Source organism: Triplophysa dalaica, chromosome 6 (genome assembly GCF_015846415.1).
Source record: "Triplophysa dalaica isolate WHDGS20190420 chromosome 6, ASM1584641v1, whole genome shotgun sequence".
NCBI classification, from domain to species: domain Eukaryota; kingdom Metazoa; phylum Chordata; class Actinopteri; order Cypriniformes; family Nemacheilidae; genus Triplophysa; species Triplophysa dalaica.
Genome location: NC_079547.1, coordinates 11,334,932 through 11,399,521, shown reverse-complemented (window position 1 = coordinate 11,399,521; position 64,590 = coordinate 11,334,932). Strand labels below are relative to the sequence as shown.

Below are 64,590 nucleotides of genomic sequence, written 5' to 3'. Positions count from 1 at the left end.
GTTTGACGTGTATTACCGGGTGTGTGTTGCGAGCTGAATGTGTGTCGCACACTGGAGCGGAGAACAGTTACCATGGAAACTGCGTGGCACCAGGAACTGGCAAGCAGCAAGTTTAAGCCTATGACAGCAGGCCTGTTTGCATATCTAATGAGCTATGTCATGGCTGGATCAGGTCAAGTCGTCGCTTCAGGTAGGCCTAAATCCTGCAACTAATAACTTGTTTTAGTTAAAAATATAACAAAAATATGCCAAATTGATTACTTAAAATAAATATGCCTACATTTTACTTGTGTATTATAAGCCCTAATTGCAGTTTAAGCGATTAGTCAGGACAAGTTGGACATTCCCGCTTACAGTTTTCTGAGTTAACGTATTCAGGAAAAATATGGCCGAATTGGTAAATTACATGATTAAAATGTAAATTAGGCATATTTAGATGTTGTCGGAATTGCTTTTATTTATATTTTGTCTGAGGTATATTTTCAGCTAAAAGTTATTTAAATGGGTGTGGATGAGATGATTTTTGTTTTTATACAGAATTACTGTATTACATTATTAATGTCCCAGGTTGTTACTTTAGTCATGCATACATAGAATGACCCTTGATGACTGAATAATAAGCCTTAGCCAATTTAAATCTGCTTTAAATAGAGTTAATTTACCTGTTTTGTACCTGCAAACCCAATTAGCTATATTTTATTCTTTAACATTCAATGATATGTTTGTAGATTTTTCCATTCTGATGGCTGTGCAGTAGAAGTGGAATAGACCATCTGTAAGAAAGAATCTCCAAGGTCCTATGAGTATGAATCCAATGACTAGTAATGAAAACCTTAAAGTTATAGCCTTGAACTTAACAGTAGTGTTTATTTTCTCTTGTATATCTATTTTGTTAGCTATTGTTATTTATGTAGCTATTTGTTAGGCAAATACAATATAAACAGAAATACTGTTAAATAACCACTGTAATAACCGCCTGCCCTGCTTTTATTTTATTGGAAGGCGTAACTAGTGGGCGCAATGGAACTTAAGGGTAAAGTTGCAGCACAGAAGAAGTGTCTCACGTGCATCGCATAAGCCAGTGGTTCTCAACTCTGGCCCGCGAGATCCATTTTCCTGCCGAGTTTAGCCCGAACTCTGATATAAAACACCTGAACAAGCTAAACAGCGTCTTTATGAATAGACGCGTTCAACTTAATGCGGCGCTGCGCAAATCTATCAGCGTATGACATTTAAGTACCGAGAGCAATTCAACTGCAGATTGCTCGGTACGGATTTGAATCGCTCTCGCGGTACTTTAATGCGATATGCCAAACAATCTGTGCAGCCCTACAATAAGTTGAACGCGTCTGTTCCTGAAGTCACTGATTAGCCTCATCAGCTGTTTTATCTGAGTTGGGGCTTAACTCTGCAGGAAAATGGATCTCGCGGGCCAGAGTTGAGAACCACTGGCATAAAGTCACATCAGAGCAGCACTTGCTATTTGAAATTTGTAATTATTTAGTTTCCCCTTTTTGGTAATGGCGGAACGCGGTATGTTATATTCATTTTGCATTTAATGCTATTGTGTTTATTTCTTATTTTAATGATGGAAGTAATTCTGTATGAGTAAACCACGCTGTGAAATGTTGTGAAGTTCACATTGTTACCCATTGCATACATACTGCTTGAGTTAATTTCTGTTCTGTTTATTTTTGTATAGTTTTACGATGATAAAAGGTGAAGTGCAGATAAAGTACAGTGTGGTGCATTGAGGTGCTGTGACGTACGGAAAGAAAAATAATCACGGCATTCTTTAAAGGATCATGGCTGAATAAAACTGCTATAACACCCGTCATAATTCATCGCGTGAGTGCTGCATCTGCTTTCGTCGCAACGCTGCTGTTCCACGTGTGGGTGACGCGACGCGGCCTTTAAGGCTTTCACCGCATCGCTGCTGTTTCATTACGTGAGGAAAGGATTAATCGTGACATCTGACGGTCAACATGTAATGTTGTGTTCAGACCAAACGCGAATGGCGCGTCAAGCGCGAGTGATTTACATGTTAAGTCAATGCAAAGACGCGATAGACCTACTTGCGGCGGGAATGACGCGAATCGCGCGAGTTGAAAAATCTGAACTTTGGCGAAAATTCGCGCCGCGTTACCCAATCAGGAGCTTGCTCTGGCAGTCAGGTGATTATGATGTTGCGAGGGGCAGAAATCCCAAACTACAATGGAGGACAAAATCATCGTTGTTGTATGTGGATACCTGGAGCTGTACGATACATCTTACTTTTATCGAAACAGAAATAAAAAGGATCTTGCTTGGAAGAAAGTGAGGAGGTCGGACAATCGGGCAAGTTGTCAAAAAAGATCTTTACACAATTTAAGCAATATATATATATATATATACAGGGGCGTCGCAACCGTGGGGGATGTGGGTGTTTTAACACCCACACTTTTCCCGGTGAAAGGGTTAAACACCCGCACTTTTTTTGCAGTTTTTCAGCAGTTTTTACAAAACGCCTTACAGCAGTCACTCCAGCGTTTCTCTGTCCGCTCTGTGTCTGCGCTCGATGCGGCTGCTTCCTCTCCTCTCCCCTCCCACTCAATCAGAACACCGGCTTTGAGTGTGACCGGATGATGATTGGCTGTTCTGCCTTAAGTCCCGCCTCTCTTGGTGTGTTAGATTTATCGGTTAGCTCGTGCTGAGGAGGCGGGAACGGTTATGGTTATTTACGTGTTCCTTTTCCAGCGACTTTGAATGAGTGTTTATGCTTTCAAAGTTTTTAAATAACCTTGATATGTGTTTGGGGAGATGTTCTGTTTATGTTTTGTTGATATGTCGAGTGTTTTCTGAATTATATTTAGTTTTTAGACTAATGCTAATTGGAAATTGGGATATTGTTCAGAAATAGCTAAATTGGGTTATTTATGTGGCATGCAATGTATAAAGTAACTGTGATGAAGAAGGCAGGGAATTGACGAGGAGGAGGGACAAATTGTCCTTGTTAAGCACTGTATTTATGGGTTTATTGATTTTGATATTTTGAACATTGCTTTTTTTGTTTAGCTGAATACTTTTGTGGATACTTACCTATTATGTTTGATTGTACCTGTTGAAGAACTATGAACGAAAAGTGTATATTATTTTAATGTTTAAAAACAGAAAATTGTTACATTATTTATACCACCAGAGAAAAAGCTTTGTGTGGGCGTTTTTTTATATCTCCCCTTTTTAAGGTGCAAGTAAGCAAACTTTAGCGGTCACAGTCCTGTCAGACCAATGTCACTATCAAGCTTTCCACTGTCTTCCCCCCTGTGATTATTAAAGTTTTTCTGATTCATTAGCAAGGTTGTGTATTTTCACAACAGAGTTTTGACTTATTTTCTGTGTGTTCCGAATGTGTTTTTATACTTTACTAGTATCACACATTTAAATGGGAAGCTTTTTATATCTTGTATGTTATACCTTTTGTACCTTTCTGTCATTACGTTCAAGGTTTTCATTGTTTACAAACAAAACACATCCATCCCCCGCACTTTTGAAAAGCTTGCTACGCCCCTGTATATATATATATATATATATATATGGGACTGGAGCCGCCTGGCAGAAGCCCCTCCCATGACGCGAATTCGCGTCTGCAATGAAGTGAATTTGACGCGCGAATGAAGCGAATTTGACGCGCGAATGAAGCGAGTAAACTAAAATGTTCAAGCGTCCAATTACGCGCGAATAGCGCGATTCATTCGCGCCATTCTATGAGGCGCCGTTTAGGGTGTAAATCAAACTGCGCTCATGAATACATATATAAAAGCGTGCATACACTTATATACATTGCTCGCATATAGATGTATACTTTTGAATGTTCAAGCAAACACATATGAAAATCATGTGCGCACTAATGTGAAATCCATATATAATAATAATACAATACAATACAATATCCAATACATCTTATGTTAATAATGCATGCATATACACTTTTTCGCGCATACATATAAACTCTGCGTGCATACACGTCTATAAAACACTCGCACATACATACAAACTCTGCGTGCATACACATCTATAAAACACTCGCACATACATACAAACTCTGCGTGCATACACATCCATAAAACACTCGCACATACATACAAACTCTGCGTGCATACACATCTATAAAACACTCGCACATACATTCAAACTCTGCGTGCATACACATCTATAAAACACTCGCACATACATACAAACTCTGCGTGCATACACATCTATAAAACACTAGCACATACATACAAACTCTGCGTGCATACACTCTAAAAAATGCTGGGTTATTTCTGTAAACACATTTTTGGGTTAATTGTGCTGGGTCATAATTTTGGGTTGTTTGAGGTACTGTAAACACACAGTTGGGTTGCTCATGCTGGGTCAAATGGACTGTAGGGGTTCTTTCACCACTGAACAGCTGGGTTGGGTTATTTTGACCCAATCGGTTTGTTCATTTTACCACTTCATCGAACCATCTGGATCCTTCAAGCGTCTCATTGTCAGACGGCAACGCACATCACATCAAGCTGATTTTATAAGGTAAATAAATATAATAATATGATTATTTTTAATAACTTGTGGTAAGTGCACACTGATTTTACTGTTTAATGCAGTATTTGATCTGTCGCTGTGCGGAGGAAGTGTTTTATTCTGTGATTGATTAACGTTAAGTAATTTAGCAGTTTAGCATGCTAATTAAAAAAAAAGGCTTTAACAATCGCTTTATCGTTATGTTATATATATATATGTGTGTACGTGTGCATATTTTTACTTTAAAAGGTTTTTATCCTTCACGTTAAATCCTCATGGAAATGTATGAACTACACACTAAGAATTGCTGGGTTAGAAAATAACCCAACCTTAACCCAGCTGCTGGGTAACTATGGGACAGAACACGCGCTGGGTTATTTTGACCCAAGTGCTGGGTTTAACCATTTGACCCAAAATGCTGGGTTGTTTGTTTGACCCAACTAGTGGGTCGGGTTAACTGTGTTTCTGGGTTAACATAACCTAAACATTGGGTTATATGTTGTCTCATTGCCTTGCTACTTTTATATTTACCAATAAAATTAAATAATCTCAAGGGAATGTAAAATTATTATAATTTTTCTCCAATACAATTACACAAAACAAATGCAATTGTAAATATGCGTTTTTATTAAATTTATTTCTTTACATTTTTTGAATGGGTGCAATTGTCATACATTTCATCCAACACCGACAGACACATAAAAACAAGTTTTTCTAGATCAGTTTCTTTAAAAACACAAAACTGGGTGAATTAAAAAATTAAAAAGTGTCTCACATCGCAAAAACGATGTCAGACACTGTAATATTCTCTGGCCCCCTTACTGCTTACCGTGGTGATGAGATTTATAGCAGATTATCATCATTAAATGGCTGGTTGTCTGAGTGGTGCCTGCAGAATAACATAGATTTTATAAATAACTGGAAGAGTTTTGAGGGCAGACCTGACCTGTTGAAACGAGATGGTCTCCATCCCTCCTGGGATGGGGTTTCCCTCCTCTCTAGAAATTTGGCACACAGTCTTAATAATGCTAAAATCTGACTACCTAGGGCCCAGGTCAGGAAGGAGACAGAATGGCTTAACCAACTGTCTGCTTGCCGTCTCGTGTTACAGAATACACAAAATATACAACATGTAATAATCCCTTCTTACAAACAACATAAAATAGAGACTGTGTCTGTCCCCCGGATTAGCAAACATAAGATATTGCGTAAACCTCTTGAAAGTAATTTAATAAACGTTAAACAAATCAAACATGAACAAAATACAGATAATCAGCTGTTACGACTCGGATTGCTTAATATTAGATCTCTCTCAAATAAAGCACTTTTTGTTAACGATTTGATAACCGATCATAAAATAGACATGCTTTGTTTGACAGAAACATGGCTAAAGCCAGATGATTTTATTACTCTAAATGAATCCGTTCCCCATGATTATTACTATAAACACGAGCCTCGTCTAAAAGGTAGAGGGGGAGGTGTCGCTGCACTTTACAAGAATTCTTTTATTACCTCTCAGAAGTCTAATTTTAAATACAATTCTTTTGAAGTCATGGTACTTCACGTATCGACACCTAATACTAAGGACAAAACATTTTTAAAATTTATTCTAGCTATTGTATATAGGCCTCCAGGGCACCACACAGATTTTATTAAAGATTTTGGTGGGTTCTTATCAGAACTAGTACTGGCCGCAGATAGAGTCCTTGTCGTCGGTGACTTTAATATCCATGTAGACAATGATACAGATGCCTTGGGACTGGCTTTCAAAGACACTCTTAACTCCATGGGCGTTGGTCAACATGTGTCAGGACCCACTCACCTTCGTAATCATACTTTAGATTTAATACTTTCTTATGGTATAAATGTGGACGATGTTAAAATCGTTCAGCAGAGTGAAGATATTTCGGATCATCATCTGATATTATGTTTGCTTCAATGGCCTTACGGCTGCAAATCAAACTCCTTGTTACAAATATGGTAGAACGATCACTTCAACTACCAAAGATGCGTTTCTCGATAATCTGCCTGAATTGTCTAAAATATCTAGCATGAGTAATAACGTTGACGATTTTGACACTACTATTGAAAATTTGAACTCTACTTTCTCGGAAATATTAGACATAGTTGCTCCTCTGCGTTTAAAGAAAATTAAAAATAGCAGCCCAACACCGTGGTATAATGAACACACTCAGACTCTAAAAAAGGCATCCCGTAAAATGGAGCGCAACTTTAAGAAAACGAATTTAGAGGTATTTCGTATAGCATGGAAGGATAGTACTCGAAATTACAGGAATGCAATAAAAACGTCTAGATCCGCCTACTTTTCAACACTAATAGAGGAAAACCATCACAACCCTAGGTTCTTATTTAACACCGTGGCTAAATTAACAAAAAATAAGTTGTCATCGACGTCAGATTCTGATTATCAGCATAACAGTGATGAATTTATGAACTACTTCACGAGTAAAATCCAAGATATAAGAGAAAAAATTATAACAATGCAACCTGTAGTGAAATCCGCTGAACAAACTAACTACAGCACCCCTAAGGAGAAATTGCAATTATTTTCTACAGTAGATCACGATGAACTGTCTAAAATCATTAGATCATCTAAATCATCAACATGCATGCTAGACCCTATACCTACAAAACTACTGAAAGAAATGCTCCCAGAAATTATAGATCCTCTTCTTAGTGTTATTAACTCATCTCTGACATTAGGACATGTGCCTAAAGCATTTAAGGTGGCTGTTATAAGGCCTCTTTTAAAAAAACCCAAACTCGACCCTAAAGAACTAGGGAATTACAGGCCTATATCGAATTTACCTTTTATATCTAAAGTTCTGGAAAAAGTAGTTTCAACTCAATTATGCTCCTTCCTCCAAAGGAATGACATTAATGATGAATTCCAGTCTGGATTTCGAGCATGTCACAGTACAGAGACTGCTTTGATCAGAGTTACAAATGATCTGCTTTTAGCGTCTGACCGTGGCTGTATTTCGTTATTGGTGCTGCTAGACCTCAGTGCTGCATTTGACACCATTGACCACAGCATACTTCTACATAGACTCGAAAATTACGTTGGCATTAACGGAATAGCATTGAAATGGTTTAAGTCTTATTTATCCGACCGTTTTCAATTTGTAGCAATAAACAATGAGGTGTCCCGCAAATCACAAGTCCAGTACGGTGTACCACAGGGCTCAGTCTTGGGACCCCTGCTCTTCGCATTATACATGCTACCTCTAGGAGATATAATAAAGCGACACGGAATTAGCTTTCACTGTTATGCTGATGATACTCAACTTTATATTTCCTCGATGCCTCATGAAACCCAGCAGTTTCATCGAATAAAGGATTGCATAGTTGACTTAAAAATGTGGAGGAGTAACAATTTTTTACTACTAAACTCGGACAAAACAGAAGTGTTACTTACTGGACCGAAAACTGCTATGCGTAACAACCAAGAATACTGCTTAACGATTGACGGATGCTCCATAAAATCCTCGTCATCAGCTAAGAATCTTGGCGTTGTATTCGACAGTACTCTCTCATTTGAAAGCCATGTCGCAAACACCTGTAAAATTGCATTTTTCCATCTTAAGAATATATCTAAATTACGTCATATACTGTCACTTTCAGATGCAGAGAAATTAATTCATGCATTCATGACATCAAGACTAGATTACTGTAATGCACTTCTAGGTGGTTGCCCTGCGGGCCTATTACAAAAACTGCAACTGGTTCAAAACGCGGCAGCTCGAGTTCTTACACGTACAAAAAAGTATGAGCATATAACCCCGGTTCTGTCAACCTTGCACTGGTTACCTATAAAGCATCGCATTAACTTTAAGATCTTGCTTACTACCTATAAAGCCCTACATGGTCTAGCGCCGCAGTATTTGAATGAACTTCTATTGTATTACAGACCTCCACGTACATTACGCTCTAAGGGGTCCTGTCAGTTGGTAATACCTAGAATTTCAAAATCAAGTGCAGGTGGTAGATCGTTTTCTTATCTAGCGCCTAAACTTTGGAATATTCTTCCCTGCACGGTCCGGGAGGCAGACACACTCTGTCAGTTTAAATCTAGACTAAAGACTCATCTTTTTAATCTTGCATACACTACACCTCCATAATATTAATCCTCAGAGGATTTAGGCTGCATTATCTAGATCAACCGGAACCAGGAACACATCCAACAACAAATGATGCACTTGTTGCATCAAAGAGTGCAGAACAGTACTCTACTCTCAGCCAGTCTTGTCTCTTTGTTCCAAGGTTACCGCAGGATGCAGTTCATGCCCAGACCTGATGGCAGAGCTGAGAATGGAAAGCGGTGACCTGACAAGTGCTAAGAGGATAGAGCTGGATAAAGGACGCGACAACTTTGTTTTTCCTACAACATTTCAAATGCTACTAGATTTTTAATGATAATCTTTAATCCTTAATTTTTATATTTTTACTAAGCCTTGTTGTGCAAGCACTGTTGAGCTTGTGCAGAGGCAGCAGCTTTTGCCAGAGGGGAACTGGAATCCCCTGGTTGGGCCTGGGTTCCCCTGAGGTTTTTTTTCTCGATGGGAGTTTTGGGTTCCTCACCACCGTTTGCATATTGTTTTGCACTATCTGCCTGGCCGGGGGGGCTGCTTTAGAATTCATACTTGTATTAAATGTGTCTCATGTACAGCTGCTTTGTAACAATGAAAATTGTAAAAAGCGCTATATAAATAAAGTTGAGTTGAGTTGAATTAGGCATTGTAGATTCGTATTCTACATGTCACATTCGCAGCATTAGAACACTCAAAAATATATTATTGACACATGAGAATCAGTCCAAACAGTGTGCCATTAAAACTAAACCAAACAAAGACTCAAAACAACAGACAATACATGTGACAACTTAAAGCATGTTACATGTGTCCAGAAAAAACTGTTGTCCTCAAAAACTTCCCACATGAAGACTCATGTCCATCAATACGATAAACTGCATGCTGGAGAAATTCCTAAGTAGGAAGAGACTGCTTAGTTAACATCAAGCACAGAAAAGGACTTGAAACAGATCAACTGAGTAACAAGTCAGTTTCAATGGCATGTCCCGAAACAATGGTGAAGGTCTGGGATGACGTTGCTGCCTGGTCCCAAAGGCACAAAATGTGCCGAATACATCACTGGTCTCAGCGTTTTGCAAGTATTCCACCATGAAAGTCCCCACCTGTTAAATATATGACAGTTAGTCTTTAAACATAACTAAAATTTAAGTTAAAATGCATTTAATGAACAAACATAGAGGCCTTATAAAAACAATAATTTTAGAAGAAAATTTCAAAAATCACTTTTAGTATTTTACTTCATTCACTACATTCATATTGTATATCATTTACTTCTGAGGATATAACATACAGTGATGGCCAAAACTATTAGAACACTTGTATTTTTACCAGCTGGAAAATGGTATAAAAGTCAGTTATTTCTATCGTTTGCTGTCGTGTGTCAGAAGATAATTTCTGTTTAATTTTCCAAACAATATTTTTGTCATTTATTGTTATAATTAGTGAGATTAAGAGGCTTAGCTTTAAGCTAATGCAGCTAACGGTAACGTTACCTGAGGGGAAAAAAGCGTGAAAATGCTAAATTTTAAATTATTGCTAGTTGGTCGGATACGGCACGTCGCAGACACTTGAAAAAATATCCCCTTAGATTAAGTTTTGTATGAAATTATCTAATTCTGACTAAAAATTACAAAGCCAAACAGTAGACAAACAGTAACCGAACTATACCATGTATTTCTGACCTAAGGCTAAGGCAAATATCGCTCTCAGATGTTGATCTGAATGAAGAAGACTTCCGTTTACACTGAAAAGTCCACGCACATCAACAAAGTTTGTATGTATGTGCGAGTGTTTTATAGATGTGTATGCACGCAGAGTTTGAATGTATGTGCGAGTGTTTTATAGATGTGTAACGTTTATTAATGCTTTGCTTGCTTGTGCTGAAGTTGTAATGAAGATGATATAGCTAATTTCTTTTATAGCGTTTTAAAGTGCCTCACACCGGTGTCCACACCGGGCGCCACCAGAAAATAGCGTTCTCTGATGGCTCTTTTTTGGTTATTATTTTGCAACCAGAATATAGCAAATAATGTTCTCTGATGGTTCTTTTTTTGGTTATTTTTTAATGGTAAAAATAGTCAAAGCTGGTAAACGTCAATGATATGTGCAATACAGAAAATATAAGACCACATTAACACATGTTGTACTGATTAAATTAAATTAATAAATGTGCCCTTTAATGGCTAAAAATATTAAACTAGTTAAGCTAAATGAAAATACAATTATATAAATCCTTGTGTATTTCTGAAGTGTGGTTGTCTGTTACTATGTATGTGTGCTTGAACACGTGCATTCTCCGCTTTGCCGCGCACTCCCGTCATTTAAAAGTTAGTGGTCATTTCGTTTTACCTCACGCACTAACACATTACTTTAGCGGTTTATTATTTATTTAAAAAAAATGATGTAAGGTTGAAACTCGGAGCTTTTGATAGTTATATCTGAAGACGGAGCCGCGCTATATACTTCTCTAGTGATACAAGAATATTGTTATCCCGAAGATAATGAAATGTTTATTCTTTATTCTCAATAAAAATCTGCTTTAAATATTCTGTTGAAGTCATTGGTTAGTTTATTTAAATATCTAAAATGTATGTTGAGGTTGGCCTACACACAGTGTGTTTTTATTATAAATTATATACTGCGCTGTTTAAATCAGCTACTTCAGTAATGAAAAGGGAATTAATAGGCGAAAATAATAATACAATGCATTGATTTGATCCTTCATTTTATGTGTGATGATTTATTTTACTTATTTTAATTAGATTAGACAAGCGATGGATAAAAACACAGCATGGATTGATTCATTAGTTATGCCAAACGGACCCGAGAAAATATTTTAGGTTAACGTTCTGGGAACGTTTCTCTCCCAGAAAGTTTATTAAAGTTTTGTTTTTGGTTGTCTCTACGGAAATACAGTTAGATTAACGTAACAGAACGTTATGGGAACCAGAAACTTACGTTCTATTAACGTAAATAAATTTTTCCTGAAGAACCAAACACGAGCCTTAGAAAATAACGTTCTGGGAACAAAAAACTAACGTTAGGGAAATATCAAAAATACCAAAAATTGTTAGCGGGGTTGCACAAGCAAATAGCCCTACTAATAAACGTCAAGGCTATTGTCGCTCTCAGATTCATGCTGATCTCAATGAAGAATATTTCCATTTACAGTGAAATGCCTTCCGGTTACACTGAAATGCCTTCCGGTTACAGTGAAATGCCTTCCGGTTACACTGAAATGCCTTCCGTTTACACTGAAAAGTTCAAGCACATCCACATATGAAATTACTACGCTTGCAAAGTTTGTATGTGCGAGTGTTTTATAGATGTGTATGCACGCAGAGTTTGTATGTATGTGCGAGTGTTTTATAGATGTGTATGCACGCAGAGTTTGTATGTATGTGCGAGTGTTATAGATGTGTATGCACGCAGAGTTTGTATGTATGTGCGAGTGTTTTATAGATGTGTATGCACGCAGAGTTTGTATGTATGTGCGAGTGTTTTATAGATGTGTATGCACGCAGAGTTTGTATGTATGTGCGAGTGTTTTATAGATGTGTATGCACGCAGAGTTTGTATGTATGTGCGAGTGTTATAGATGTGTATGCACGCAGAGTTTGTATGTATGTGCGAGTGTTTTATAGATGTGTATGCACGCAGAGTTTGTATGTATGTGCGAGTGTTTTATAGATGTGTATGCACGCAGAGTTTGTATTTATGCGCGAAAAAAGTGTATATGCATGCATGCATTATTAACATGAGATGTATTGGTATGATTTTCATATGTGTTTGCTTGAACATTCAAAAGTATACATGTATATGCGAGCAATGTATATAAGTGTATGCACGCTTTTATATATGTATTCATGAGCGCAGTTTGATTTACACCCTAAACGGCGCCTCATACCATTCGCGTTTGGTCTGAACACAACATAAGTGTGTGCACCAGAGATAAGTCCACAGTAAGGTTACACAATATTGTTTTAAAGAAGTACACTTCATAAAAAAAGAGGGAAAGGTAAGTGAAACAAAGCAAATACAGTATCTTGTTTTTTGTGTGAATGTATTGAAATTTGGGACACTTGACATTTAAATGCCGTTGATATTTCAGTGAGAAACTCAAAGATTATAAATTGTTGACTTTGCATACTTGTTTCACAGTGTAGAAATGTACAGAGCTACAGATTATGTTCAACGTTAATGATATGGTGTATTCACTGCATGTATATGATATATATGTATGTATGTTGAACAGGAAATTTGCCTTATTGCTGTCTGCTAAACATTTGAGTGTCTAAACCAAAGATAATGCAAGTGGGTCAGAGCTCTTTTACTCTGAAAGGAAAGTGGAAGACACAACTAAGCAATTAAGTGATTTAATTCCAGCAGGGGAAAAGATGTTCTACTTCATCTACTGTGTGGTGAAGCACGGAAGGCAGTTGAAGGATTCTTTTATCGAAACTCAGAAGATTCGTATAAGGGAGCCTGGAAGGTTCTAGAAGAGCGGTATGGAAATCCCTTCATTGTCCAGAGAGCCTTTCACGAAAAGTGTCACTGCGTGTCACTGCGGGAGTACAGTGATTTTTTACAGGGCTGTGTTGAAGCCATCCCACACGTGAAGGGTTTATCCATTCTAAACGACTGCGAGGTCGAACTACAAACTTCTCAACAAAGTACCAGATTGGATAGTGCGAAACTGGAATAAGATTGTGGTTGAAGAATTGGACTTGTGTAGTGACTGGATCAGTGTGAGAAAAGCCATTCAACCTCTCACTCCCTTTTGTCTTGGTTTCAAGATAACACCTTCAAAGACCATAGCAAACCTGGGTCCATGGGGTCTGGTTTTACATTTTGAACTATCACAGAGAAGTGTGAAAACCATTTGGTTCCTCTGTAGGATATTTAGGACTCCTTAGCTTCAAAGCATTGGTGATAGGTCTCTGCCTCATCTTTTACTCAACATCTGAGGCTAACCAGAGAAACTTCTCTGACAATAGGAACTTATGTGCTTAAACTGTCCTTTCATATAAATGTAGCTAAATGTCTGATTATATGTTGGCTTTCATGCCATCTTAAATAGTCTGTAATTCTTAGATATACAAGTTTAATTCAGGCGTGGTTTGATACGATTGTCCTTCAGCTTTAGCTCCTTTAGAGGTTATCACCGGCGGTGACAAGGAGCCCTTTTCACAGAAAACAAGTATAGGATGGAGCATCATAGGTCGTTGTAATCCTCATCTTGACAGGCAAGGTAACCAAAGCTTTGTGCATTGAGTTTCAGTGAAAGAAGTGTCAGTCCCATCTGCAAACGATGTCCTTAAGGTATTAGAGTCACACTTCAATGAGAAGCATCCTGAGGACAAACATGTGTCTCAAGAAGACATCCGGTTCATACGTCTTCTCAGTAATTACGTTTAGCACAAAGAGGATGGACATTATCAGCTCCCCCTTCCCTTCAAGAGTAGCAGCGCTCCTTTACTCCCGAACAACAAGAAGCTTGCCATGGCACGACTACAGCACCTAAAGAAAAGACTGAAGAACAACCAAGAGTATTATGAAAGTTACAAAACCTTCATGCAAGAAATGTTCAACAAAGGAGAAGCGGAACCAGCTCTTACACTTTCTGAGGACGAAATAGCATGGTATATTCCCCATTATGGAGTTTACCACCCTCAACAGCCAGGCAAGTTGAGAGTGGTGTTCAATTGCTCTGCAAAATTTTGTGGTGTTTCCCTTAATGACACACTCCTTGGTGGCCCAGACTTGATTAACTCCTTGGTGGGAGTCCTTTGCCGTTTCAGGAGAGAAACCGTCTCTGTGACATGCGACATTGAAAAGATGTTCCATCAATTCTTTGTTCCCTCTTGAGGAAAGAAATTATCTGAGATTCTTATGGTGGGAGGACGGAGATCTGGGAAGAGAACCCGCGAGAATACAGAATGGCTGTACATCTTTTCGGCGCAGCTTCGTCTCCTTGATGCGCCAATTTTGGCATTAAGTACTTGGCAGAGCAATACAAGTCGGAGTATCCCACAGCTGCATCTTTCATTCAGAAAAACTTCTACGTGGACGATGGCTTGATGTCTGTTCCTTCGATTCAGAAAGCTGAGAGGCTAATTGTTGAAGCCCGAACATTGTGCAAGCGTGGAGGTTTACGTCTTCATAAATTCAGCTCTACTAAAAACGAGGTTTTATGGGCAATACCCACCAAACTGCTCAATCTCAATCCTGAAGCAACAGGATGTGTTCTTGGCATTCAGTGGGCTGTGAAAGACGATACGTTTAGATTTGATGTCAAACTGAAAGACCACCCTTCAACTCGTCGTGGAATCCTGTCTGTCACTGCTTCTTTGTATGACCCTCTGGGGTTTGTTTCCCCATTCCTTCTGAAAGGAAAGATAATTCTTCAGGAGCTCTGCCGTAGAAACATCGGTTGGGATGACCCCCTTCCAGAGGAAGTGTTTGTTGCAAATCGTATACAGTTAATCAGGAGAATCACAGTTGTAAACCAGTGGTATTATGTCAACACTTTTAATAATCCTGCCGATCATGCCTCCAGGGGCCTTTATGCCTCAGACATATCCACAACTTTCTGGCTGTCAGGACCAGAGTTCTTATGGGAACCAGAAGTTCTTTCAACACCCCAGTTCTCAAATGATTTACTCGTTGGAGATCCTGTGGTCAGATTAACCCAAACCTTCGCAACCAAAGTCAGTGATGGTTTGGTCTTGCTTGGCCGATTCAATCGTTTTTCCTCTTGGAGAACATTCATCAAAGTTGTTGCTAGAATAAAGAGGCTCGTTTCAGCACAGAAATACCCCAATGACATTGTCACTGTGTAAGAATTTGAAAGAGCTTCAGAGGCTGTGATCAAGATTGTCCAATGGCAAGCTTTCTCCCAAGACATAAGGGTGATTCAAGGAAGAAATGATCTTCAGAGCACAAGTGCACTTTTCCCCCATGATCCCATCATGAAGAGAGGTCTTCTTTGCGTAGGTGGAAAATTGAAACAGTCTTCTCTGAGTGAAGAGCTAAAACACCCAGTGATTCTGCCAAAGGACAGCCACATAGTTCAACTTATTTTTGCCCACTATCATGCCAAGGTCTGTCATCAGGGACGCTATCTGACACTCATGGAGCTCCGAGCAAATGGACTCTGCGTTATCGGTGGTAGTAGATCTGTTGCTAAATTGATTCAAGGATGTGTTCAATGCCGTAAACTCAGGCGGCCAACAGAGCAACAGTAAATGGCTGAGCTGCCCAAGGAGCGAGATGAAGCCTCTGCACCTTTTCTCTACACTGGCATGGATTGCTTTGGTCCGTTGAGTGTAAAGAGGTTTCTGAAAGAGTACAAGAGGTATAGAATCATTTTCACCTGCCTTTCATCATGAGCGGTTCACATTGAAATGCTTGAAGATCTGTCAACATACACATTTATCAATGCCTTGAGATGCTTTATTAGTCTCAGAGGAGCCGTTCGCCAACTTTTCTGTGACTGTGGGACGAACTTCGTAGGTGCTAGAAATGAGTTTGGAAATGCTATCAAAGAGTGTGATGTCTGGAGTTGTTTCTCAATGAAAATCAATGTGAATTTGTCTTCAATGCTCCCTCAGCAAGTCACACAGGAGGGGTCTGGCAGCGCCAAATACGGTCTGTTCGCAGTGTGCTAAATGGCACATTTTCTCAATGTCCAGGTAGACTTGACGATTCATCTCTGAGAACATTGTTTTATGAGGCGATGGCTATCATCAACAGTCGTCCATTGACAATAGATGGAATAAATCATCCCAGATCTCTGGAAACTTTAACCCCAAACCATCTCATTCTGATGAAGTCCAAAATTGCTCTTCCTCCTCCTGGGAAATTTCAAAGGGAAGATATGTATGCTTCAAAGAGGTGGCCCAGGGTTCAATACCTAATTGAGCAGTTCTGGAGCCGCTGGAAAAGAGAATATCTCTTGAACATTTCTACAAGGAAGAAGTGGCACGTGCCAAGTCGGAACCTCAGTGTCAATGACAGTCATTATTAAGGAGGACATGCTGCCAAGAAGTCGCTGGCAATTAGGTAGAATCGTTGAAGTCACTCAGGGGAATGATGGTTTAGTTTGACGAGTTAAGATTCAAACTGGTGAGCAAAAACCAAAGAGTAAACAAGAGCAGCACTCCAAGCCTACTATTATTGAGAGACCAATTCAAAAGTTGGTGGTTCTGCTTGCGAATGAGTGATTTGTTAAACGGTGAAAATCTTGTATCAGACACTTTCTAAAGGTGATATGTCAATGCATTATACATTTTTGTTTGAGCAGTCATTCAGGTTTAGAATCATGTATAATTTATTTAAGTGTTTTGTTTTGTTAACATGATTGGTGGGAGTGTAATGACCGCCTGACCTTCTTTTGTTTTATTGGAAGGCGTCACTAGAGGGCGCAACGGAACGTAAGGGTAAAGTTGCAGCACAGAAGAAGTGTTCACGTGCATCGCATAAGCTCACATCAGAGCAGCACTTGTTATTTGATATGTGTAATTGTTTAGTTTCCCCTTGTTGGTAATGGCGGAACGAGGTATGTTATTTTCATTTTGCATTTAATGCTATTGTGTTTATTTCTTATTTTAATGTTGGAAGTAATTCTGTTTGAGAATGCTGTGAAGTTCACATTGTTACCCATTGCATACATACTGCTTGAGTTAATTTCGGTTATGTTTATTTATGTATAGTTTGGTGATAAAAGGTGCAGTACGGATAAAGTGCAGTGTGGTGCATTGACATGCTGTGATGTACGGAAAGAAAAATAATCACGGCATTCTTAATAGCGTCATGGCTGAATAAAACTGCTAACACACGTCATAACTCTCTGCCTCATGTTTCGAATGCAAACGGGGCCGCTACAACCACAATATAAAAGAGCCGTTTTATTTTTGAATATATATGTAGTATATTTAAATGGTAGTGTAAATTATAGTTAGGATTGCTTGTTTCTCCCACTTAAATGATACTATTGCATAGGTAGTTTGTTCCATAGTAAATTTGTCATCATAATTTGAAGAACAGGAAAGTCTCTAAGGAACCTAGAAAAAAACCTGATGGCTATTAAACCAGATAATTCCAAAATAAGATAAGTAAAGTCACAAGCTCAGGACTATTGGTAAGTAGTATAATCATATACTGTCTGTCAAAAGTTTGATTGATTTATGACCCCCTTTCAAAGTTCTGTCAACCATTCACTCAAACTGAGACTTTTATGGCCTGTCAATCTTGATGACAGTTATGTTTTATGGCTGTTGTTGGGGACTCCTCTGACCCCAACCCTTCCATCAGTGGGTCGAACTTCCTACACCCCCCTCATCACTCCCTTATCAAAAAGGTTTGTTTTCATCCTGTTTGATTTTACTAGGCTATTTGTGAAAGACGTTTGTACATTAGAGAGATAAAATAAATGTTTTATTGGGGTTTTTCTTCTAAGATTGTTGTTTCCTTGTTTGCTTTTATCATCGCTTTTATCATGCTAATGAGTTAATTGAGACTTTAGGTTTGCAATTTTATTAAAGTGTGACTTTCCCCGTACTATCTCAGGCAAGTCATTTGACCAGTCAATCAAAGAAAGCTGGGTTTTTTATGATCTATCAGTCTTGTTTTAAAGTTTATATTTTACAACTTTTGTTGTTGTAGGCCTATCCCTACAATAAAAGGAGTTTTCATCCTGCTGGCATGACAGCGTGCTGTTTTCACACCACAGTTTGAAATCTGACAGTTGTGTTTTTAAATTAGAGAGAGATAATGGTTATGTGGTGTTTCATCTAAGAGTAAGTTGGTTCCAGGTTTAAGATTTTTATCTGATAAATGATTAAAGTTTTTGTGTCAGCATTTTATCATTGTGTCATAAACTATGTATTTTTGATTCAACGACATTCCCTGACATGTTCTTCCTGGTCATGGAGGAATGGGGGATTGTTTTTTGTTAACACCTCTAAGGGGTGCATTTCTAACAAATTGTATAGTCTTAAGACAATGAATAAAAAAAAAAGGTTTGGGTTTCCATTCTGACTGACTTTCTGGAGATGTCTGTGTGTCTACGATCTGTTGTGGCTGAAAATCCTAAATGTTTGTGTTAGTGACTCTTTTTGATAATTTTGGCATAAAAAAATCAAACATGTACTACAAATGGTTAAGGGTCAAACTTTTAAAACCAGGAACAACAAAAAAAAAACTAGTCAATATCTTCATCTTCAATTGTCATAGTTCTAGACTGTTTTATTTAATAAATGTTAAGTTTCAGATGATATCTTAAGATCTACAAGAAGGATGGTGCTATCCCCTATAGTTCTAACCATGGGTTAAAATATCGTTGTTTAGCACTCCTTTCAAAATTAAAGATCTATTAATGTATTCTTTAAAAAATGTAGAATAGTCCAATAACTTCTTCACATCCTGTTGAGTAAAGACTGAGTCACAACAGCGGGGTTTTAAATGTAGCTTATGTTAATAGAGTTGTAGCTAAGAATGTGTTTATGGTAATAGGTCGAATAATTTTTGGGGGACTCAAACACCCCTACATCCACTTTTCACAGCTTAACTCATGAGACTGCATCAGACTTAGACTATAGTAGTTTATTTTTTATTTCAACCCTCTTCATCGCCATTATTTCATGTTATACATCTGATAGCAAAGAAGTCTAAACAGACAGTGTTTCCATTTCACATTGTTTAAAGGCATATATTTGTACGTGTTAAACAAATGGTTAAACGTTTTTTAATAGTTTTCTTGAGATCTGAACTTTACACAAACAAAGTAGAAGTTGGATCAAATGGGCATGTTTTATATAATTGTCATCCTTTTCTTGTGTTGCATGCTTTCCTGTAGCTCAGTGGTAAGAGCATTGCAAGGTTGTGGGTTCGATCCCAGGGAATTCCACATACCTAAGTATAAATGTATAGGTTAATGCAATGTAAGTCACTTTGGATAAAAGCGTCTGCCAAATGCATAAATGTAATGTAAATGCATGCTTTTCACTCACAACATGTGCAGATTATAATTTCCTTTCTGACAGAAACCAACTGAAAGTATTAAAAATAATAGCAAGAGAAGGCCACTCTGCAAGTTCTTTAAATACCCCCGTATGTTCCTGCATGCGTGAAAATGCTTTTTATGTTTTTCCAGACAGATCTGACCGTTTGTGTGCTGGATTGTGCATTACACGTGATTGATAAAATGTAGTTGCATTAAAGAATATCTTTTACATATAAAAAATCTAGATTTAAAGTTCTAAGAAACATACAAATAAACTAAAAATTGCAATTGCGTGAAGGAAAATATGCAAATTATGCAGACAATGTCTTGTGAAACGCTGTAAATGGGGTTTTAAATGTCTTGATTGCTCTACAAATACTGGCAAACATGCCTATCATTAGCATTTTAATTTCCCTTCACCTTATGTCTTTCCGTGGTGTAGACAAATGGGAAGTCCATGGGCACTACCCAATCCAAATCTTACATGTTACTTAAGGTAAAGACGGGTTAAGTCATATAGAGACACTATTAACATTGCAAGAATATCTCGATAAACCAGTGCGTCAGTAAATGAATCAGTTGAAAAATAACTTATTACTATAAGGATGAATACACGTTTTGTGTTACCATGTTGTCCCATTAAATAGAAATGTTTTAAGAAATGAGTTTGTGATGTTATCCTTATACCATACCTTCAAATACACATCTGATACAGCCCTGAGGGGTATTGCGCAAAAGTAAAAAAGATACCCTGGTGTTAATTTAATTTGTGTTAAATCACAATTCTGCAATCTTTCGACTCACTCCGGTCTTTGCAGTGCACTGTGTTCCGTCCTCTGGATTTATCCCCACTAAAAATCTTACATTAACAGGGAAATAATTGAAAAAAATAGGATAATAAGTAATAAGCATCCTTACGTTTCATATCTTTACTCACCCTCTTGTCATTTCAGACCTGCATGACTTTCTTTCTTCTACAGAACACAAAAGAAGATATTTTGAAGAATGTTGGTAACTGAACAGCAGCGACACCCATTCACTTCTATTGGATGAACATAAAACCAATGCAATGAATGGGTACCAGCGACCAAGAAAGTCATACAGGTTTGCACTGACAAGAGGGTTAGTAAATGATGACAGAACTTTAATTTTTGGGTAAACAATCACTTACACTCTGTTTGGCTGACATACACAGCTAAGACAGAATGGGGTTGTGTAAACTAGAGGAAAATAATTATTATCTAAAAGCTTCTCCTTTAAAAGTAACGTGAAGCAGGAATAAACAACGTAGGTGCTGGAGTGCTGCTGTCCTTCAGATTTTAGCTCTAACCCAGATCAAACTAGGGTAAAACCTAAAATCTGCTGGACAGTGGCATTCCAGGAACAACTTGGCCTTTCCCTGATTTGGAGAAACAAAGAGAGGCACTAACCTTTGAATTAGTTCCAATGTAGCACAAGCCGGCTCCTGAAATTCTATGTTCAAAACATAGAAGGTTACTAAGAAGATTTACAATGTGTCTGCAAAGCCCAGGTGATCCCCCAAGACATACGCCACTTTCCATCAAGCCTCACTATCCAATGTTTTGCAGAGAGATATGTGTTCCCTGAAAACAATGTACATATTACACACCTTTAAGTATAACCCAAATGGAAAACAAAAACCTTTCTCAAAGTCACAGGGAAGTGTTCACTTACCAAGCATAATTTGACTAGGAGTGGCTGGCAGACAATTTTTTTTTAATGAATTGCTTTGTTGCGGTTGTCTTTAAAACACAGTGTTTAAAAAATGTTTTAAAATACTGCCTAAAATAACTTAAAATGTTAATTTGTAAAGCTAATAAAATAAGAATATAAGCCTACTTACATCTGCCAAAATTAATATGGACTCTTTTTCAAGGTCCTTAACTATTTTCTGTATTTCATCCAGTGGTGTCAAAAGTATTCACATTCATTACTCAGGTAGAAGTATAGATACTAGTGTTTAAAATGACTTTTGTAGAAGTTGAAGTATCAACTCAAGTTTTTTTCTCAAGTAAAAGTATAAAAGTACTGGTTTCAAAACTACTTAAAAGTATAAAAGTAAAAGTAATGTAAGGAAAAAAATGCCATTCAGTTGATATAAAAAGGCCGGAAAGGGTGCCTGGTTGGGCAAAGCAGGTATTGTCGATGCCTTTAAAGTCATGCCACTCCATCCGTCGCAATGGCATTTGTTTGGAGTAAAATGGCATGAAAAAACCTTCATTTCCGTAAGACTCGCTTTCGGGTGTCGAAGCAGCACACGTATTTTCGATGCATTATCGGAAGCGCTATGTTGAATTTTGTTAAATAATTGTAAATGGTCGGATAAGTGGTAGAAAATGGATGGATGGATGAATTGTAAATGGCCGTTCGTGCTTCATTTGTTAGACGATTTCTTGGTTGTGGATTATCCCCACTCCTTGCCAGAGCGATGTATCAATACCTTAAAAAGAACATTCAGCAAATTAGGTGTTCCTTTATCAGAAGAAAAAACTATCGGCCCAGTAAATGTCATTGACTTCCTTGGTATCACTTTAGATAGCAATCTCATGCAAGCTTCGTTGCCTCTCGATAAACTTCAGCGCATCAGAGAGACAATGAGGGAAGTTACACGTCACGAGAGTATTACAAAAAGGGAATTGCTTTCACTGCTCAGACATCTTAATTTCGGCAAGCGGATCATTCGCCATGAGGAGCAACAACAGCTGCCGCAGTAACCTCGAGCTACATACTGAAGCTTTGGGAAGATGGTCTTCCGACGCTTACGAACGATATACGCGCTCATGCTCACCATTCACCAGCCATCATGCTCAGGGTGTATGCTTCCCCTTCCTACAATTTACAGATAATCGTTGTGTCTACTATCAATTACTATGGCAATCGGCTAACCTAATTAATCGTTAAGGTTATCAGCATTATTGTGTTGGGGTTATCGGCATTTAGTTTTGTTTTTGGGGTTTCGACTCTCTGATCTCCCCGCCCCGTCCAGGAAATCGTGCCGGACAAGCACGTGGAGTCGGCCCAGAACAGAACCATAACCCCAATACCAAATAGATGCATTACTATTCAATAAAATCTGTTTTCAAACATTAGTGGTCCTGACTGAATTGAGTTCTTGCTCAATTGTCTTATTTTCCTCACTAATTTATCCAAAATGTCTTGCTTTAATGCTGGTAAGATCAGTTGTTCTAAGTTTTCTCATTGTTCGAGCCATGTTTTAGGGTTGATGTATGTTTGCTTTGATTTAATAAAAAAAACAAGCATTTACATCCAAAACTTTCTTCATCTTAATGTCTCTTAAAATTTTAGTACAAATCTAGTATTTTAGCTATTGAGTTTGTATGTTTTATTTTATACATCGGCACCAATATTTGGCACAAAATATGCACGTAGTCCTTATGATCTAAATATAAGATTGCTATGCTGTAGCTCAGTTGTATTTTACTAAAGAAAGCATCTTGATTTAGTTCTATAGTCTGTATGCAGTTTTTATGGTAATTATAATAGCAAATAAAGAAAATATAATTATTCGTCCTGAAGCCAGAAACTATTCAAAGGTAAGGTAACTATATCTTCCAATGTAATGTGCATTTTCATTACCGCCATTCAGATTCAGGATTGGTAAACTCTAAATTAATTCCTGAAAAAGATCTAACTAGATCATAATATTGCTGTTTCATTAACTGAGCAAAAACAAATTTAGATTTTTACAGACCACATTGACCCCAACTTTCCAATATCATACAATTTTAGTCCAAGCTCATCAATATTAAAAAACTTTTATATTAATGTTTAGTGTCACCTACATATTGACCAATGACACTGATTTGTGAAGTGTCAATGAGTTGCTGACAAGCACTGGTGAAATAAAAGATCTTAAAGCTATATGTTTGTTGTTTTGCTCTTTGGTGACATTTAGTGGTACTGTTAATTATTTTGTTGATGTCCCAATCTAAAAATACACAAAAAGTTTGTTATTGTGACTATCCTTTCTTACCACATGTGCTACATTGACTTTTAAGTAGTACGTCTTAGTAGTTAGTAAATTTCAAAAAATGTTTACTCTTTTGGTAGTTTTCAGCAGTTGTAACAAAGTTGTCTTTAGTGTTTATAATTTGGAACTATTTTCAAAAACATTTCATTATTTCAATTTTTTCTAATTTCACAACAGATGATAAAAAATGCATTAAATTCTTGTTTAAGTCTCGTTTATGAGGAATTCTTGATTCATACTCTACAAAATATCTCTGTTTTGCATATCTGTCTATATACTAAACAATGATTCTCTCACGGTTGGGCATTGTAAGGCAACGTTTATTTATATAGCGCAATTCTTACACAAAGGTAATTCAAAGTGCGTTACATAGAATTAATTCACAAAGAAAAACAATATTTAATGAATGAGTTCTTTAGAAAGTAAATTAGTTAAAATCACAAGTGCTTAAGAATGCATAATACAAAAGGAAATTAAGTTTATTTTAAAATGTGTAGCAAAAAGAATGACAACTAAAAGGAAAAGAAGGCCGATTATTTCAACTACAACCATTTGTATGATTTGAATTATAAAATTATGCTATTTTGTTACAAAAAAAGTGATCAAAAGCTTAAAAAAATGTAAAAATGTTCTTGACATTTACATGGTGAGGATACAAACTTGTGTAGTAAAATTGGTCAAAAGTTTTGATCAACACTGTTGATATATAGTGAGAGATCCACGTTGTGTGCATGATGTGAATTTGAGGGTGTAGTATAATGATTACATCACAAACTCAATTCTTAAAGCATATCTATTTAATGGGACAACATGGTAACACAAAATGTGTATTCATCCTTCAATTAATTAGTTATTTTTAAACTGATTCATTTACTGATGCACTGATTTATAGAGATATTGTTGCAATGTTAATAGTGTCTCTATATGACTAAACCCATCTTTACATAAAGTATCATGTAAGATTCGGATTGGGTAGTGCCCATGGACTTCCCATTTGTCTGCACCACGGAAAGACATAGGGTGAAGGTCAATTAAAATGCTAAATTAATATGCATGTTTGCCAGAGCTTGTAGAGCAATCAAGAAAAGAAGATGAAAGAGACCAGAACATTTGTCTAAATCAGATAAAACTAGGCTAAAACATCCAATCCTTTAAAATGAAGAACTTTCCAAAAACGGAAACCCTAGCAAATCTATCTCAGTAGCTCAATGTGTTTTTTAAACATTTAAAACCCCATTTGCAGCGTTTCACAAGACACATTGTCTGCATAAGTTGCCTATTTTCCTGCACGCAATTGACATTTTTAGTTTATTTGTACGTTTCTTAGAACTACAAATCTAGATTTTTTACACTTAAAAGATATTCTTTAATGCAACTACATTTTAACAATCATGTGTATTGCACAATCCAGCACACAAACTGTTAGATCTGTCTGGAAAAACATAAAAAGCATATAACACATACAGGAAAATACGGTGGTAATTAAAAAACTTGCAGAGTGGCCTTCTCTTGCTATTATTTTTAATACATTCAGTTGGTTTCTGTCAGAAAGGGAAAAAGAGAACCGTTAAAAAAAACATTTAACCATTTGTTTAACGCTTACAAATGCCCGTAAAACAATGAGAAATGTAAACACTATCTGTTTATGCTTCTTTGCTATCAAATGTACAACATGAAATAATGGCGATGAAGAGGGTTGAAATAAAAAAGAAACTACTACAGTCTCAGTCTGATGCAGTCTCAAGAGTTACGCTGTGAAAAGTGAATGTAGGGGTGTTTGAGTCCCCCAAAAATTCTTTGACCTATTACCATAAACACATCCTTAGCTACTACTCTATTAACAGAAGCTACATTTAAAACCCACTGTTGTGACTCAGTCTTTACTCAACAAGATGTGAAGAAGTTATTGGACTATTCTATTCTAGGAGTGCTAAACAATTGTATTATAACCCATGGTTAGACTCTGCAGACCCAAATGTACTGTGAGGGTCTGTTGGGAACGTTTGGCCGAATTGTCTGTCAGAGAGATCTTCAACTTCCACCTCCGGCAGAGCTTCGACCAGATCCCGAGGGAGTCTGGAGATTTTGAGTCCGAGTGGACCATGTTCTCCACCTCAATTGTCAACGCGGCCACTCGGAGCTGTGGCCGTAAGGTCTCCGGTGCCTGTCAGGCGGCAATCCCCGAACCCGGTGGTGGACACCAGAAGTAAGGGATGCCGTCAAGCTGAAGAAGGAGTCCTATCGGGCCTGGCTGGCTTGTGGGACTCCAGAGGCAGCTGACAGGTACAAACAGGCCAAGCGGATGGCAGCCCGGATGGTTTGGGAGGCAAAAACTCGGGCCTGGGAGGAGTTCGGTGAGGCCATGGAGAAGGACTATCGGTCGGCCTCGAAGAGATTCTGGCAAACCCTTCGGTGCCTCAGGAGGGGTAAGCAGTGCCCTACCAACGCTGTTTACAGTGTTGAACACAAAATTATGAACAGAACCGGCGACAAAGGGCAGCCCTGCCGGAGTCCATCATGCACCGGAAACAAGTCTGACTTACTGCCGGCAATGCGAACCAAGCTCCTGCTCCGGTCGTACAGGGACCGGATAGTCCTTAGCATAGGGTCCCGAATTCCATACTCCCGGAGCAGCCTCCACAAGATGCCGCGTGGGACCCCAGGAAGTGTCTAGGGAGAGGGAAGTCTGGGCATCCCTGCTTAGACTGACTGCTGCTCCCGCGACCCGGCCCTGGATAAGCGGTAGAAAATGGATGGATGGATGGCCCCATGGTTAGAACTTTAGGGGATAGCACCATCCTTCTTGTAGATCTTAAAATATCATCTGAAACAATTATAAAATAAAACAGTGTAGAACTATGACAATTGAAGATGAAGATAATGACTAGTTTTTTTGTGTTATTTCTGGTTTATAAAGTTTAAACCTAAACCAGATGTAGTACATGTTCGATTTTGTTTATGCCAAAGTTATTAAAAAGAATCACTTACACAAACATTAAAGATTTTCTGTCACACCAGATCGTAGAAACACAGACATCTCCAGAAAATCAGTCAGGATGGAAACCCAAACCTTTTTTTTGGTTCATTGTCTTTAGACTATACCATTGGTTAGAAGTGCACCCCTCCTCCACATATGCTCCACCACCATCACCCTCAACACTGGTGTACCACAGGGCTGTGTACTGAGCCCCTCTCTCTACTCCCTTTTCACACTCGACTGCAGGCCTGTGAACGGACCTAACTCCTTCATCAAGTTTGCAGATGATACAACAGTTATTGGTCTCATTAGCAACAACGATGAGACTGCTTACAGGGAGGAGGTCCGGCACCTGGCCACATGGTGCCGCATTTTGGACCAGTTAGAGTTTTTGTAATTAACCTGCAGGGCAACCCCAACACTGCATTACAGTTATCTAGTCTTGATGTCATGAATGCATGAATTCATTTCTCTGCATCTGACAGTGACAGCATATGACGTAGTTTAGATATATTCTTAAAATGGAAAAATGCAATTTTACAGGTGTTGGTGACATGGTGTTGGTGTTGGCGACATGGCTCTCAAATGACAGAGTACTATCGAATACAACGTTAAGATTCTTAGCTGACGACAAGTGTTTTATGGAGCATCTGTCAATAGTTAAGCAGTATTCTTGGTTGTTACGTATGGTGGTTTTCGGACCAGTAAGTAACACTTCTGTTATGTCCGAGTTCAGTTTGTAAAAAATTGTTACTCATCCAGTTTTTTAAATCAACTATGCATTCCTTTATTTGATGGAACTGCTGGGTTTCATGAGGCTTCGAGGCAATATAAAGTTGAGTATCATCAGCATAACAGTGAAAGCTAATTCCGTGTCGCTTTATTATATCTCCTAGAGGTAGCATATAAAATGCGAAGAGCAGAGGCCCTAAGACTGAGCCTGTGGTACACCATACTAGACTTGCGATTTGCGGGACACCTCATTGTTTGTACAAATTGAAAACGGTCGAATAAATAAGACTTAAACCATTTCAATGCCCTTAAGTTAATTCCAATGTAATTTTCGAGTCTTTGTAGGAGTATGCTGTGGTAAATTAAGTCAAATGCAGCACTAAGGTCTAGCAGCACCAATAACGAAATACAGCCACGGTCAGACGCTAAAAGCAGATCATTTGTAACTCTGATCAAAGCAGTCTATGTACTGTGACATGCTCGAAATCCAGACTGGAATTCTTCATTAATGTCATTCCTTTGGAGGAAGGAGCATAATTGAGTTGAAACTACTTTTTCCAAAACTTTAGATATAAAAGGTAAATTCGAGCCACCTTAAATGCTTTAGGCACATGTCCTAATGTCAGAGATGAGTTAATAATACTTAGAAGAGGATCTTCTAAGTATTATTAGAAGATCCTTAGAAGGACAAAAAGACAAAAGTAGGTTTTGTCTGTGTGAAGACGCTGCAGGCAGTAGTGTTGCGCAAATTTGTGTTCTTAAGTTAACGTCAGCCGATTTCCTGTGTGCAGGGATAAGAGAGCAATGAACACAGTTCAGGGAACACGTCAATCGGAACACGGTTCATTCATTGAGCTCTCGTCCAATGAGCTAGAGATTTAAATCAGGTGTGTTAAACAAGAGAGATACAAAAAACATGCAGAGCGGGGGGGGGCGCGAGAACCAGGGTTGAGAACCGCTGATTTAGATGATCTAATGATTTTAGAGAGTTCATGGTGATCTACTGTTGAAAATAATTGCAATTTCCCCTTAGGGGTGCTGTAGTTAGTTTGTGAAGCGGGTTTAACTTCTGGTTATATTGTTATAATTTTTTCTCTAATATCTTGTATTTTACTAGTGAAGCAGTTCATAAATTCATCAACATTATGCTGATAATCAGAATCTGAAGTCGCCACTGTGTTAAATAAAAACCTAGGGTTGTGATGGTTTTCTTCTATTAGGGATGAAAAGTAGGCGGATCTATATGTTTTTATGGTATTTTTGAGTACTATCCTTCCATGCTATAGGAAATACCTCTAAATTACTTTTCTTAAAGTTCCGCTCCATTTTCCGGGACACTTTTTTATAGCCTGAGTGTGTTCAATATACCACGGTGTTGGGCTGCCATTTTTAATCTTCTTTAAACGCAGAGGAGCAACTGTGTCTAATGTTTCCGAGAAGGTAGAGTTAAAATTTTCAATAGTAATGTGAAGATCGTCAACGTTTTTACTCATGCTAGACATTTGATACAATTCAGGCAGATTGTCGAGAAACGCATCTTTGGTAGTTGAAGTAATCGTTCTACCATATTTGTAACAAGGAGTATCCATTATATACATGGATGTTAAAGTCACCAACGACAAGGACTCTATCTGCGGCCAGTAATAGTTCTGATAAGAACCCACCAAATTCTTTAATAAAATCTGTGTGGTGCCCTGGAGGCCTATATGCAATAGCTAGAATATTTTTTTTAAATGTTTTGTCCTTAGTGCTAGGTGTTGATAAGTGAAGTACCATGAATTCAAAAGAATTGTATTTAAAATTAGACTTCTGAGAGGTGATGAAATAATTATTGTGAAGTGCAGCGACACCTCCCCCTTTTAGACGAGGCTCATGTTTATGGTAATTATCTTGGGGAACGGATTCATTTAGAGTAATATAATCATCTGGCTTTAGCCATGTTTCTGTCAAACAGGGCATGTCTATTTTATGATCGGTTATCATATCGTTAACAAAAAGTGCTTTATTTGAGAGAGATCTAATATTAAGCAATCCGAGCCGTAACAGTTGATTATCTTCATTTTGTTCATGTTTGATTTGTTTAACGTTTATTAAATTACTTTCAAGATGTTTACGCATTATCTTATGTTTGCTAATCTGGGGGACAGACACAGTCTCTGTTGTATGTTGTTTGTGAGAAGGGATTATTACATGTTGTATATTTTGTTTATTCTGTAACGTGAGACGGCAAGCAGACAGTTAGTTAAGCCATTCTGTCTCCTTCCTGACCTGGGCCCCAGGTAGTCAGCCTTTAGCATTATTAAGACTGTGTGCCAAATTTCTAAAGAGGAGGGAAACCCCATCCCAGGAGGGATGGAGACCATCTGGCTTCAACAGGTCAGGTCTGCCCTCAAAACTCTTCCAGTTATTTATAAAATCTATATTATTCTGCAGGCACCACTCAGACAACCAGCCATTTAGTGATGATAATCTGCTATAAATCTCATCACCACGGTGAGCAGTGAGGGGGGCCAGAGAATATTACAGTGTCTGACATCGTGCTTGCAAGCTCACATGCCTCTTTAATATTATCTTTAGTGATCTCCGATTCACGGAGTCTAACATCATTTGTGCCGACGTGAATAACAGTCTTAATGAATTTACGATTAGCCTTAGCGAGCACATTTAAATTTGACTTGATGTCAGGCGCTCTGGCTCCCAGTAAACATTTGACTGTGGTGGCTGGTGCCTCTATGTTAACATTCCGGACAATAGAATCACTGATCACTAGGGCACTTTCAGCAGGTTTCTCAGTCGTTGCATCACTGAGCGGGGCAAACCTGTTCGAGACTTTAATCGGAAAGGTTGAGTGATGTTTTGTCTTGCGACCATGCCGTCTCATGGTCAAAAAGATTCCCAGCTGCAGGGGATTTTCATCCGGAACCGAGCTGTGTGCGCTAACATTGTTCGCATCCAAAGTGTTTTCTACGGTCCTAACAATTTTACTATCCTCAATTAAAGATTGGATGCAAGACTCTATTTCTAAGATCTTCTCCGTCAGCCTAACTACCAGAGATGGGAACAAGTCACATATGGCCAAGTCCAAGCAAGTCTCAAGTCTTAACTATCAAGTCTCGAGTCAAGTCTCGAGTCACAGTTTAGACAAATCAAGCAAGTCAAGTCAAGTCCTGATAAGTTTCAAGTCAAGTCAAGTCGCAGTACTAAAATAAACAGAGGTTAATTTTTTAGATACATGTTTATTTTTGCACAGAAAAGATGAACTTATATACATACATTATGTATCTTATTCACATTGCTATATATGAATTATATGCATATCTGTGCAACATTAATATCTGAAAATAAAAGTGTTGCTTACACAAAAGAAATCCAGTCTGAAATGTATAATAAAATCTAATTCAATTTAATTGCAACGTCTACACAGAAATGGAAATACTTGTATCTGAGAGAATGCATTTATACAGGCTATGAAGCTTATAAACTAAGAATTGTGATTGAAAACTTGACTATTGTATGTTTTAAGTATATGATGCTGTAATACTTGTGCTGTCCATTAATGTGAACAGTAGGCCTATAGGGAATTTGCATCTATTGATGGGAATCCCGGATCATTTTATTGACTTCGGTATTGAATCTTGTTTATCAAAATGAACGAATCTTTTTCATTTCGGTAGAATATAAATAAAATGTATGTTAATATAGCCCAGTGATGAAGTTATGATGCTTAATCGTCATCTCTGCGGTGGACACGCAGTATGCACGTTTCATACGTAATATATAATCTGAGAATATTTGTTTTCTATTTGAACTGGTTTCATTATTTTACAGCACAAAACGTTTTGCTGTTATTGTGAGTATACAATTTTTTTAGACATTTAACAGATTCGAACTATGAAATTATTCTCGTCAGTATGACCGAAAAGTTTTTAAAGAGTTTTTTTAAGTTCAAGTGATCTCACCGGCGCGTCCATGTTAGCCAGTCATGCAGTATATAAGAGAGCTGCTATTCAGTTTCCACACGCAGTCAACACAAACACTTGAACATGCGCACATTTAATATAGACATTCGCCTACATGTAATACAGAGAAGCCCTTCTTTATTTTAAGATGATTTTAATGTTTTAAGAACATAACAATTCGGGCTACGCCATTATAGCCAGATTCCCCAATTCATCACCTTATGAGATGAGATGTAGGCCTACCAGTGATGATCGATTATCACTTTTCTAATGATAAAAAACAACCAAAGCAAAATTATGACAAACAGAAACGATTAATTCATTATATTAGTAATCGTTTTATTACACTGACTATAAAGAAATTACTTTGTAACCTTTCCTTGTGGTTCTTATAATGTCGGATGAAATTCGACGTTGTGGTTGTCGCGTCAGAAATCCTCGCGTTGCATGCTCTGCATCTGGCAAATAATTTTTTATTTTCACGGTCCAGTTCAAAGTCCTTATAGCCAAACGTGACTGTGGAGCTCGACTGTTGTCCGCCATTGTAACGGCCACAACTGTTTCAAGCCGCCAGGCGCATGCGCAGTTTCCTCTCTATCGTAACTGCTCTACAGTAATTGGCTTTTCACCTTGTTTGGCGCGGTTTGAGTTGAGCAGCTTTAAAGGCACAGGCGCTATAGTGCTGCCGAGTCACAATAATTATTTTAGGTAATTTCATTACTTTACAAAGTTCAAGTCATTGTCGAGTCTTCCATTTAAAATCAAGTCAAGTCTGAAGTCACCTGCTCTCAAGTCAAAGTCAAGTCAAGTCATTTTCTTACTTCAATCAAGCAAGTCGCAAGTCCTGAAAATTGTGACTCGAGTCAGACTCGAGTCAAGTCATGTGACTCGAGTCCCCCACCTCTGCTAACTACTTCCCTGCATTTATCGCATGTTAAACCCTCACAGAGAAGGCTTAGCTAAAGATATGACATGAGGTGCAAGTAACAACAATAGGAATAGAAGCCATGACTCACCGGGTATGAAGTGCAATCCTAACTTTCCAAGGCTGCTTGATGAGTCTTAGTATATCTGCTTAAAAAGAGAAACAGTAAGAACACAAGACAAATAGGGGGAGATGATATTCCACAGTGTAAACAGAAGGCAAGCTAACATGCTAATACTATGCTAGCGGCATTACGTTTCATTTAATAAAGTTTAAGAATATAAAGTTATAAATAATTCGGCAACGGCAGTGATAGGTAACTATAGTAAAATACACTAATATTAAGACCAAGAACAAATGTGAGGTGAAACAAGTGTCAGAGGATACAAACTAGCCGCCGGCAGCGATGCAATCAGGAACCGGAAACCAAACTGGGAGAGTGCAGGAAACAGAATCGTGGCTTCACCCTGGAATTCCCGATGCACCTGTGGAGTTAAACGGCTTCATACTACACCTCCACAACCGGAACCAACAATCACTGAAACAATGAGGTGGGGGACTTTGTATTTATATTAGTGAAAAATGGGCTACTAATACCAAGACTATAGACAGTCACTGCTCTCCGGATTGAGAATATTTGAGAGTTGTCAACGGCTGTTTTGATCATGGGAGTATACATAGCCCCGGATTCTAAAGTTGAATTGGCCTTTAACCTCCTATACAGTGCAGTTAACACTGAACTTAATAAACATAATAGCGGGGGATTTTAATCACCTGGACTTGAAAAAGTTGTTAAAAAATTCTATCAACACGTGAATTGTCCCACACGTGGAAAAACCCACCTGATAAAGTATACACAAACATTAAGCATGGTTATAGAGCTATATCATTACAACTTCTGTGTCAGTCGGGTTATATCTCCCTGTTCATGTTACCAACCTACATACCTATCAGGAAAAGAAACCCCCCCACCTCAAAAACTGTCAAAATATGGCCTGCTGGTGCCTCCTCACAGCTGCAAGACTACTTTGATAACACAGACTGGAGTCACCAAGATCTGGAAGATTACACTAAATGTGTACACTACTACATTAAGTACTTGGGATGCTCTGATCCACCTTTTTTGCTTCCGATTCCGATACCTGAGATTCATAACAATTACTCGATAAACTGTGTGCATTGCTGTGCAAGACATCAGGCTCGACTTAACATTAATTTCCTAACCCCGTAAAACAAAATAACAAACAAATTATTCAAAAATGTACTGAGTTGTTTATTAAACCAGCAATGGTGCAACAAATGAATAATAAAACAAAATGTTCACTATCTTAAACTTGACTGTGGCGAGCAAAGCACGAAACAACACAGGGTAGGGCCAAAAACCCCGGAGGGTAGTTTATTAAGTGGTGCAGTTAGGGAAAAAGGTGCAAAATAGTCCCTCTGGGGTTTCCGGGTACAGTCCTGTGTGTTGTTATGAAGTGATGTTGTGTCCGTTCCTCTGCCGGTCATCTTGCGCTTTCCCCAGCTCAAAAGACAGAAAGAGACAGTGATTAGGACCTGGGCGCCCTGCCACAAACTAAGCGTCGTCCTGGTACCGCTTATTGTCCTGGTACCGCTTGTTTACCTGTCCGGTGCGTGGCGTAGCCGACGGGGAGGTGGGGGGGAAAGAGAAGGTCGTGGCTCCACCATGATTTTGGGAGAGTCCTTGGCTTCATGGTGGTCGGTGTTTGTCTGCCCGGGCTTCTCGTGGAAACCACCTTGAAGCTATGGGCAGTGGCTGTCACCGGGGTTGTCCTTAGGGCCGAGGCCTCGGAACGCGAAGGTCGTCGTCGACGAGCGCGCCGCCGTTCTCGTGGCCACAGGCAGACTCCGGCAGTGGACCCTCCTGGTCCCATCCAATGTGTACAAAGGACACCTCGGTGCCGGGCAGAGGGATGGACCGTTGGGTACCACGCGATGCGGGAGCGGAACAAGGGGGGTGGCAAAGTTCCTTGTCGAATGGGTCGGCGTCTCCGTCGTGGGTCTCTTGACCGACCGTCCTCTAGTCGTTCTCTCACCCAGGGTACTCTTGTAGTCGCCTGGGGACACAGATTAGAGGAGTTGTCAGCGTATTGGAGATAGTTCTCACCCTCTCACGCACTTCCTGTGGTACTCGCTATGAGGCAGACATGTATGGGCTTCGTCAGACGCCATTTTCGTCGGCGGCTCCCCCCTCCACTTGGCTGTCTGGTCATGGCCAACAGCCGGTTGAACGCTGGCCAGTCTCTTCTGAGGAGTACCCGCGCTGGCAAATCAGGAACGATGCTGATGTCTAATGACCAGGAGCCAGGCCATGGTGACTCTTTGGGCTGGAACTCTGCGGACGTCTCCATATACACACCCGAGGGGTATAGACATTTTCCAGTGGCCTGGCTCGAACAACTGTGGGGCTGACGAGGGTCACCATACTGCCAGAGTCAAGCATCGCTTCAACCGGCTGTCTGTTAACCTGCACTATCCTCTTCGGCATGTCCATGGGTCGTGCTGGGTGGCTAACATAGCCGGCTAGCCATGTCCGGGGTTCGGGAGTAACGGCTCCTCTAGGCTTCTGCTCGTCCGAAGGAGAGGGGACCGCGGGTCTGTTCACGTTTCCGGAGGTGTCCTCTGGCAGCCGCCAGGGTATTTCTGCCCTCCGGGGTGAAACCATCTCTCTCTCTCTGACGTCATGAGGGATCGCCGCCTCAGCTCGTTTCACCGCTCTCCAGAGTTCCCGATAGGTGCAGGGACCACTCCTGCTCACCAGCATACGGACATCCCGAGGTAGGGAGCGCAGCATCCGGTCGACAATCAGCTTCTCGGCCACCTGGACGGCGGGGGGGGGTTCCCGTGCAGCAACCATCTTTTTGTGAGGCGTTGCAGCTTGGTTATTTGGCCGTTCATTGGCTTATCACTTCGTAGGACCAGTCGTGGAATTGCTCCACTGGGCTGGTCAGGGAAATACCAGTTCGAGCGGAGACTTCCTTTTTCCGCTTCTCACAGTCCATGCTAACAGATGCGGGAAGCGCCTCACACGTTTGTTGAGTCTCTCCGGAAATGGGCGGGGCTGTTAGCTTCACTGACTCGCTTGCTTCCAGGCTTCTCGAGTGGCACTTGCTTCCTCGAGCTGCCGATACGTCGGTAAGATGGCCGTTCGCGACTTTGTAGTCATGCGACCAGTGTCTGCAGCCATCTTGTCCTGTCCCATCAGGATCTGTGTACTGAGTCTTTGCTGGCGAGACTCCATCTCAGCCAGCTGGCGAATCAGCTCCTCCATGGTCAGGTTATCGGCAGGGAAGAGAAAGAGAGCGCGGTTCCCTGTATACAGAGGTAAGTGAGACACACAAAAAAAAACTAGGATTAAGTAGTGCTAAATCGCCCGCATTCCCCACCAGTTGTGCCGAGCAAAGCACGAAACAACACAGGGTAAAAACCCCCCGGAGTGCAGTTTATTAAGTGTGCAGTTGGGGGAAAATGTGCAAAATAGTCCCTCTGGGGTTTCCGTGTGCAGTCATGTGTTTTGTAATGAAGTAATGTTGTGTCAGTTCCTCTGCGAGTCCTCTTGCACTGTTACCTGCTCAAAAGACAGAAAGAGACAGTGTATATTCATGGGGTTAGCATGTGGAGTGGAAGTCTGTCATCTCATTCCTCTCTCCCGCCTTTATAGGGCCCGGGAACGAGCTGCAGGTGCTGACGACCGGCAGCTGTGAGTGGTTAGTTGCGTGTTACCCTGGCAACGCTGATTAGGACCTGGGCGCTGCGCCACATTGACATTCAAAATTAAATTGCAAATTAAGCAGCTGAATAGAACAATACCTTCACTAGCTTGATAAACGGGGATAAATAAATGGAAACAAATAAAATTATGCAAGCGGAGAGTGTTTTAAATGCCCAACAATGTGTTTCCCACCTGCAAAGTTATCACTCGCACTGCGTTGTGAGAGAAGTCCCACCGGATCTATCCTAACTCGGAGCACTCTACCCTGGCAAGGGCAAGTGCCCCGAGCTGGGAACCGGCTCGAGCCCAGAGCACACCCCCCCAGGGCATTATAAAGTGGGACAACAGCCGGTGTATGCATAACCCCCCCAAAACGCGGCGTATGCGTTACGCAGGTGGTGACCTGCGTTCTGGAAAAGACGAGAGGATGAGGGCTTCTCGGGAGATGTCATTGTGAGAAGACGGGAAGCTGGTGTAGGGTCCCTTAAATGAGGTGGGATATTGGTTCCTGTAATCGTGTTGGTTGCTGAGCGGCTGAGTGCAGTGAATTCAGAGGTTATTATGATGGGGATTTCTGATCCCGTTGGAGCAGGCAGGACTTTGTGGGTGTCCCCGGTGGTAACAATGGAGGCAATGGAAAAAAGTTGCGTCCCCTGTAGAAAAGGGCGTGATGGAAGCACTGACCCTTGCTTGGGTGAATGCTGAAGCGATGCTGGCTTCAGCTGTGAAGTCTTATTCGGCAAAGTGCGAGATGGGAGCACTGTCATCTGCGGAGGTGGTCGCTAAGGTGATGTTGGCTTCTATGCTTGAGATGAAAGCACTGGCCTCTGCGGCGATGTTGGCTTCTAAGCTTGAGATGAAAGCACTGGCCTCTCCGGAGGCAATTGCTGCGGCGATGCTGACTTCTACGCTAGAGATGGAAGCGTGGGCCTCTGTGGAGGCGGTAGTGCCACACTTGCTTCTTGCTTCACACTTGCAGAGGCGGTCTGGAGTGACAGGTCTTGAGATAAAAGCCCTGGTGATTGTTGAGGCGTTTGCTGCGGCGCTGAAATCTCCTAATGAGGAGTTGACTGCTGAGGTAGTGGAGGTTCGAACCCATGCGGGGGAATGAGGTGTTTTTAGATGATTCAGGAAATTAGGGTTAGATGGGCTGCGATCTGACCAGATGCAGCTCTTTAAATCTTCCGATGACCAGCGGCTGAGTGCTTGGATTTGAAACTGAGAGAGGTCTTTTTGAGCAGCTGTGGTTGCTGCGCCTATGCGGAAGGAGTTACCGGAAAAGTGGTCTGCTTGGATGCCGGATTGGAGCAGGATGGCTTTGAAGTGCTTTTGGAACCAGAAGTGTATGGCCGGTTAGAGTTGTCGATGAAGAGGGGACTTGATGCGGCTTTGGTCTGGGGTTTCCTGAAGTGAAGGTAGGCTAGGGAGGTTTGGTAAGGTTGAATCGGTGACTGGGGGTTGAAAATATAGACAGAAGGGTCTATTCTGGTTTGGTCTTGCTTTGCCTGATCGAGTATGACATTGTCTCTGGATCGATTACTGATAGGTCGGATATGGTTGGATGGACTAGGGGGTTAAAGGTGGATGTGGTGGAGATTTTTGAGGATCTTAGAAAACAAAAAATGGCTAGGTTGAACATGGCGTCGAGTTTGCGGGCGACATGCCTGGAGTGGTATCCTTTGCTGAGGGTAGAGATGCATGGCGTCTCGACGGGCGGACTGGGTTCTCTTGATGCCTTTGATAATCATAGATGTTTGTGAGCTGGCTATGGCTGTTGATGGAGAGTTGAATAAAGCAAATGAGAACTGCGGTCGGGCCTTTGGAAGAGGGAGAAGGGAGTGAATAGCGGCCGCTGGATCGGAGGGAGGGAGGATATGCTGTAGGCCTGCAGGAGGGAAGGGAAGATTGGAATGAGTTGATTTGTTGCAGAAGTAATGAGCAAAAATAGCATTTTAAAATATCTTAAGGGCTAGCTAGACGGAAGGGTTGAATGCTGCGCTCGCGTCTTTTGGAGCGCCTCTCACCCTGAGGCAGGACGAGTGTTTTGAGCGTTGGTGTACTTTAGCATGATATGGCAATTTCTGTTATCAAAAGTGCATCTCGAGACACTAGCGCTGAGAAAGAGATACGGCTGTGACATATGATTCTGGTGTTCTGCCACCGGACACTATTGCTGAGAAATGCTTTAAGAGAGTCTGCTTTAACTTGTATATAATACAAACAGGTATTTAATAAAAAAAAACACAGAAAACACAGGAACACAATTGTATGTATTACTATTAGAAAACCGGACAACGATGGGGCAAACAGAATGATTATAAATAGTCCACTGGTGATGAGGCTGATGACTGGCAGGTATTGGAATTTTTACTGACAAGACACAAGTGACTTGGCAAAATGGCAGAGTGACACAGACTGTGAAATGGTTCCCACCATAGATATATATATATAGTTCCCATAGTGATATATATGGTATGATCGAGAACCAAAATAATTGTAAATACGGCTCACAATGGATATAAATTAACTTGAGATCTATTTTGCAATGTCAAATGTTTAACTCGTATAGTTATATAACAATGTTTTATTTTTAGAACTGTATATTACACATCTAATTTTACACGAGTATGTACATGTATAATCAGTGATATGCACAAAGGTAAGAGGAGCAGAAAAGTATTAGTGGTGGTGTTTTTTTCCTTTTTTAAAAGTAAAAGAGTTAGATCAGATAAGAAATTTATTGCATTTTAAAAGTCATAAATTCAGTATTGAGCAGAATCAAGTTTAGCCTTTTGGTTCAGCCCTACACTACACTCCCATTTCTTATGTGGCCCCTTGGGATTAATTGCACACCCCTGAATTAGAGGAATATATGACAAATATGTCAAGAATAAAATATTATGTATACTGTAAATCATATAATAATGTGTCTTATCACAGTGTGCAAATGTTTTGCTTTTTTTTCATTATGAAAGTGTTTATAAAACAGGAAAGAAGGAATTGCATGTACATACATTACAGTAGTTGTCAAATTTGAGTTTGGAATAAATAAAAATATATGTAATTTAAAGTGGGAAATATGTATGCCACCCTTAACAATGATTCAAAAACTTGATGTGACCTCGGGGTAAAAAGTTTGCCCACCCCTGGTTTAAGGCAATGGTTCCCTTAAAGAACATACGTCAACAAAATTGCAGTGAAGCTGGATGTGAATGAAAAAGTATAAAAGAGGCAATAATAAAGGTTTTGGGTCACACCCAGTTGGGTGAAGGCTGGCAGCTCATTTCACAAGGAAAAGTGACCTTGTCTTTAATGGTGTAACCATGGGGGCAAATTATTGTACTGAAGGCCAGTTATTCCCTTTATTTACAGTCTAGTATGTTTAACATGTAAGAAACAAGAGAGGTAGAAAATAGTGTATCTCCCTAATGAAACGGTTGCATAAAGGCCAGTGGTTGAATGTACCTTGACCCCAGATTTACATGTGCTAATATAGTCAGTAAAACACGCAAGCTGGGATAGACAGCATAAGATACTGCAGGTGCAGAAATGGAGCCTGGATCAGTTGTCAGTGCTCTGCGGAGCCAGAGGGTGTTGTATGGAAAGGAAATTCAACCGGCATTTATCATTATTAAAGAAGGAAAGATTCATAGCATACTTCCTGATTCAGCAGCTTCAATGAACACAGCTGGAGAGGTGAGAGAAACTTTGAAAATGAGACATAGACCTCCTGCTGGAGACAACAGGTACTGCATAATGTGGGAAGAAACCAGACATAAGGAATGTTCTTTCGATTAATAAAACTTTAATATAAAAAAAGTTATGTAAAAATGTTGTTCTAAAAAGGTTTATTTACAGGTTCATTGTAACAATTTACCCTTACATGGTGTGACAACATGCCCTGTCATTATTTATATATAAAAAAACATTATTGCCTTTTGGGGCAATAACAGTTGAAATGTTCAAAAGACGATTCACTGAGATATATGTTAATGAAGAAGGTAAATTTATGGACACTGACTGAGTGTAACCTCTACAGTAGCTCTGATCTTCCCTATATTCAAATGAAATTCAGAATATTTATGAAATATATATGAAATAAGCTACAGTCACGTGTTAGTCCTTATTACAAATTATTGTGAATATGATACTAACGATTTTTGAATGGAAATAAAGTTGTTTTTTGGTAATACCTTGGGATATGCAATATTTTGAGTCATGTTATATTTTCAGGTTAACCTTTACTGATTTTTCTTTTTTTTAATATTCCAAAATGTTATCATTCATGCACTGACAGAACAGTATCTGGTATTAACAGGTATTGGATATGGGTAACAGTCTGGTTATGCCAGGTTTAGTGGACTGTCATGTTCATGTTAATGAGCCTGGTCGGACCAGCTGGGAAGGTTTCTGGACCGCCACACAAGCAGCAGCTGCTGGGGGGGTGACCACTATTGTAGATATGCCTCTGTAAGTAAACTTAATATATTTTATAGCTGATATCTTGTCTGTGCTTATAAGAAACATTTAGTTTAATCTGAAACCATTTTGGTTGGATTCATATAAAACTGACATATTTATTATATTCCACTTTACTTAGAAACAGCATCCCACCAACTACAACTGTTGAAAATTTTCAAGAAAAGCTTTATGCAGCTACTGGAAAATGTTTTGTAGACACAGCATTCTGGGGAGGGGTCATCCCTGGCAACCAGGTAATGCAACAAACTGTACACGGTTTCACCAGCAACAACATAAACAAACTTTACTTAGCATGCACGCTTTTTTGTCCCGAACTTAACATCCGGAAGTCACCTGCAAAGTATAAAGCCCTGCAGATTGTCTGAAAACAAGGAAAATAAATAACAAATAAACTACACAAGCTTGCAAGTTACAATTAGTACATTTAAGTCAGAAATTGTTAAGTTTTAAAAGATATATAGATTATCATGTTTCACACCACAAATGAAACGAACCAGCCCCCATGTCTCTACGATGTTCTGATAAAGAAATATAGGTCTGGCCAAACAGTTGCTAAACAAAACTGTTTGGTTGCTTTGGCCGTGGCTTAGCAGATGCCAATAGATGATGCTTCGAGCCACGAGTGAAACGAAGCAACACCCATGTCTCTACGATGTTCTGACAAAGAGTGTGGCGAGTCACTGATCTCTCAATCAGCGTCGCCATGGGGACGGAGACAATCACCATACACATCTGCCGGTCGTCGCCACATGAATCGCATTACAAAAGGGAATAAAAGCAGGAGGCAAAGAGAGAATGGGGAGCAACGACTCCCGACAGGACATTGAGAACTAACCTTACCTTGTTGTGTTTTGTTTCTCTATCCTTTCAAGAATATAGCGAACGCTATGGAGACCACATCCTGCCATAGGGAGGTTATATGTGTATTACCAAATGGTCTCACAAGTGGGGAGATCTCATGGGAATAGTAGTGCTGACCCAACCAGGGGTGCACAAAAGCGGTCGGATCCACCAAGGGGATGTCACAGCTTCACCAACAGGGGAACCAAGAGTGAGGAAATGTCAGACGGGATGAACCAAGTGGGGAGTCGCTACGCGTGGAGCACTAGCTCAGATATAGGTTTTCACCTCGTGAGAGAAAAAGTGCTCAGTGATGGATGGGATGCTTGTACTTCGCTCGGTGGGGGAAGTAGGGATGCTGATATAGCTCACTGATTGTCTGATGAAGGAGAGAAGGTGCTTCAAAGGGTATACACCCATCCTGCCCCCGGTCTTTCCATGTTGGTAGTGCGAGGGCAGACACCGGCAGACACCGGCTCTACACAAAGGTTGTAGAATCTTGCTAAAGTGTTGGTTATAGCCGAACTCGCACCTCTGCAAATGTCTGCCAGAGCGGCCCCCTGAGCCAGTGCCCAGGAGGAGGCTACATCTCGGATGGAGTGAGCTCTCACTGCCATTGGCAACAAGTGTGTGATATGCCGCGACATACACCTTGAGGGTGGAAGGATTTCCTTGTCCCGTCCAGGAGCCAGACGTGGAGGTCCAGAGATTTGGTCTTGGGTGCTAAACCATGAGCTTCCCCTGAGAAAATAGGTCCTTTATTAGGGGAATCGGCCAGGGAGGAGTCGTCGTCATTAGCGTCAGATCTGAGAAGTTTTGTTGGACCAGTAGGGCGAAACTAATTTGTTTCTCCTCTTCCCTGACCTTGCACAGGACCTGTGCAAGGAGGCTCACTGGGGGGGAAGGCGTACTTCCACTTGTCCTGTCGTCAGCTGTGCACATCGGATGGGGGCCTCGGTCAAGGAGCACCAAAGCAGGGAATGGACGGTGTCCAGGGAGGCGAACAGGTCCACCTGTGCTTGCCTGAACTGCTCCCAAATGAGCTGGGGCAAGCCGACCTGTGGTATGTCAACATATCCCTTAGCTGCCCCGGTGTCGAGGTAAGTTAGGGCGGAGGTGCTCGTTTAACGTGAAGGGGGCGTTCCTGGTCTTGTTGAGCTCCTGATGGACCTTCACAAAAAAGGGCATGGGGGCGAAAAGAGGCTTGGTAACGCGCTCCGTATCCAGGTACCAGGAGTACAGCCGCTCGCGGCAGCCAGGGATCCAGCCTGGTCCTGGGCTTGACCAGCCGAAGCCTCGTCATGCTCTTGCATGGGTGCACTATGGGTCATTCGACTGCCGCCCTTCGGAGATGGGTTTGGTGTGCGTATCGGGACACGTATGGTCTGAAGGTTCTTCACTACAGAGAATCACATCACACCAGAGAATCTCAGAAATGTAGTCATTTGGCAGACGCTTTTATTCAAAGCGACTTACAGTGCACTTATTACAGGGACAATTGATGTGGAAAATGTTGATCTTCAAGCTCAAAAAAATTGCTCAGACAAGGAAGGTCCAGGTGTCAAAGTTTCAACTTTATTTGTACAAGTCAAACAAAGTGAGATGTTCCAAGTCCCCAAAACATCTGAAAACTTGGTGTTTTCCAGCCTCTAGTTATAGTGAAACTTTTCAAAGGTGTTGCCTCTCAAAACCAATCAGGTAATTACCGTTATCTCTTATTTTTTATTATCCTAACTGTCCTTGTCTGCCACCATTATTTTTAGGCAACAAGGTTTCATGTCTAATGGAAAATAAGTTGTGCCATAATTTATTTGAGTCTAGCTTTTCAAAAATGAGCTGTGCTATAATTTATTTGGGTCTGGCCTTCACACCATCCCTGGATTTTGTATTGCTGAAAATGATTAAAATAGTTTATAAAATCAAGAGTCATGCATAAATGTATTGATTATATCATTCAAACAATCTTATCGTTCTAATACTCATCTCTAAGTTAATGTGATTTCTGATCTACTAACACGTCTATGTTACAAACATTCCTATGAATACTTCTTCATAACCGGGGTAAATAAAAAGCCCCATAGTATACAGAATATGATCAGATTATACACAATACAATCCCCCTGGAGCAACATGGAGTAAGTGTCTTGCTCAAGGACACACTGGTGGTGGCTGCTGGGATCGAACCAGCAACCTTTGATTTACCAGTTCAGTGGTTTAACCCACTAGACCACCATCTCCATACACAGGCTCATGACACACGCTCTCAGGAACATTTATGTAATAGATCTTTGCCGCTTTAACCTCTAATATCTTTATGTAGCGCCAAATGCGCTTTATTTTAAACCTTTCCACTCCACTTAGTTTATTGTATAGATGTCGTATGTGATATCTTTTGTTTTATAAATCTTCAAACCTATTTTTGTTGAACAATTTACATCAAAATTAGTTTTTCCTTTTTTTTACTATAGTATATCAAATATACAAATACTCTTCAGAATATCAATTAGCCATAAACATTGCCTAGCCATAAATATTGCCTACCCATCTCCCTGTTTCTCCTGTTAAGATGGAGCTGAAGCCTATGCTCCAGGCTGGCGTGGCTGGGTTTAAGTGCTTCCTGATTCACAGTGGAGTAGAAGAATTTCCTCATGTAAGTGATGCAGATCTGCATGCAACTATGAAGCAGCTCCAGGGCACAGACAGCGTTCTCCTGGTGAGCAATCACACGCTTTCCCATTTAATAATTTCAAGAACTATTGCTACAACAGACAGGTTCAGGTACTGTATAAACAAAGGTATATAGGCATTAATGCAAAATATGAGCAAAGAAAGGGCTCCAAATATATTGTTTGGAATTACAGTATGTGAATGTAGTAGATTAAGTGTTTCAGTTGCTGATGGAAAATCAATTAATAATGCTGTTGCCCCAGTAGTCTACGTATTATATCTACTGAAATTATTATCATCTTAGTTTCATGCAGAGCGAGAAGTCCAACATCTAGTCCCCGAGAAAGGAGGTCTGATCCTGTTCGGTAAAAGCCAATTAACTCTCTTTCACACTACCTTAATCATTAAGATTTATCTATTCATCTATAAAATCAGATCCATGTAAATACTCCACATTTCTGAGGTCCAGACCTGACATTATGGAACTTGAGGCCATCCACACAGTCACTCAACTCTGCCTTCAGTATCAGTATGTTACTAAAACTGTTACTAAAATTATCTCACAGCCAAAAACATGAATACCCAGATGCTCTCAAATGTTATATAGTTAAACCCACATAACTCATGAGGCATCTACTTATTTTTAATTAGGCTTCTGTGGTGTTTTAGCCAATCATAAGATTACAAAGGTAAAACGTCAACTGAAACACTGTTTTTAATTCTCCATTAGAGTACGATGCCACATTGTGCATCTGTCATCAGCACAACCTCTGGAGCTCATTAGGGCAGCTAGACAGGCAGGAGCTCCCCTAACTGTAGAGACCACACATCACTACCTCAATCTGTCTGCTGAGAACATCCCAGTAGGGGCCACACATTTCAAGTGCTGCCCCCCCATACGCAATGCAGGCAACCAGGTATCAGCAAAAATGCATTTTAACCAATGAATTTCAGCCAGGTTGACAGCAAAATTGAGCAACTCAAGTATGGTGTCCAGCTTGGCTAATATTTGCACTACAACTTATTTTATGATTCCTTATTGTATTGCTAGTCACTTATAACCTGTCAATACATTTTTTGAATGGTTTTGTCAGGAGCTCTTGTGGTCCGCATTAAAATCTGGTGACATAGACATGGTTGTGTCCGATCACTCACCCTGCACGCCTGACCTAAAGTGTTTGGACAGTGGGGATTTCACAAAGGCATGGGGAGGCATCTCTTCTCTGCAATTTGGTAGGCTGTGTTTCGAATATCAATACATTAGTACTCTTATTGATTGTAAGAATGCATGTGTGTCTTATCGTGACCAAAGTCCCGTAGGAGATACACTGTGGTCCACTAACTGTTTACTAATCAGATTAATGATTTACTCTAAAGAAACATACACCTCAGGGATCAAGTCACAGACCCGACTGTGATCTAACTTAACATAGAGAAACAGTTCATGTTTATATTATATGTTTGCATAAATTGGTCTAGGTCACAACAAGAGATACACACAGACTGCTTAATTATAAATAGGGCGAATCAGTTCATATAATTTCAATGACTTTACTGAACATACTTTGTAAACAAAACTAAGTGGAGAAAGTAGTAAGCTAATGACCTCTCTAGTTGGGAGTCTAGAGTGCACTAACCTTGAAGACATTTAAAGAGAAAAGATCGGATCGGTTTTGGTCAGAGCACCTGTGCTTCATGTTTTTTTTTACAATTAAGCAAGATGCATTTGTCGGATAAAATGACTGAGATAAGAGGAGCGATGTGGTGCCACAAAAACTGCTTGTACATTTGTTTTAAACACAAAGACCAAGAGCTTGGCAAAGAATCCTGACCTGTTGTTTTGCTAATTGCCGGTCTGGACAACATGTTAAACCTTTTCCAGGGTTATCAGTAAATTTTAAAGTCAAAGTCCAGCATTACTATAATTTCTAGTTATCCCACTGTTTTCAACAGGTTTATCTTTGTTCTGGACATCAGCTGCTAAAAGAGGTTTTTCACTTAATGACGCAGTAAGACTCTTGTGCAAAGAGCCTGCCAAGCTCTGTCTACTTGACAACAAAAAAGGGAGCCTCATTCCGGGGCATGATGCAGACTTCGTAATTTGGGATCCAGAAAAAGAGTTTACAGTAAGAAGGATTTTATCCACCTCATACATCAACAGTTTTTTTTAAGCTTTTTAAAATGTGTTCCATTTAATATCCCAGGTTACAGAAGAACACATTTATCACAAAAACCAAGTAAGTCAAACAAAACTAAAGTTATTTGGCTCAGTGTGTACTCACTGATGTTGGCGTTGGTGAGTAAAAATAACAGTGATTTTTTTACGTTTCTCTTTTTCTAGCTGACTCCATACATTGGTCTTTCTCTTCTTGGGGAGGTAAAGAGCACTATAGTCCGGGGGAGGGTGGTTTACAGTCATGGCTCTTTTAGTTCCCAGCCTTTGGGGAAGCATTTGCTTATCCAACACAAGACGCATGACTTTCTGTGAGCAAACAAAGCATATTACTACTAATATATCTCTAGCTATCACTATCAGGTAGAGTTACAGTATTGATATGCCTGTAATGTGCAATCTTTGCATTATATCCTTTATCATTTAATTCATTAAGCAATTCATGTGCAAAATCTTATCTTATAATTGTAGTATTAAAACATGTTTTCATTGTTAATGAAGAGCCAAAGGCCATTATTTCTTTATATTGCATTTATAAATATGTATGAAAAGGTTTAGGACCAGTTATATCGTCTTTATAACATTCAAGATCTGCTAAGAAATATGCAATGCATTAATAAATAATGCTAAAACATACGGTACAGTATTTTGAATGAGAGTCATACATCTCTAATCATATGTGCTTTCAGAAAGTATAAATAAAACTTGGTAACATCACTGTCAAGATAAGCAAGCAACTAATAATTAACCCAGTTTGGTGCATATTAAAACAGTTTACATTCTTTTGCTAAATGTAAATAAAATGTACTGTGGAATATTAATGAATTAATTAATGAAAAAGGTATTAAAGTCCCCTTGTTGTGAAAATCAAGTTTTTAATGTTGTTTATATGTCCATGTGCTGTTTTTAATATCCTTTGCAAATGTATGATTATGAAACGGTCAGTTCTGGTTCTTGATTCAGAATGGTTGAGCCATGTTCTAAGTCATTCACCTCAATAAACTATAGGTTTGGCATAAACCTGAGCACTGCCATCTTTGAGCTGTTTGTCAAAAGACTTCTGGTGAGCCGCTACAGCTAGTAGTCACTGTAGTAGTGGTAGTCATATGAGTCAGTCATTTGCAGTTTGACTGGCTAGTTACATTAATTTTATTACGGAACCCTAAAGGTGTACAAGCTTAACGTCTGCAGTTGCCATAATTGCGGTTGCCATAATAGATGGTACATACGTCAAAAAATTACTCAAAACATATGCTTTTACCATGATCCTCACACCAAAGCTGAATAAGGATGTGGTGCACCTTATGATCTGTATCCATTATTTTAATCTACTTGTTGTCCTTCTCCTGGAAAATGTATCTACTTGACAACAATAACTGATAAACATGGTTCAGAGGAAGGGAATTAGGGGACAGTCACACTAAATGTAGAAATCGTCAGATTATATATAAAACATATTTAGCACACCTTAATAAACAGTATCTAAGTAGTGATTAAAATTTAGCTGTTAACATTTTCCTGTGTATTTAAAAGTTAAAAACTTAAAGCAAACTTACCTTCCAGAGGATCGCAGCTGCATGACTACAGGACTTTTAGCCAAAGCGACTTACTGTACAGCTAGGAGAGCATTCAACTTTTTGTCAACACTTTAAACAGAACTGATAGTTAACTGATAGTTTATTTATGCATCTATGAGGATTAAAGCTGAACTAGAATGAATTACATGAGACATTTTTTGATAGACAAAAAACATAGACAGTTATTGGTTAGCCAGATACGTGTGATACTTTTTTTTCCAAGTTGTAATGAATGCTGCTGCCCTGGTTGAGATGACAGTTCATTCTACCACAGAATGAGTTATGAGGTTTTGCAAGCAAAGGCCTGTGATACAAGAGCAATCAGCCGTGTCGATTCAGCCATTGCTTGTTGTAAGAATTCATTAGAATTCATACTTGTATTAAATGTGTCTCATGTACAGCTGCTTTGTAACAATGAAAATTGTAAAAAGCGCTATATAAATAAAGTTGAGTTGAGTTGAGTTGAGTAAGAACCCAGGCAGAGTGAATATCTTCTCCACTCGGATTCGCATCTGCTTTTAAAAACAAATTTCTTACCTATTTCATGTAGAAACACTCCGTCTATGCAGGAACTGGTTCTTTTATAATTTCACAACAAAGACCAGCCAACTCTGAGAGAAAATACAAAATCATTGAATATATACTGTATTCATATGATATATGGTCAATTCCGTTAAAATATCAACCTTACCATGGACAAATTACGTTTTTATCAGCGTCAAATACCCATGTGAGATCTCTCTTCAAAATTGTAAAGCATTTGTCGTATTTTTAGTGCATGATTTTTTCACCTATAATCAATGGTACAAGATCAGGGCAGGGACATATTAGCATATTGATTAATCCCCTTAAACTAAATGTATCACTGGGGTAGAGTTATATTCAATTCATTTTAAGGCATGAAGGAAAAAACTTTTGCATACGTGAAACTGGATCACAAAACCAGTCTTTATTAGCACCGGAATTTTTTTTGTAAAAGCCAAAAATACATTTTTAATTTTTTTTATGTCACAAATAAGTAAAGATCATGTTCCATGAAGATATTTTTTTAATTTCCTATACTGTAAGCCAAAAAAAGTTTATTTTTGTTAGTGGATGACCTGTGACCATCCTGATTATGTTGTGAATTTTCTTTGAGTGTTCTGAAGAATTATTCTTGAGTCTCGAGTTTTGATACAAAAACACTTTATTAATGGAGTAGGATTGCAATGTCACTCTCTTCTCCGTTTTTGGAGAAGCCCTTATATAGTGTGCTTAACACGCACATACACACACGTCCTCTGAGCCCCCAATATAATGTAAAACAGATGTATTTTCCTCCCCCAGCCTACATAGGGTCCTCTGTGTCAACTAGCATTCGGCCCCCCAGATAAGAAACTCTTAAAATGACTTTATAATTGTAAGCAATTGTATACATTATTCTTCTATATTTTAGCCAAAAATATCTTCTTCAATTAACAACTCCAAAGGCAATTTTCTCAACATTTAGATTTTTTGCACCCTCAGATTCCATAGTTTTAAACAATTGTATCTTTGCCAGATATTGTCCTATCCTAACAACCATAAATCAATAGAAAGCTTGTTTATTCAGCTTTTGGGTCACAGATGCTTAACATGCAAACATTTTAATGCTTAAATATGTGTTTTATGTGATAAAATTATCGAATGCAGTTGGACTTTAACAACATTTCATAAATATAAAAAACTCTTTGTCTTGAGCTGTCCTAATCTATATTAATAGGAGACTTGAAATAAAACTATATCCCTGCAAAAACATTTTTCTCTGAAAAAGTCAACAAGGCACTTTTTTTAATATAAGTCTTTTTTAATAAACAGGAGCTCTCTAGACTCTAGACTTAAGCTAGTTGTATCAAGATTCAGAGATTGATGATTGACCAACAGGTGAAAGGTTTTCCCACAGTTTATATGAGTTAACCATTGCTTCAGTCTCTCAGTGTACTGGCAGCATTATGTCCACTCAATCCATTCATCCACCAGCATGTCTGTTACAACCCTTCCCTATCACCCAACGTCTCATGCTCGGACCAGGACCATCCAATGTACCTGCTCGGATCTCAGCAGCTGGAGCGCAGCCTATATTAGGCCATCTTCATCCAGAAACCATTGAGGTACTTAATTGATAATTTAAGAGTAGATGAAACAATGTAGTAAATTAGGTTTTAATGGTTAGATAGGTGGGTTTGAATATATTAGAATGTATTGTTTGGAAAAAAATGCAATCATTTAGTAAAATTATTGTAGTTTGCAAGATAGCAGTAATATGTGCTTATATCATAAATGCATATAAAGTGTACAAAAGGAAAAAGCATAGTACCCTACTAATGCCCTGCTTTAAAAAGCTGTGGTACCTTTAGCTACGTAAATAAGATGAAATCCTGTTATTCCAACTTATCTAACCTTAAACCCATTAAACTTTTACACATCTGGAGTATATCATATTATTTTATATAATTTCTACTATTTGTAATACTCAAACCATCAATACCAAATACCAATATTTAATTTCCATTTCTTTGGTAGTACTCGTGTACGCAGGATACAGTTATCTGTGCCTGTATTCATTAAAAATCTTAGTGCATAGAGTGACTCCTAATGACAAAACTCTAAGGAAAATCTTAGAAAAATGGACAGTTGCCCTGAAAATTACAGAAAAGATCAAAGTAAAGAAAAATGTAATACATAAAGCATCTTAACCCTTAAAAGAGCTCTTAAGATCTAAAGTTGTAGAGAGGATGACTTTTAAGAGGCTTAAGAGTTTCAGAGAAAATGGACAAAATGCAAAGAGTTAGAAGAAATGTGTTGCGCCAATGCATGACAGTTATAAGTGATAAGACACAACACATTAGATTGTGCAGAGATCATGTTTATGACCGATCTTAATAGAGACACGCTAATATCTCGACACAGCACAGAAATGCCATAGCGCCACAAATGATAATCACTAGATTAACATAACAGGCAACTGGACAAAATGCAAGTATGCAGAAGAGATGATTTGGATTTGTCCCAACTCCTGTAAGTAAAGTGATCAAAGGAAGAATTACTGTGCTTTCAGAACCTTTTTGTGTTGCTGTTCATTTCCTAACAAATTAGTTTAGGATGACATTAACAGCATGGTAAATAAAAATAAAGAATATATATACAAAAACTGTTTATATAATATGCATAGGTCCGAGTTTTTAATGGGTTTGTCAGGTAGGCATCCTCTGTGTTTAGGAGAAACTCCCTCTGTCATGCATAAGGCATGGGAAATGTCCTATTGGGCAATTGAACTGTGCTGAAATTGTGGGATTATAACACCTAGTCGTATTGAGCGAATATATATATATATATACAGTATATGCAGTATATACACTCACCTAAAGGATTATTAGGAAACCCATACTAATACTGTGTTTGACCCACTTTCGCCTTCAGAACTGCCTTGATTCTACATGGCATTGATTCAACAAGGTGCTGAAAGCATTCTTTAGAAATGTTGGCCCATATTGATAGGATAGCATCTTGCAGTTGATGGAGATTTGTGGGATGCACGAAGCTCCTGTTCCACCACTTCCCAAATATGTTCTATTGGGTTAGGGTTCTGGTGACTGTTGGGGCCATTTTAGTACAGTGAACTCATTGTCATGTTCAAGATACCAATTTGAAATGATTCGAGCTTTGTGACATGGTGCATTATCCTGCTGGAAGTATCCATCAAATGATGGGTACATGGTGGTCATAAAGGGATGGACATGGTCAGAAACAATGCTCAGGTAGGCCATGGCATTTAAACGATGCCCAATTTGCGTCTAAAGTGTGCCAAGAAAACATCCCCCACATCATTACACCACCACCATAATTGCGTTAATGAGAAATTGAACAGGTGTTCCTAATAATCCTTTAGGTGAGTGTATACTGTTGCGGGGTGGAAGAATAAACAACATGGATTCATATGATAAGAAGTCCGCGGAGGGTGAGCTCGTGAGTGCGGTGATTCATTCTCCCAGTGGTGCGAGGTGTGGTGTCCGTGTCCGTCCATGGGATGCTCGTCGTGGGGGTGTTCGGTCACACACTGCTGTCTGGGGAAGAGAGAGAGTGTCATCATGTCTTCCGTCAAAAGGCTTCTCACCTTCCTCTGACGCTCAGGTGGCTTATGAGCTCGCCCGCTGATCGTCTGCAGCTGTGACCGATCGACCTCTGGCTGGGGGAGGGGTCCTTGGAGACGTCTTTTGGCAGGTAGGGCAGGCTTGACAGAAGCGCCGGACCTCTGCATCCAACCCTGGCCAATGGAAGCGGTTGCTGATGCGCTGGATGGTGTTGTTGATGCCCAGGTGACCGGTCATTGGATGGGAATGGGCGAGCTCCAGCACAGTCTCTGTCTTCGACCGGGGTACCACCAATAATGGTTTTACCTCGGCTGGGCGACACAGTACAGCAGGTCATTTCTGACCTTGAAGTGCGGGAGAGGGTGAGGACCAGGGTGCGTCTTCTTCCCATCGACCGTCCTTACTTGGTACCAGCAGTGTTTCAGGCGGTCGTCCTCACGCTGTTACCTGGCAAACGAGTTCCCCGTTACCTGTTGAAACACATCTGAGAAAGGGTTACCAGGGGTCTCACCTTCTCTCCCTCTGTCCGTCGTCATCAGGGAGGGGTGATGTCCGTTTCCCTGATCGGTCCTCCGGTTGCGGCGACCCCTCTTCCGGCTGGCAGACTGCACGGCGGCGGTCAGGAGCCGGTAGAACCCGGGTCAGTTCCTTCCCAATAGTACCGGCTAGTGGTCCTCGACCACTCCGACCTCCACTGGCCAGGAACCGATGCCTGTCGATGTCGTCACCACTCGGGCGGGTATGTGTCTGGTATCCCTGTGCACGCAGGTGATCGGGAAGAAAGTCTGAGACTCACCCCAGGATAGGTGCCCTTCGACGCACGTTGCTCCAGGACCATCCTCCTGGAAAACTCGCTCCAACGCGTTCTGCTATGGTGGCAGCCGGGGGGGTTCCCTTTGAATAGCCAATGTTGAGCAAGGTGGGCAAGCTGGGGGGTTCTGGGTCCGGGCTGGGTGATCGGGCTGGTATTCCCAAGTGTGGAAGAGTTGGGCCGCATAGAGGCCCAAACCGGCTAGGATCTCCTTCTTCAGCTCGGTGTAGGAGTTGGCCACCACTGCGCATCCAGACCTCCGTCAGTCTTTGGAGGAGTTCATCCATGGGTAAGCGAGCGTCGGCCTAAAAGACCAACCAGTGAGAGAAAAACAACCAAACCCCCCCCAAAAAATAAATAAACAACCCCCTTTTGGATCGTGGTATCTGGTGCGTTTGTCGGTATCCTATGCCCCGCATTCTCTACCAGTAGCGGGGTGGAAGAATACAAAACAAGGATTCCAGAGGGTGGGTTTTATTAAATATAGGAGGTGAGCTAATGTTTGCAGTGATTCCTTCTCTCAGTGGTGGGAGGTGTGATGTCTGTGTCTGCCCCTGAGTCTGTGGGATTCTCGTCATGGGGGTGTTTGGTCACACACTGCTGTCTGGGGAAGAGAGAGAGCGTTAGCATGTCTTCCGTCAAAAGGCTTCTCACCTTCTTCTGACGCTCAGGCGGCTTATGAGACCGCCCGCTGATCGTCTGCAGCAGTGACCGATCGACCCGTGAGTGACGGCAGCTGTTCCTCGTCCATTTCCAGGGCAACACTGGTTGGAGCTTGGGACGCACGTCACAATACATATGTCATGAACGTGAGTTGAAATAAGGACAGAGGACCCAGGAGCAGACAGCGAGTAAGTTAACACAAGACTAAAGATAAAAACCTAGATTTTAAAGTTTGAGTACAAACTTTATGTTGGCTTGACAAAGCCTGTCCTGAATAGTTTGAAATTGTTTGAAAGGTTTTATTGTTCAACTTTTTCCAACATGATGGAAAAAAGAATGTGACCCCAGTGTGTAAAAACCGGGCTAAGTATGTTGTTAGCATGATTAGCATGTTCGCTTGCATAATTAGCATGTTGCTAGGATGATACTCCAAGCCATGAGTAAAATGAACCAACCCCCGTGTCTCTACAATGTTCTGATGCAGAGATATAGGTATTGCTAAATGGTTGCTAGAACAACCTGTTTGATTGCTATGGGCGCGGCTTAGCATTTTACAGATGATGATACTCTAAGCTATGAGTGAATCGAGCCAACTGCATGTCTTTACTATGTTCTGATGCAGAGATATACAGTAGGTATAGTAGGTATTGCTAAACGGTTGCTGTTTAGTTACTATAGGCGAGGCTTAACACCTGCCATTTGATGATACTCTAAGCTGTGAGTGAAACAAACCAACCCCTGTGTCTCTATGATGTTCTGATGCAGAGATATACAGTGGGGAAAATAAGTATTTGACACATCAGCATTTTTATCAGTAAGGGGATTTCTAAGTTGGCTATTGACACAAAATTTCCACCAGATGTAGCCATCAAACCAAATATTGAATTCATACAAAGAAATCAGAACATTTAAGTATACAAGTTCAGTCATAATAAATAAAGTGAAATGACACCTCTACGATGTTCTGATGTAGAAGTCTTGTTATATGGTTGCTAAGTTAACATGTTTTGTTGCTATGGGCGTGGCTTCGTAGCTTAAAGAATGTTATACATCTCCATAAAAGGGAAGGAAGGAGGCGGGAACCGGCAAACATTTAAACATTTAATATAAATAATAACAGCCCGCGGCCCCTCACGTCCGACCGCCGGCGAACAAAACATAAATACAAAACACTAGAACATAAATACATATACAAACACTTCGGGCCCGGACCTCGCTCCTCGATGGTCCGGTCGCTCGTTCCTTTTATATGCTCCCCATCTCCTACGTGATTCGAGCCCGGTGTGCGCACAGCTGGCGCTAATTCACAATTACTCACCGGACACGAACAACGGTCTCGCCCCGCCTACTCTACTGAAGTTTCAGGGATACTATTGTCTCTACGACACTGTGCTGCAAAGATATCCATCCGGACTTTTTATAATGGTAGTCTATAGGAGCGGTTGCTATAAATGGTTGCTATGGGCGTGGCTTCGTAACTTAATAATGTTTCTGGGATACTGATTGGTTGCCTGGGTAAAATGAGCCCACCCCCATGTCTCTAAGTGGTTGTACTGCAAAGATATTTAACACGGGACAGTTATAACGCCTTATATGGGCATATTTCCTCTTTCATTATAAGTATAGGGGGAATTTGGGGGGGCTCTTACACCCCAGGGGTGCAACTGACAGCCAATTGTGAGCCAGCCAGACTCTTCATATGTGGTAGTTACCACATATGAACCACATATTTACATACATACCACATATTTCGCAAGTTTCTACGAAATCCTTACTTTGAGATATGAGCCGTCAAAATTTGTCCCAATGTTAAGTCAACGGGAAATTTGGTGGTTTTGAGAGTCCAATTTTCGAAAACTAGAACCTCGATCAGTTTAAAAAGAAGTACCAACTCAAGTCAGACCAGGTTGAAGGTTTGTGGAAAGTTTGGTGGATGTAGCTTGAAAGCTTTAGGAGGAGTAGCAGTCAGAAATTTTGGGGACGACAATAATAATAATAATCTTAGATCAAAGAACAGTATGTTGGCTCTGTCAAGACAACATAATAAGCTTAGAACAAAGAACAGTATGTTGGCTCTGTCAAGCCAACATAATAATAATATTAATAATAATAATAAGCTTAGATCAAAGAACAGTATGTTGGCTCTGTCAAGCCAACATAATAAGCTTAGAACAAAGAACAGTATTTTGGCTCTGTCAAGCCAACATAATAATAATATTAATAATAATAATTAGCTTAGATCAAAGAACAGTATGTTGGCTCTGTCAAGCCAACATAATAAGCTTAGAACAAAGAACAGTATTTTGGCTCTGTCAAGCCAACATAATAATAATATTAATAAGCTTAGAACAAAGAACAATATGTTGGCTCTGTCAAGCCAAGTAATTCAAGAGGGGAACAGGTGTGGGGCATGAATTCATATTGAGCACTAATGAGGAAACAAGAGGGCAGGAACAAAGACGGGACCGGATGGAGAGTATGGCAAAGCGTAAGTGCCAAAAAAGTCTCTCTCCACATAAAACAAGATGTTCTGTCATGATTCTGCCACTAGATCAAGAAAAGCAAGACAAGATGGGGCAGAACCATAACATATATTATAAATAAGCCACGTCTCCTCACTAAGATAATAGTTTTTGTCTTTACCTTGCTCAAAGTCGCTCTCAGATTGGTCCTGAATTGCTCATAAACTAAGACTATTCTGTCCCAGATGCGTGTTGCATCTACACAAAACCAACAGATAGCTAACAGTAGTAAGAAAAGGTCAGACGCAGGTAGTAAGGTTGAGAGCTTTAATGTTATGTTCTTTACTCTCCCTTCTCTTTTTTGTAAAACTGAAACATACAGATATTACAAATGTCTCGTTATAGTATGTTCACAAATAGACATGAATAAGTTCACATGTCTTTTAATAATTATTTATTCCAGAATAATTATTTTAAACTCAATTTATGAATTACAAATATATATGTGCATTCATACGAACACTGAAAAAAGGTAATACCTTACACGCAAGGCCTTTCCAAGGCACAAACGTAAAGGAGGCAGAGAGCATCTCTCCCAACCACATGAATAGAATCCGTAAGGCTGTGGTTACTTCCTAGTTAACCTCTAACCCAAGAGTCAAATGACTGCCACTAAGAAATTAGCTCACAGTTATCAATGTACTTTTAGTTACACCAAACAGCCACAAGGTGGTGCTAAGGAATGATAAACGAATCTGTGACATGACGAAGACACCTATGTAGAAGCACTTAAGTTAAATTCTCAACTCAACTCAACTTTATTTATATAGCGCTTTTTACAATTTTCATTGTTACAAAGCAGCTGTACATGAGACACATTTAATACAAGTATGAATTCTAAAGCAGCCCCCCCGGCCAGGCAGATAGTGCAAAACAATATGCAAACGGTGGTGAGGAACCCAAAACTCCCATCGAGAAAAAAAACCTCAGGGGAACCCAGGCCCAACCAGGGGATTCCAGTTCCCCTCTGGCAAAAGCTGCTGCCTCTGCACAAGCTCAACAGTGCTTGCACAACAAGGCTTAGTAAAAATATAAAAATTAAGGATTAAAGATTATCATTAACAATCTAATAGCATTTGAAATGTTGTAGGAAAAACAAAGTTGTCGCGTCCTTTATCCAGCTCTATCCTCTTAGCACTTGTCAGGTCACCGCTTTCCATTCTCAGCTCTGCCATCAGGTCTGGGCATGAACTGCATCCTGCGGTAACCTTGGAACAGGAAATTAGAAGCTTTCTATGAGGAGTCCAAGAAGCTTTACAAATACAAGCCCTGGTTACTATCATAAAAACCCTTTATCAGATACAAATTCCTATGGTTCACATCAGAGTCCTGATCACCCTGTCTGGGATTATTTTGACCAAATGACTGTACATTTTTACTTACAAAACCCACATCAGAGTAAACTACTTATCTAGTTTTCAGTTGTCTTTTTTTATTTCAGATAATGAATCATATCAAGAGTGGCATTCAGTATGCATTTCAGACTCGAAACAGAGTAACTCTGGCTGTGAGTGGACCAGGTCATGCTGCTATGGAGTGTGCCATCTTTAACTCACTTGAGCCTGGAGACAGTGTGCTCATTGCGGTCAATGGCATATGGGGGGAAAGGGCTGCGGAAATAGCTGAGAGGATAGGTACTGATTCTGCTTTTATAACAAGAATAAAGCCTGAAACTATAGTTATAAAGGTGATTCTGAACATCAATTAAAATCTTATATACTCCTGAACAGGTGCCAAGGTGAACACAATTGTCACCTCTGCTGGTGGCTACTTTAAAAATGAGGAAATTGAGAAGGTACTGTTATCATGACAGCATCACACAGTACATATTCCATTTACCAATTATATGCTCAACGTGTAAAAGGGTATATGCTGTTTTTATAGGCGATAGACAAATATAGACCTATGGTGTTTTTTCTCACCCATGGGGAATCATCCACGGGAGTGGTCCACCCAATAGATGGCATAGGTGACATTTGCCACAAGTGAGAAATCGCTTTGAGCATTGATTTCAATGGATGCCAGATTAAGAAAAAAACATTTTGAATGTACTGTATTGTCTGTGTTTTACTGGTGTTACCACCTAACATCCTTAACATCCATAAAGCCTTTTGACCATTCTTAATATTTATAAAATATTAAAAATGTACAATGCAAACAAATTGTAAATTGTTTTTTAACCTTATCTTTCACTCAGGAACAACTGTTTGTTTCTGGTTGACTCTGTAGCTTCATTGGGAGGTGCTCCAATCTACATGGATAAACAAGGTATTAGCACATTATGTGCTCTGTGAAACTATCAGTGGCATGGAATCTGTGATTTTAATCTACAAATATATCTTAAGGTATTGACATTATGTATACCGGCTCTCAGAAGGTCCTTAATGCCCCCCCAGGAACAGCGCCAATATCTTTTAGTGAGAGAGCCTGGTAAGACAAAACAGCTAAAAACATCAGTAATGCCAGATTTTATTTAACTAGCTATGTGGTATCTCAGTTGTATAGATTTTACTTTTATTTTGCAAAACAGCAAGAAATTATCTAACAGGAAAACAAAGCCCATTTCGTTCTTTTTGGACATGAACTGGCTGGCAAATTATTGGGGTTGTGATGACAAGACTGTACGTGCGTAAGGACCTTTTATCACATTTACCAACTGCAGATGTGAAATGAAAATCAAACATCAAAGACTTAATAGTAATATGAATAATTCATTTAAATTCATATTAAGGTAAAAAACACGATTGTTTCTGCAGCTATCATCACACTGGGCCTGTCTCTGCTTTTTATAGTCTACGGGAAAGTCTGGCAATTCTTGCAGAAACTGTAAGAGCATTTACATATTAATAACATATAACATACATTTTATACATATTACATATGTACAATGTTTTTAAATATCTTCCAAACCATAAATCAATACAGCTTATATTGTATCACAAGGTCAGTACAGACCAAAACCAATAACAAATTACCTCAAATAAAAGCAGAAAGAGATGCCGTTATTGTTTTGTCATATCTTCTGTTTTAAAGGGTCTTGATAACTTATGGAAACAACACAAAGAAGTTGCAGAATACTTCCACAAAGGGCTAAAGGAGATGGGCCTGAAACTGTTTGTGCAGGACAAGGTTAGAACAATAGAAAGATCACAAACATTCCTATAAATAGCAAATCACGTGACTGTCACTATTATTGCCCGCCCTGAAAACCTGTTATGTCCATTAGAAACTAAGACTTCCTACAGTGACCACAATAGTAGCTCCACCAGGATATGACTGGCGTGAAATCACAGGGTACATTATGAAGACCTATAACATTGAAATCTCTGGGGGTCTGGGGCCATCAGCTGGCGTGGTAAGAAATGACCGTGTGCCTGAAGAGCATGGCATGTTACTGAAACTAATGGGTTGGTGATTCTTTCATTTTCTCATGTTGTTTCACAGGTTTTGCGTGTGGGACTGATGGGATGTAACAGCAGCAAGACCAATGTGGACAAGGTGTTAGAGGCTTTGGCCGATGCCCTTAAACACTGCCACAAGAGCAGAGTATGACAATGACTGGACATCAAATTTCTAAACCATTTTCTCAACCTCAGTGCTGTTTCACATGAATGTTGACGAATTATGTAAAAAGGAAAGTCGTATGATCAACTTTCCTAGGACACAGTATCAATGTGAGAGATAAAAAGAAGTCAAACCTATTTCCTCTTCACCGTAACCATGGATGTAACCACAAATACAATTAAAATTATATGAACGGAAGCTCCTTAACATATGAACATTATTTGAAGTGATGAAATTAGAGTTCAGTTGTCCAATTGTAACTAGCCAAGACAGGTTTTGAAATAATTTTGTACAGATAACAAAACTGACAAATCACATTTTGATCGAAAAACTTTGGCTGGCACAACGCCCACTATTCCATTTTTGTTGTTTACCAGAACTTCACATAGTAAAATACACTTGAATGTGTGCACACTTTGTGCACTGTATGATTTACTGTAACAAATAGTTATGCAGTGCAAGTTTAGTTCACCTTTTTAGTTTTAAAACACTGATTCACGTTTAATGAAACAATCCCCGTTTAATGAAACAATCCTTTTTTGATTCCCCAAAAAGGCTTTGAATATTTAATGTTTCAGTTTTGTAACCCAAACTTATATTGTTTGTAAACCTCCATTTATTTAGCACTTGATAATTGTCACCACTCTTACTGGATATAAGACAAGCCACACCACAAATACCCTGTAACAGTTTATTGTATGTCCTCAGGAAATAATGGAGATAATCCACAGGTAAACGTTTTATGTACGGCCGGCGGGGATTGTTTCATTAAACGGCCCTAAACAGTTTTTCCAGCCATTTTTAACAATTGTGCTAAAAAACTACGGATGCAATACTATTCAAGTCGCACTTCCACGTCTTACACGGCAAAGAGATTTGAAGCCGCCATTTTACTTCCGGGTCTGTGAGAATTTAGGTTTTTCCTGTGTCCCACATATTATGTGAAATGTATTTCAATGATCATTGTTCACAAATTATGTCTAATCTAACTTGAGTTTAAGTGCTGACCAAGCTACCAGAATGTTCAGAACATCGTGCTGCCTTTTGCAAAAAATATTAATAGAGGTATTTCTAAGAATTTCTAAGAACAAGGAACTAACTCACTTGAATAATATTAATACAGTTCTGGTATGTTTCCATGACATATTTACTTCCGCTTTTATGAATATAATTATTGGACCTATATTCAATAAATTTAGAAACTCAGGTTAAACTGCACTTCTGTGTCTGTGTCATTCTTGGTTCCCAGGCCTGCAACTTTGTCTGTTCCATCGACTAGACTCTTTAACCTTCTACCTAGGCATAAAGTAATAATCTTGCAGTTGGGGGCTCAGTCCGTGAAAGGGGGAAGACCTCTTTGAACCAAAAGACCAAAGCATACCTGAGGCAGGCGCACTGACGATCGGATACAGACCTACATTAAAAGGGGTAAGTGTTCTTAATATTTCTTGTTCTGAAGAAATATAACGCTTACCCTGTAGGATTGTGAGTGATTAATATTTCGTACGGACGAAATAGGTTTTTTTCAACTCATTATTAGTGGGATTTTATGTCCCATTGTTGTGGCAGTGCGGCTGGCAAAAGTAATTGGTTAAACAATTATTAATGCACAAATGAATTTGATATACAGTCCTGATCACAATGTATTTTTGGGATCGTGGTGCAGCTTTCTCATATGATCGATCAAAGGTAAGTTTTTTTACAACTCCCGCTTGTGTTTAGCAATACAAGTCTGATGATTTTAGCACAAGAGTCGTTTTAGTGTCAAAAACTCTGGTAAGCAAACAATGAGATATCCATACGGTAAAAAATATGTATTTTTAAATTCATTTCAAAATATACAAAAAATGGGCAAAAATGTATTTGTTAAATATATATTTAAACAAATGTATTTCCCCGCAATATAATTTTGAATATTTTGAAATATATTTAAAATATGTATTTATATTTTCAAAGCATTCATTAAATATACTTTGCTCTCCATATTATTTCAAAGCAAGAAAATATATTTGCATGTGACATTTAAAGAACAAACTTTATTTGTTGTATAACACCTGTAACCATATAGCACATGCAATGTTTAAAAAAATTACAACATTACAAGATTTATTTGGAAATTACAATTTTTTTTTCAAGCAGTCTCAATTTCCCCAATTTAGAATTAACTGCAATCCCCAAAGCTCCTTTACATACATTTGGAAATCTCTTCTTTACTGCGACTGCAAGACATAAAAATCACTTTGAATATAACAGAATTTATTAATGTATAGTATGGTATATACTTTATATACAGTGAGGAAAATAAGTATTTGAACACCCTGCTATTTTGCATGTTCTCCCACTTAGAAATCATGGAGGTGTCTGAAATTGTCATCGTAGGTGCATGTCCACTGTGAGAGACATAATCTAAAAAAAAATCCAGAAATCACCATGTATGATTTTTTTAAACTATTTATTTGTATGATACAGCTGCAAATAAGTATTTGAACACCTGAGAAAATCAATGTTAATATTTGGTAGAGTAGCCTTTGTTTGCAAATACAGAGGTCAAACGTTTCCTGTAGTTTTTCACCAGGTTTGCACACACTGCAGGAGGGACTTTGGCCCAGTCCTCCACACAGATCTTCTCGAGATCAGTCAGGTTTCTAGCCTGTCGCTGAGAAACAAGGAGTTTGAGCTCCCTCCAAAGATTCTCTATTGGGTTTAGGTCTGGAGACTGGCTAGGCCACGCCAGAACCTTGATATGCTTCTTACAGAGCCACTTCTTGGTTATCCTGGCTGTGTGCTTCGGGTAATTGTCATGTTGGAAGACTCAGCCTCGACCCATCTTCAATGCTCTAACTGAGGGAAGGAGGTTGTTCCCCAAAATCTCGCAATACATGGCCCCGGTCATCCTCTCCTTAATACTGTGCAGTTGCCCTGTCCCATGTGCAGAAAAACACCCCCAAAGCATGATGCTACCAGCCCCATGCTTCACAGTAGGGATGGTGTTCTTGTGATGGTACTCATCATTTGTTTAGTGGAATTATGACCAAAAAGTTATATTTTGGTCTCATCTGACCACATGACTTTCTCCCATGACTCCTCTGGATCATCCAAATGGTCATTGGCAAACTGAAGACGGGCCTGGACATGTGCTGGTTTAAGCAGGGGAACCTTCCGTGACATGCATGATTTCAAGCCATGACGTCTTAGTGTATTACCAACAGTAACCTTGGAAACGGTGGTCCCAGCTCTTTTCAGGTCATTGACCAGCTCCTTTCGTGTAAGTCTGGGCTGATTTCTCACCTTTCTTAGGATCATTGAGACCCCACGAGGTGAGATCTTGCATGGAGCCCCAGTCCCAATCATATGTGACGAGTCACCCCTGGCGCAATCAGCGTCGCCCCAGAGACGGAGACAATCAAGGCGGCACAGCTGCCATTCATTAGCAGCTCAAGGCAATCATCGGTGGCTACAAAAGCCGCTAGCCAGCAGAAGAAGGTGAGCAACGTCTCCCTCAGATTCGGATGCAACTGAGCCGTGTACTCCTTTTGTCTTGCAGGATCCGACGCGTAACGACCGGCAGCACCGTAGGCACTAGAACCCGGAAGTGACCGGAACCCCAGAAGATAGCTTCTCAACGCCTCGGGAAGAGGACAGAGTACCGACCGAGACAGTTATACAAGCCGTGACGAGGCAACTCTACAAAGACCGTCTACTGTTTGCTTACATTATTCCCAAATAAAATACCCTTCGGGGACGGAATTCTGTACTCTTGTGTATGTGTCGTTGCTTCACCTGTCACAACTGGTGGAGAATGCGGGCATATTAATGAAGTTACGACACATACACAGTCAATAAACTGTCATAAATCAACTTGCAGGAACCCTATTTGCTCTCTCTCTCTCTCTCTGGTGCTTATCGACTGGGCTGTCATGGAAGAGATTGTTCGCCGGCTGGCTGAAGTGGTGGTGCGGCAGCAACGCTTCTCAGAGCAGTTGGCCCAGCGACAAGAAAGCACCGACCAGGCGTTAGGATTATTGAGAGAGACCGCGGCATCCCGGGCCCCCAAACAAGATGTAAGAACTACAGCGTCCCACGTGCTGACGAAGATCACCTCCCAGGATGATATTGAGGCCTACCTCCACACGTTCGAGGTCATCGCTACGAGAGAGGTGTGGGACAAAGCCGAGTGGGCAAGGATCCTGGCCCCTTTCCTGACCGGTGAAGCTCAAAGAGCCTACTTCGCTCTGCAACCCCCAGCCAGTGAGAATTACGACATCCTTAAACAGGAGATTCTTGTCCGGATAGGGTTATCCCCAATCAGTGCGGTCCAACGTTTTCAGCAATGGTCCTATGATGACCAGATACCTGTAAGAACCCAAGCCGCCCAACTAACTCGACTGGGACATTTGTGGCTGTTGATCGGGGAACCCTCAGCCACCCAGGTAGCCGAGCGTGTAGTGGTGGACCGTTTACTACGGTCCCTTCCCCGACGATTTCGGACGGCAGTCAGCATGTGGGGCCCCACTACCATCCGGGAAGTCGTAGAGGCAGTTGAGCTGGCAGAGACCTCAGCAGCCCGGGATGCAGGAGAGAGAGCGATAGGTGTCTCCCGAAGGGTCAACCCAGGATGGCGAGCTGCGGATGGCAGCTCGAAGCCAGTATTCAGACCTGGAATGTCAACCCCCCCAGATGAGCCCATGCCCACAGAACCAGGAAGCCCCGGACCACCCGCTTGGCTGGCAGGCTGCACATTGCACCAGGCCGTGCCATCTACTGCTCCCAGGCGAACCGTGCGAGTAGATGGTCGCCCCGTGACGGCCACCTTGGATTCCGGCAGTTCTATTACCCTGGTCCAACCCGGGGTGGTTCGACCTCGCCTGGGAGGTAAGTCCTCCATCCCAATCACCTGTGTCCATGGGGATACCCGCAACGTGCCAGCTCGACAGGTAACTGTGGCCGCAGGCCCGGGGTCGTGGACACTGGAGATCGGGATTGTGGATGACCTCCCGGTGCCGATGCTGCTGGGACGAGATTGGCCTGGATTCGACCTGCTATTAACAAACACTGTGCAGACAGCCAACCGTGGGAGTCGACTTCGGAGGTCCAGGCCCCAGAGAGAACGGAAGCCGCGTCCAGTCTTGATGGCAAGGGAAAGTGAACCAGAGGGTGAGTGCACCAACACTAACGTGTTTGCTGA

The 64,590-nt window shown here is 40.1% G+C and overlaps 1 protein-coding gene and 1 long non-coding RNA gene across 9 annotated transcripts; one reads left to right on the top strand and one right to left on the bottom strand.

The window, feature by feature from the left end:
• Window positions 1-24,599: 24,599 nt before the first annotated feature.
• On the bottom strand, window positions 24,600-47,949 carry LOC130424466 (uncharacterized). 2 transcript variants are annotated; one of them, XR_008906945.1, is made up of 3 exons: window positions 47,716-47,949; window positions 32,356-37,882; window positions 24,600-26,495 (listed from the first exon to the last, which is right to left on the bottom strand). It is a non-coding gene; the product is annotated as an uncharacterized LOC130424466 (long non-coding RNA). The 2 variants fall into 2 exon arrangements; XR_008906946.1 differs by having other exon boundaries at window positions 24,600-26,402.
• On the top strand, window positions 39,412-60,623 carry LOC130424464 (alanine--glyoxylate aminotransferase-like). 7 transcript variants are annotated; one of them, XM_056750138.1, is made up of 21 exons: window positions 39,487-39,693; window positions 40,316-40,467; window positions 40,598-40,712; window positions 43,886-44,032; window positions 44,291-44,336; window positions 44,422-44,515; window positions 44,717-44,903; window positions 45,081-45,219; window positions 45,940-46,112; window positions 46,191-46,223; window positions 46,328-46,363; window positions 57,283-57,475; window positions 57,572-57,636; window positions 57,726-57,826; window positions 58,039-58,109; window positions 58,187-58,271; window positions 58,372-58,470; window positions 58,598-58,667; window positions 58,875-58,970; window positions 59,068-59,196; window positions 59,286-60,623. In XM_056750138.1, the coding sequence occupies exons 1-21, from the start codon at window positions 39,547-39,549 to the stop codon at window positions 59,391-59,393; spliced, it is 2,286 nt and encodes a 761-aa protein (XP_056606116.1). In that variant the 5' UTR covers window positions 39,487-39,546; the 3' UTR covers window positions 59,394-60,623. The 7 variants fall into 7 exon arrangements, with proteins under 7 accessions (XP_056606119.1, XP_056606122.1, XP_056606116.1 ...); XM_056750137.1 differs by having other exon boundaries at window positions 44,291-44,351; XM_056750139.1 differs by lacking the exon at window positions 39,487-39,693 and adding an exon at window positions 39,721-39,743 and having other exon boundaries at window positions 44,291-44,351.
• Window positions 60,624-64,590: the final 3,967 nt, after the last annotated feature.

What these genes read in the sequence shown, in the direction of transcription:
- LOC130424464 (XM_056750137.1), top strand. Translation starts at nt 39,547, where the DNA reads ATGGAGCCTGGATCAGTTGTCAGTGCTCTGCGGAGCCAGAGGGTGTTG. An exon ending in ACATTTATCACAAAAACCAA is followed by an intron (nt 46,224 to 46,327) that starts GTAAGTCAAACA and finishes CTCTTTTTCTAG; the next exon opens with CTGACTCCATACATTGGTCT. An exon ending in GATGACAAGACTGTACGTGC is followed by an intron (nt 58,471 to 58,597) that starts GTAAGGACCTTT and finishes TTGTTTCTGCAG; the next exon opens with CTATCATCACACTGGGCCTG.